This window comes from Bombina bombina, chromosome 2 (assembly GCF_027579735.1).
Source record: "Bombina bombina isolate aBomBom1 chromosome 2, aBomBom1.pri, whole genome shotgun sequence".
Taxonomy (NCBI): Eukaryota; Metazoa; Chordata; class Amphibia; order Anura; family Bombinatoridae; genus Bombina; species Bombina bombina.
Window position 1 is genome coordinate 385,511,568 of NC_069500.1, and position 72,089 is coordinate 385,583,656.

The window sequence follows — 72,089 nt, forward strand, 5'->3', positions numbered from 1 at the left end:
TTCTACTACTGAAAAGTTTGAAAGGTCTGTGCATTTTTGTTTTTGTGAAAAGCCAACTTAGTGCAGATAGTTGTATTTGTTAGTAACTGCTCAGTGGAGCAAGCCTCTTTTGTTTTGTTTATGTTTATTTTGCCTGTTTTTGCCAGACTTGTTAATAAACTGACTATGTTTTTATAAAGCTACAACCTTGTGTGGTGTTTCCAGCTTTGAAGACTGTGTGTTTGCAAGATCCCAGGTCACATATGGTGGAAGCAGCAGGCAACACACTGATAGTCTGTTAAGGAAACAATACCACGCTTAAAAATGGAAGCAGTTGTACAGGCTTTACTAGGCTATGGCCCCACAGCAACAGGCCACTGCCACACAGCAACAGGTCCCTACCACACAGCAGCAAGCTACTGCCACCCAGCAATAAAATATTTCAGTACTACAACAACTGGTATTAACACAAAGAGAGGAACAGCAGAATGTCACACGTGCCATGCAGCAGGAGATCCATGGCCTATCTGAGAGACTGCGCAGGTGCGCTGCAGAAATACTACATAGTTCTAAGACTCTGACAGTAAGCAACTATTTGCAAAAGATGGTGGCTACAGATGATGAGGGGGCTTACCTGATGGCTTTTGAAAGGACAGCAGAAAGAGAAGGGTGGCCTGCTTCTGAATGGGCAAGCCTCCTTGTGCCATTTTTGAGTGGAGAACCTCAGAAGGCATATTATGATTTGGAGACTGAGCAGGCCAGTGATTACAAAAAGCTAAAAGCAGAAATCTTGGCCTGCCTGGGAGTAATGACAGCAGTGAGGGCCCATCGATTTCACTCCTGGAATTATAATCAATACAAAGTCATGCAGTCACAGATGTTTGACTTGATACATCTTGCCAGGAAATGGCTATAGCCAGAGGTCAACTCAGCTAGTCACATTGTGGAACAACTTGTGATGAACCGGTTCCTGCAAGGATTGTCTGTTTCCCTACGGCGGTGGGTCAGCCAGAGTGAACCTAAAACTGCTGATGGTCTAGTTGCCCTGGTGGAACGCTATTTGGCTGCAGGAGAGTTTCTACAAATCCCCAACCAAGAAAGACTTAGAACCCTGAAGATCCAGAGTCCCAGTAAATTGGGTAAGACTGTTCCGGGGAAAAGGGGGTCTAGGGAGGATTAGATGGGTTTCTACAACCCTAGGGACATTACAGCAAGGGGCAAGATTTTGTGAGGCAGGAAGAGTCCACAATAACCTCAAAGATGTTGTCTAATGCAAAGGACTGCCCTGAGCATGATGTTGCTATGTAATGTAATGTTGGTAATATGAGGGACAATTATTCATTGTACTCTAGTTTGGTATATGCAGTTACCAAAAATGATTGCCTAAATGGCCACCCTTGGTGCACTGTAAGGGTGGAAGGAAATTAAATTAAAGCTTTGCTGGACTCTGGTAGCATGGTTTTGCTCATAGACAAGGGTCTGTTGAGAAATACTCCTATTGATAATCACCAGAACTTAGATATTGCCTGTGTCCATAGGGACATATACAAGTATCCAACTGCTGAAGTACTTATTGAGACACAAAATGGCCCTATACATCATAGAGTTGGTTTAGTAGATAAATTAGTCCATAAAATGATAATAGGCAGAGATTTTCCCAATTTTTTTAATCTATGGGATGCTGCTGAAAAACGTTCACCAGATTCAGTAGAGGGCGCTGTTTGTGATTTTCCCTTTTCTGATTTATTGGGGTATGACTTAGACAAAATAACTGCTGCTAGAGGGAAAAAGTCAACCCCTATGGAAACCCTAGTTGGAGGTAACACTGAACAGGATAATACAGGTCAATCTAATATATCTGAACCTCATGTAGAAATAACTGACCTAGAGGATAGCCCAAGTAACTTTAGGGCTGCACAATGGGAGGATCCAACTTTAGCTGTGGCTAGAAACCATTTCTCCATAAGAAATGGTACCCCCGTTAATCCTGATAAAGCCCTCACCTATCCATACTTTGAAGTGGAAAATTATTTATTGTATAGAGTTGGGAAAAAAGAGTCTGACAGACAGCTATTAGTACCCCAGGCATGTCGGCACACTGTATTAAACCTGGCACATAGCCACATACTTGGGGGCACTTGGGGATTGAAAAAACAAGAGAGAGAATTCTTAGGAGGTTTTATTGGCCAGGTGTAATGGCATCTATCACAAATTATTGTTCTTCTTGTCCTGAATGCCAATTAACTGCCCCTCTTACAGCATACCATTTGAGGTCCCATTTGAATGCATTGGTATGGATTTTGTGGGTCCTCTTGTAAAGTCTGCAAGGGGACACCAGTACATATTGGTAGTAGTAGACTATGCTACCCGTTACCCTGAGGCAATACCCATGCCTACTACTTCAGCAAAAGCAATGGCTAAGGAGTTATTGTTAATGTTCAGTCGGGTTGGAATTCCCAAAGAAATATTAACAGACCAAGGCACTCCATTTATGTTGAGAATTACAAAGGAGTTGTGTAATCTCCTTCATATAAAGCATCTGAGAACATCAGTATATCACCTGCAAACTGATGGTCTGGCAGAATGTTTCAATAAAACACTAAAGGGTATGCTCAAAAAAGTAATTGATAAAGATGGGAAAAATTGGGCCTTCCTTTTGCCTTATTTAATGTTTTCTATCAGAGAGGTCCCTTAAGCTTCTACTGGGTTTTCGCCCTTTGAACTCTTATATGGAAGACACCCCAGAGGTTTGCTAGACATAACTAAGGAGACTTGGGAACGGGAGTCAACCCCTCACAGAAGTGTGATAGCACATATAACTCAGATGCAGTAACGAATGACAACCATTATGCCCATAGTTAGAGAACACATGGAAAATGCCCAACAGCACCAGCAGAACAGCTATAACAGAAATGCCAGGGTTCATGTGTTTAACTCAGGAGATAGAGTGCTAGTCCTGGTTCCCACAGTTGAGAACATTTTTTGCCAACATGGCATGGACCATATGAAGTAATTGACAGAGTGGGGGAAGTAAATTACAAAGTAAGCCAGCTTGGGAGGCGAAAGGAGGTACAGATTTACCATGTGAATTTACTTAAGCAGTGGAAAGAAAGAGAAACACTTGTGGCTGTAAACATAGCAGACCTTCCCACAATGGAGAAGAATGAACCTGTAGTCAATATCTCAGAAACCCTGACTCTTCACCAGAAGAGGGAGGTAAAAGACTTCATCAAATTAAATAAATATGTTTTCTCCGCAGTCCCAGGGAGAACTACGATAATAAATCATGTCATTGTCACTGAACCTGGGAAAAAGGATAAATCTAAAGCCATATAGAATACCTGAAGCCCGGAGGGAAGCAATCAAATCAGAAGTAAAGGAAATACTGAATCTTGGGGTAATCGAAGAATCCCAAAGTGACTGGAGTAGCCCAATCGTGCTTGAACCAAAGCCCGATGGCACAATCAGGTTTTGCAATGATTACCGGAAGCTGAATGCAATATCCAAGTTTGATGCATACCCCATGCCAAGGGTTGATGAACTCGTGGAGAGACTCGGGAGAGCCAGGTACCTTACCACATTGGATTTGACCAAGGGTTATTGGCAAGTGCCGCTTATAGGACGGGCAAAGGAAAAGACTGCCTTCTATACTCCAGGTGGGCTCTTCCTATACAAGGTATTGCCTTTTGGCCTACATTGTGATCCAGCAATATTTAAAAGAACGATGGACCAGATCTTAAGGCCACATGCTCATTATGCCACAGCTTACTTAGATGACATTGTCATACATAGCGAAGATTTGGAGTCTCACTTTCCAAAAGTGCAAGCTGTCCTTCATTCCATAAGAAAGGCTGGTCTGACAGCAAACCCTAGTAAATGTACCATTGGTTTGGAGAAGGACAAGAGGCCCATTTATCAAGCTCCGTATGGAGCTTGAAGGGCCGTGTTTCTGATGAGTCTTCAGACTAGCCAGAAACACAAGTTATGGAGCAGTGGTCTAAAGACCGCTGTTCCATAACCCTGTCCGTCTGCTCTGATGAGGTGGACAGGAATCGCCGCAATTCAACCCGATCGAGTATGATCAGGTTGATTGACACCTCCCTGCTGGTGCCGATTGGCCGTGAATCTGCAGGGGGCAGAGAGGCACCAGCAGCTCTTGTGAGCTGCTGGTGTAATGCTGAATATGGAGAGCGTATTGCTCTCCACATTCAGCGAGGTCTGTCAGACCTGATCCGCACTGTCGGATCAGGTCTTCAAGACCTTTGTTAAATTGGCCACCAAGTATCTTGGCTATTCCATTGGAAGAGAAATAGTGAAGGCACAACATGCTAAAGTTGAAGCCATAATAAATTGGCCTATGATGAAGAAACAGGTCAGAACATTTCTTGGGCTTGTTGGCTACTACAGAAGGTTTATTTCTAACTTTGCTACTGTAGCGGGTCCTTTAACTGACCTCACTAAAGCAAACGTTCCAGAAATAGTGAAATGGTCCTCTGAAGCTGAACACGCATTTAGAAATCTCAAGGAAGCCATCTGTAGGCAGCCAGTGTTAGTAACCCCTGATTTTTCAAAGGAGTTTGTTTTACAGACGGATGCCTCTGATATAGGGCTTGGAGCAGTGCTTTCCCAGGAAAGTCAAAGTGAAGAGCACCCGATACTATACCTCAATAGGAAACTTCAACCTATGAAAAGAACTATTTGATTGTTGAAAAGGAGTGTCTAGCAATTAAATGGGCTGTGGAAAATTTAGGCTAGTTACTGATCATGAACCTCTCAAATAGATGAGTCAAAATAAGGATAATAATAGTAGAGTTACATGCTGGTTCCTTAGTTTGCAGCCCTATCACTTCTCAGTAGAAATACTGATGGCCTTTCACGTATGCATACGCTTTTGGCCATGGTCACTCACTCCACTAGGTCTGAGCTGGGAGGAGGATGTGTGACAGAACCCAAGGCATAGTATTAGAAGGTGTCTATATTCCCCCAAAAGTCCTGCAGTGCATGGTATGGTCTGACAACACCAGGGAGAATAGTTGTGTTTGTTTACCACATAAAGAAAATATGTGATTTATTTCTGGGTCCTTAGGGTGGAGCATTTGGAGAGTAGGATGGGCCAGTGCTCCACCCCTGCAGTTTGCAGGCAGCACATCATGTGAGAAAGTCCAGTCCAGGAATTCCGTCTCACCCAGCTAGCTATTCACCTGCATGTGGTAATTGACAGCAGGGGCTAATAAAAATCCCCAGTCAGGGATTCAATCAGAATGCCAGCAGAATTATCTCTAAAGGAAAAGTTTGAAAGGTCTGTGCATTTTTGTTTTTGTGAAAAGCCAACTTAGTACAGATAGTTGTACTTGTTAGTAAGTGCTCAGTGGAGCAAGCCTCTTTTGTTTTGTTTATGTTTATTTTGCCTGTTTTTGCCAGACCTGTTAATAAACTGACTATATTTTTATAAAGCTACAACCTTGTGTGGTGTTTCCAGCTTTGAAGACTGTGTGTTTGCAAGATCCCAGGTTACACTATATATATATATATATATATATATATATATATATATATATATATATATATATATATATACACAAACACACTAGAGGCATAATTAGAACTCACTGTGTCCCAGGGCAAGTCTGTGGCAAGGCCTCCATCATTTGAACAGTACTGCTTGCAAAGCACCACTAACACCCAGAATACTCCTTTAAACAACAGAGAATTTAAAAAGGTATTCATACACACATTCATATTTTCATTCTTATATTGTCATATTACAGCATATGAAAACAATGATGCAAAGGTATACACACACATATATACAAATATATACCCATGTACACACATATGCACATGCAAACATACACACATATAAACAAACATATGCAATTGGATATGGAACTGGTTTCCTGGGCCAGAATACTAATATTTATGTTGCCATTTTGATCTTGATACCATTATTATTATTATTATCAGGTATTTGTAGAGCGCCAACAGATTCTGCAGCGCTATAAACATAGGCGATATACAAGATAACATTTAAATAAATAATAAAAACCAGCATTGGAAACAGTCATGAAAAGAGAGCACTAGACATATTCATATTAAAAAAACAATAGTGTATATACTCCGAACAATACTATTGGATTTAACATATCATTTTACATTAGATACAGATTGCCCAAAATGTTAATTTAAGGTTATAAAAATGAATTATTTATGATCTAAAACTATACAAAGCCCTGAAATACCTGGTTTGTTGAAACTATTAATTAGATGCATTTCTTGTCAAATGGATGGGTTCAGAGCACTGCAACCACAGAAAGTTGAATTTCACAAATATGTTTCTTAAAAAAAAAAAAAATCAATTACTGATACACTATAGGAATATGTTTCTTGATTTATACGTTTCCATGAAACAGAAAAAAAATAGTGAGTTGCATCAAAAATCCTCATTGTATAATTAATATGAAATTCTAAACGTTATTGGATGTAAATATTTTCTTAATACTATAATATGTGCATCTATTATGTGCGTCTTATGCCCGATCATATTGTATCGCTGCATAGCACATTGTAATGTTTACATCACATGAATGGATTTAGAGATCAGCTTGGTTGTTGGCATAGCAGCAAGAACAAGACCCCCAGTGTCAGCCAAATAACATTATTGTGGACCATATAAAAATATCCATATAACATACAACATAACCATATAACAATGTCCATATTAATGTGTCAATATGAATATAAACTGGTATATATATATATATATATATATATATATATATATATATATATATATATATACACATATATTTATATATATGAATATATATTTAAAATATGAAGAACATTGGAATGTGGAGAACATTGGAATGTAAAATATATTTAGAGTAATAACACAGTAATGTTAATGTGAAATGTTATATTTTACCATGCAATGAATCATGCAGATTGTATGTGAATGTATCTCTATTCTTAAGGATGTGGAAATATTTTATTGTAATTAATAGTTCCGTTGTTCTTCCTTCTATTTTGCAGGAGTGCGCTTATCTTGCCAGCAATAGAACAGGCAATGCTAATTCCCAAAAAGTGTTAGTGTGAGAGTCAGCTGGCAGCTTCTAAAAAGCAGGTTGTTTCTCTTTATGGGCTAGATTACAAGTGGAGTGCTAATTTAACATGCACCCTGAAAGGCGCAAACTTGCCGGTTTACGAGTGCACGTTAAATAACCAGCCATTACAAGTGGCTGGTTAATGCTACCATGAGCTTGCTATAGCACTTTGCACTAGGAAAATTAACCAGAGGTCAGAACTTTGGTTAATTAAAAAAATGTCCCCCAATTGCCTCCTAAAATAAAGTGTAAGGTTCCTTTTTATTAATAAAATCTATAAGCATTTTTGTTTCTTTAAAATATAAATGCACAAAGCAGTTATAAGGGGTTCAAGTGAGCGGATGTGGGGTGTTAGAAAAAAAGCGGCACTGAAAAGTGCGTTTACATTGTGGTCTATGGGGACTGTGTTATCACTTGAAATATATATGTACAGTATATGCTTATATACATATGTATTTATGCGTTAATATGTGTATATACCCATATAAACACATAAATATATATGTATATATTCATATACATATATATTTTAAATATGCAGTCTAACGGTGCGACTTACCCTCTTTAATGTGCTGTGGCTATCAGCATCAGATCAAGCCTTATATTGGAGCCTATGGAAGCGTGCTCTCGTGAGCGCAAAGCTTCCATGCAATGCGAACTCAAAGTTGCATTGCACTCAACTTCTAATACCAGCGCATATTTGCGTGCACTGTTATGATAAATGGAGCGCAAATATCGCTCTCGCAAAAGTGCAATTTTGCACTCCACTCATTATCTGGTCCTATAGGTCACTAAAACTATAATAGGGTAGTAGAGAAAAGATATAAAAGATAAAGACTTAGCAGCTCAATGAAAAAGGAAAGAGAACAAAATTTGTCTTGAGACAGAAAGACATACAGACAGAAATATACATAGATAGATAAATAGATAGATGACATAAAGTTAGATATAGATAGATAGATAGATAGATAGATAGATAGATAGATAGATAGATAGATAGATAGATAGATAGATAGATAGATAGATAGATAGATAGATAGACAGACAGACAGAAAGGTAGACAGACAGACAGAGACAGTCAGATAGGTAGATAGATAAAGATAAAGTTAGATAGATAGATAGATAGATAGATAGATAGATAGATAGATAGATAATAGGAAATTTAGTTAAGGAACAAAGGTGGCTATAGAGACAGACTTCAAAGGTGAAGGAGAAAATCGTAAAGCTGAAAAATAATTTAATTTAGGCATTTTTTGATTATAAGAATTACAATACATACATATAGCCACGTTAAATGCGTGAATGCATAAATAGTAGGAATTAAAAAAAATTCTAAACAGCATATTTTATATTTCCGAAGCCGTCTAGCCATTTCAAACTATCTCTTGTTAGTCTCTCCATTCACCTATAAAAAGAAGTATAATCATATGGGTGAGACATTAAACTTGGTTAGTGATGGTAACAGACCCTAAAAATAAGCTATCATGCAATTACATCATTGCCTGGAGGTGTTCAGAGAGGTGGTTAGTAGCTAATAAAGACCGTTTCCCTAGAAATATAGCTTTATAGAAACAGCACTTGTGAGTTCTGTGTAGAGTTGATTGCATATCAGAATATAAAAGCTTTTTGTGTTTTAAGAGCAGTAGGCATTTTAGCACACTTAATATGTTTTTACAAGGGGCCTGACAAGACTGACTGTTGTGTGTCAGTGGTAGTGGGCTGGCTGCTATTAAACAGGTCATCAGCTGCAGGATCTTCTATAAAGCAACACATAAAAATTAAATGCAAACACTCCCTCCAATACATTCTTCACTGGATTGTCCTTTATCTCAAGCATTCTTTTTTAAAGTTAAATATTTCAAATTTACGGAGCCCCAGAGTTGTCACGCAAGATTTTTTTATAAATCGTGAGCAAAGTTTACTAAATCGTGAGCACATTCTGCTAAATCGTGCGCAAAATTCTGCTAAATCGTGCATAAAATTTTGCTAAATCGTGAGCACATTTTGCTAAATCGTGCGCACGATTCAGCCAAATCATGCTCATGATTTAGCCAAATCGTGCTCAGGATTTAGCTAAGGATTTATTTTTATAAAAATAATTATAATCATGCTATTCCACCTTAAAGGGACATTATACACTAGATTTTTCTTTGCATAAATGTTTTGCAGATTATTAATTTATACAGTCCACATGGGAGTTTTTTTGTAGCAATGTATAGTTTTGCTTATTTTTTTAATAACATTGTGCTGGTTTTCAGACTCCTACCCAAGCCCCAAAGTGTCAGATTTATACGTGCGTTTACAGACCACTGCTGGCTCCTGTTTGCCTAATCTGTCTTCATATGCAGGGAAGGGGGGGGGGGTATCTGCACCCAGCCCCTTTCACTGGATGTTCCAGCTGATTTCCTCAACAGTGCTAAATATGGAGCTTCTAAGTAAGTTTTTAAAAGGTTTTATACTGGATTTTTATATCAGTGTCTGTGCATATTCTTCTTTATAGTAGTCTCTATTACATGCAGTTATATAAAAATTGGTGTATACTCTCCCTTTAAACATGAATTCTCCCCCTTACAGATCAGCCTGCTCCTACTCTAGCTAGTCATGTTTTGATGACCTATCTACAGGAGGAGGTGCTCCCGCCCACCAGCTAATAGTTCTTCCAGTTCAGTGTGTCAGTAGATATGGGAAGTCATTCATTTCGGACGGTTCGTTTAACTGAACCAGTTCATGAACCAATTCATCAGTTCACTTATGGGGCACTTGATGCATGAGGGACAAGCCAGAGATTCTCCTATTATGGATGCTCCACCAATCCGATTCCTGACTATTGAGTCACTGTCCGACTTGTCCTGACACACAATGCAGCGTTACATCTATTTCTTACCCATATTATACGGATAACCAGTCTTTTGTTGTATATGAAAAACCAAGGCAAATACATACAACATGGTGCATAGAACAGAGTATGCTGCATTTTGTACGGTTGTATTTGCCTAATAGTTGCATATCTTACAAAAGACTGGTTATCCATGATCATACACAGGGAAGTGATACCCACTTTATTTACCTAATAGGTATTATAATAAATTTACATTAACGCAATAACTATTATCCCAGTGCTCCACAGCAATATTAATGGGGTTAATTTAGGGGCAGTTAGGGTTAACAGGGGTCTTTAGGGTTAAGTTATGGTGAGGAGTATTTATAGTAAGGGACAGTAAAAGATAATTTAAGGTGGTTAGGGGTAAGGCAGGGGTCTATTGAGAACTGCTGTGACCGTATATTTGAATCAGTGTACTGTTAACTGAGTGTTTCATTGCAAAGGAGTTAGTTAAATGGGACACTCAAGTCAAAATAACCTTTAATGATTCAGACAGGGCATGCAGTTTTAAGACACTTTCCAATTTACTTCCATTATCAAATTGTGCACAGTTTTTTTATATTCACACTTTCTGGGGAACAAAATCCTACTGAGCGTGTGCACAAGCTCACATGGTATACGTATACTAGTCTGTGATTGGCTGATGTCTGTTACATAATAGAGGAGGCCGGAATATGAGAGAAAAAATTAATTTGTCAGAAAAAAATCTACTGCTTATTCGAAATTCAGAGGTGTTTTTGCATTGTCTTTTTATTATGCAGTTGTTAATTATGTAATTCTACTGCATCATTCATGAACTGGACTTCACTATGGGCTTGATTTATGAAGCCCTTGTCCTCCCTATGACTGCAGGTTCTCACAAGAGAACCTACAGTCACGATTTATCAAGCAGCGGCCATGAGACCGCTGCTTCCCTATCCTCTTCACCTCATCCAACCAGGGAGATTGACAGTTCCTGCCTGCGCATGATTGGCTGTGTGTGGGTAGGTAGCGGGATCGCAGGCGAGTGCAAAATAGCACTTGTGTGCAATGTAAAATTCTGCAGCAGAGGAGAGCTGGGGCGGAGAGGGGCGAAAATGTCCGCCCCATGATTGATAAATCGAGCCCTATGTGCCAGTGAGGATCAGCACAAACTGGTAAGTACTGTGCACTTATCAAATTCAACAAATAAAAGGAAAATAGAAGAACAAAAAAAAAAAGAAAAAGGGATAAGGAGGAACTAGATAGGGAATGAGAGATTTGGTGCACTATCTTCCTCAAATAATAAAACCTAACATTTTATTGTGATTAATTAAAAGATAGTAACCAAAAAGATAGTAACCAAAATAGGTCAAAACTAGTTATATCACCAGTCCACTCTGCCAGAAATTAAAATAGTGTACTGTATAAGAAATTATACATTAACATAAACTGTGGTAATGGAGTTGGACTCCCAAATCAATGGAGACGTGATCTTCCAATTACCCAAATAGTGCCAGTAAATAATTTATTTTTTGTAAGTAACTGTGCACCTCAGCTTCAGTCACATGGATTTCTAAAAGCCCAATGTTAGCAATATGTTATGTGACAAACAGTACATTTAGTATTGCAATGCTCACAAAGCATATTTACCCTTTCACAATACAATGCTAAATAATACGTGATTACCTTGTGTCTAAGGCTTTGCACCAATCCCCCTTATCTCAGAGGTGTGTGCATACTTGAATTTAGCCATTCAGTGATCACTCACGATTCAACGAGAGTCAGCTCAGTGTTATCTATGGTACACATTAACTAGCTTTTGTCTTGCTTTGAAAAACTTATAAAATGCTATGGATTTTAGTTCTTATAAATTGTATTAATATTACAATGTTGGTTGTGCAAAACTGGGGAATGGGTAGTAAAGGTGCGAACTATCTTTTTACACAATAAAACATTTGAAGTAGACTGTCCCTTTAAACTTTACATTGTACTCAGACAGATAATCTCAATGTAAGCAACACATTTTGCAGTTATACTGCTTTGGAATCCAATCCCTATCTTTTGGATAACCTTTGCAATGTACAGCATTGTGTGTACAATAACACAGGCTTCCATGATTCTATTGTGCACAGAGCATTCTGAAAATTTATACAGTTCTCACTTCCATTTTTTTCTTTAGGTAGTGGAATCAAATTGGATGTTTCCATAATATTAATAAAAACATATTGCCTGCTTAAAAAAAGACAGAAGAATGTGAATATATTCTAAAGAAATGACAGAAAAATATGTATTTTAAATTGTACATTTCATAATTTTTTAAAGGAAGCACAACTATTTTGCTTTGACAACCCAGTTTTTAACCTGAATAATTAACTATTTTCTGTTCAATATACACTTTAAATATAATATAATTTATGTACACCTATTTCACCACAAATTATTTGAATATAATTGCATTGTATTTTGAAAGGATAAATATACTTTGTGAGCATTGCAGTGCTAAATGTACTGTTTGTCAAATAACATAATGCTAACATTGGGTTTTTAGAAGTCCATGTGACTAAAGCTGAGGTTCACACTTACCAGTCGGTCTGTATTGATCCTCATTGACACACTGAGGGATATTTATCAAGCCTTCAACCGCAAATACGCTGGAATTCCACAGCGTAATTGTGGCGAGCCTGATTCGACTCATTTATCAAAGCCTACAGACGGCAAAAGTTGAAATTTGTGACATAACATACATGTTTTGGGGGGGCTTTTTTATTTTGATAGGGCTATTAGATTAGGTGTAATTAGTTTAAATATTTGATAATTTATTTTTTATTTTGTGTAACTTAGTGTTTTTTACTTTGTTTAACTTAGTTGTTATTTTTTTTGTAACTTAGTAATTCTTTATTGTAGATTTAAATAACTTGAGTAGGGTTAGGTTTTTAAATATGTAATATAGTTAATTTAATTTGTAGTTTAATGTAATTTTAGTATAATAGTTAGAGTAGGTTAATTAATAGTTTAATATAGTTTAATGTAATTTTAGTTTAATAGTTAGGGTAGGTAAATTAATAGTTTAATATAGTTTAATGTAATTTTAGTATAATAGTAAGTGTAGGCTAATTAGTAGTTTAATATAGTTTAATTTAATTCTACAGGTAAGTTGAAATTTATTATAATATAGGGGATGAGTTAATATTTAATGTAAAGCTAGCGGGTTGTTAGGTTTAGGGGTTAATAGGTTAATTTAGTTTATGGCGATGTGGGGGGCTGGCTGTTTAGGGGTTAATAGGTTTAGTAAGTGGTAGTGATGTGAGAGGCCAGGGGTTTAGGGGTTATTACATTTATTTAGTTGCGGAGGGGTCCGAGAGCGGCGGGATAGGGGTTAATAAATTTATTAGAGTTGCGGTGGGCTCTGGGAGCAGCGGAATAGGGGTTAATAACTTTATTTAGTTGCGGCGGGGTCCGGCAGCGGCGGGATAGGGGTTAATACATTTATTTAGTTGCAGCGGGGTCCAGGAGCGGCGGGATAGGGGTTAAACATTTTAGTATAGTGGCAGTGTTTAGTGACAGGGTATAAATAAAGTTGGGAAAAAGCCAAATAGCAGCGAGATCGATGACTGTTAGTTAACAACAGTCCGATGCTCATCGCCCCGTACTTGGTGCATGGCTTTTTGACATCTTTTTTATAAATAAGGAGAGTGTATTCAGGTCCGCGGCCGCTATGTTAAGCGATATTAGGCGAGGGTATTGGTCCCGGTGAGTTGACGGCTTGATAATTCGGCCTCACTGACTGAACTGAAAGTAATATTAGCTGGAAAGCCTGATCTGTAAGTGGGTATTCATGATTAAGGTGGAATAGCATGATCATAATTAATTATAAATCATGCTCACGATTTATAAAAAAAAATCTTGTTTTACACCACTGGTGCTCCATACAAATTTATAAACTGCTAAAAGATTTAGGGCCAGATTAAGAGTGATGCACAAACGTTTGCGCGCAAGTGATATTGGTTTTTGCATGTAGGTTACATTGCATTCATTTTACGATTTGAAAGTAAACATGATCGCTTGAGCACCTTCACAATTTACGCTAGAATGATTACCGCTTCTTCAGAGCACTGGTTAACTGTTTCGCGAAACATAAAAGTTGCACAAAAACATAAAAAATACATTACAACGTAATAAAGGGATTATCTATCGTTTTAAACAATAAAAATTCTGGTGTAGACTGTCCCTTTAATAGGTTGTAGCCTGCAATCCAGCCCCCCCCAACGGGACTCCTTGGGACTCGTTGTTACGAGCTATCTACAGTAATTTGAATATTTCCCCTAAAATATATCAGAACGTCTGCGAACAAACTATGTCAAACTTATCTAATGCAATGGCAGAAGGAGATCTGCAACCTATGTCATGATCCTAACGCCTGGTGTATCACTTTAAGGATTTTCTCACCTTCTCTTGTCCGCTATTTAAGGCCCTCCCACTTACCTCTCATTGCTAGATTAATGTGGAAACCTGTCCTCCTAGCACCTCTACGTTGTATTCTAGCTAACAAGCATCTATCCGTCTAAACTACGGTGACTCTGGCATACCAACCTGAACTAAGGATCGATTGCCGTAACCACTACTACTAAGATCCTCCAGCAACCTAGTGGGGAACGCTTGTTTACCTTGACTGCCAACATAACTCGGCACCTCATCTTAGGCTTATGGGAAAATATCACACAGCCTCCTCATACCGGGTGACATCATCAGCTACGGCCCGATCTCTCTGTTCCGTGCACAGATTGCAAGCGGTCAAGTTGTATGTTTTATGCTTCTAAAGTGCCTACGAAATTATTGCTTACACTTTTACCCCATTTGTTATTATGTAAACTTGTTGGTATATAGCTCCTTACACAGTTGCTATATCCTCACTCACAGTCTACAAAAATACCTTAAAGGATACATAGCATCTAATCTGCTACTCACTAACTTGCCAAACTTCAGCTTTTCCCTCATTGTTCGTATGTACTGACACTGAATTTCTGGCTATAACAAATCACAGAGTTAACATCTAGCATCATCCTGTTGCTGTTAACTCTGTGACATAAATAACACTTAGGCAGTTTACTTTTTGTCTACTTGCTGTAACCGTTACAAGCTTATCAGAAAGTAATATTGTTGCAACTATACCTGACATAATCTTTACAGGAAGATTCCAGGCCAGCCTTGACAACCTATTACAGGGCTATCAACTTGCGTGCCTGGAAGCTCTGCATGATACCTCAAGTGCTTCCAGACACGATGTTCATATCTACTCTCAAGCTGTATGTCTAAGTTGTGGGGACGCCTCAGGGCCCCCGGCAGTCGCCGCCACACAAAGTTATTATTAAGGAAGATCAGGAGGCTATACGCACTTTACAGCACAAGACAGGCAGATACATGGTGATAGTGCCTAGTAATAGAGACAAGGAACTTGAACTTCACAGCATCGCTAGCTTCCCTACGCTGCCAGCATATGACCCAACCATAGGAAACTCTGGTACGGTAACTCTTCCTGCTAGGTCTACAACATTCCGATGTCCCTCCGGAGTAAACTATGCAGATTTTGGTATCCACCTGAATGATCTCGATGGCCTGAGGCTTGCTCAGGCGCACAGCCAGATCGCTACCTTTTCCAAAGATGGGGAGCATTACAACTTAGCCACTCCAGCACTCAGAGGATGTCCAGCTAGTACAGAAAGTCTGTTTAATGCCAGTATTGGAAGGTCCTGCTGCATTTAGGCTTCTCTGTGAAGATTCGACTAAAGCAACCACTCTGACAGATTGGCTACACATGGCACAGTTCCCTGCAATTAATCTTCTGAAATTTACATACCAGCACATTCACCCTGGTAAAACAGGAATAGACTATCTCTTGATATCATGGCAGTGTAAAGAAAGATGGTATGTACCTATAGCCACTAAAAAGGAAATGAATAAACATAGATTTATAGTAATGAGCAACTTTACACACAGCTGCCTGGATAATTTCTTTTATCCCGGAGACTCTTATACCTAGGGACAATAATACCATACTACCTGAAGCTAGGAATGAACAGTTACAACATAATTTGCTTCTCATATTATTTACTATTGGATTCATACACATTAGATTTAGATTCTGTAGATACCTGGGTAACAAACACTTTATATTTATCCCTCATGGTTTCTCTCACATTAGATTAAGACAGCCCTTGCAGAGCTTTAGGCTATTGATACATCCTGTTGATATACCCTTATTACCTTCCTAGCCAAAATGCAGGAGACCGGGTTAACTATCATACTGACCACAAGCCCCACCATAGCCCTATTTCTGATATTATATATTGCTAATGATCTTAAGAGGGTATCTAATCCCCCTTTATGTTCTGGGACTGACTCCTCTGGTCTATCATGTTTAAGCATTTCTATGGAAGTCCTCACCCACAACATCTAGATTACGAGTTTGGAGCGCTATAGGGAAAGTAAAGAATGCAACAAAAGTGGCATTATTTAACCCTCCATAGCACTGCCATCACAAGTTTTAAAAAACCCGGCTTGCACGTGCGATATGGAGATTTTAAGCTCCATACCGCACCCAAAACAAGCAGTGTTTTGACGTGCTCGTGCACGTTTTCCTCATAGACATCAATGGGGAGAGCCGGCAAAAAAAAGTCTAACACCTGCGATCGCGGAAACAAAAGCTCCATAATGCAGCCCCATTGATGTCTATGGGGAAAAAGAAAATACAGTTTAAACCTAACACCCTAACATAAACCCAGAGTCTAAACACCCCTAAGCTGCTGCCCCTGACATCGCCGACGTCTGCCTACAGTTATTAACCTCTAATCTGCCGCTCCCGATATCACTGCCACCTAAATAAAATTATTAACCCCTAATCTGCAGCTCCCAATATCGCCGCCACTATACTAGAGTTTTTAACCCCTATTCTGCCGCACCCCAACATTGCCACAACTATATTAACATTTTTAACCCTATTCCGCCGCTCCCCAACATCCCCGCAACTAAATAAAGTTATTATCCCCTAAACCAATGGCCTCCCACATCACTACGACTAAATAAACCTATTAACCCCTAAACCGCCAGCCCCCCACATCGCAACAACCGAAATTAAACTATATTAAACCCTAACGTAACCCTAACCCTAATCCTAACCCTATTCTATTCTATCTATTCTATTCTATTGGTTACTTGTAAAGCGCAAACAAATCACCCATGAGGGTCTCAAGGCGCTGAGGAATGGGGAAAAGAGGGGGGCTAAGGGAAGATGATTCAGTCAAAGAGCCAGGTCTTGAGGTCATTCCATAAGTTGGTAAGGGAGGTGGATTGTCTGAGGCACAGCAGGAGGGTGTTCCATGTCTTTGCTACCATATAGGAGAAGGATCTTTCTCCAGCTGTTGTTTTCTTGATTTGGGGGGTGACTGCGAGTGCTTGGTCGGCAGAGAGGAGTTGTCTGGTGGGGGTGTAGAAATTGACGCAGTGGTTGATGTATTCGGGGCCGATGATTTGGAGGGCCTTGAATGCGTGGGTTAGGAGCTTGAAGGTGATTCTCTTGTTGACGGGGAGCCAGTGCAGGTTCCTTAGGTGTTCTGTGATGTGGCTTTCACAAGGGATGTCGAGGATGAGTCTGGCCGAGGTGTTCTGGATGCGTTGGAGTCGTTTCTGGTGCTTGATGGTGGACCCGGTGTAGAGTGCCTTGCCGTAGTCCAGTCAACTACTGATGAGGGCGTGGGTGACAGTTTTTCTGGTTTCGATGGGATCCACTTGAAGATTTTTCGCAGTAGGTGGAGTATGTAAAAAAAAGTTAAAGAGACGGCGTTGACTTGGCGGTCCATGGAGAGTGATGAGTCGAGGATGACGCCTAGATTTTGTGTGTGGTGTGTTAAAGTTGGAGGGTGTCCGAGGGCTGTGGGCCACCAGGAGTCATCCCATGCAGATTCAGTGGGTCAGAGGAGTAGGATTTCGGTCTTGTCAGTGATGAATTTGAGACGGTTGTAGTTTATCCAGGTGGCGAATGCGATTGCTGTACGCCCTAATCTGAAACCTAACCCTAACACCCCCTAACTTTAACATAATGAAATTAGATCTAAATTAAATTTACAATTATTAACTAAATAATACCTATTTAAAACTAAATACTTACATGTAAAATAAAACATAAGCTAGCTACAATATAACTAATAGTTACATTGTAGCTAGCTTAGGTTTTATTTTTATTTCACAGGTAAGTTTGTATTTATTTTAACTAGGTAGACTAGTTAGTAAATAGTTATTAACTATTTAATAACTACCTAGTTAAAATAAATACAAACTTACCTGTGAAATCAAACCTAACCTGCCTTACACTAAAACCTAACATTACAAAAAATAAAAAAATAACTACCATTACAAAAAAAAGTAAATTATCCAAAAAAAATAAAGATTATTCCTATTCTAATACCCTTTAAAAAAAAAACACCCCAAAATAAAAAAGCCTAATCTAGAATAAACTACCAAGGGCCCTTAAAATGGCCTTTTGGGGGACCCTTAAAAGGGCCTTTTGTAGGGCATTGCCCTAAGTTAAACAGCTCTTTTGCTAAAAAAAACAACCATCCCCTAAAAATATACATTAAACAAAATAACAAACACATTTTCAAAAATAAAAAAAGATTCCTATTCCAATACCCATATAAAAAACCACCATAAAATAAAAAACCTAATCTAGAATAAACTACCAATGGCCCTTAAAAGGCATTGCCCTAAAGATAGCAGCTCTTTTAGTGAAAAAAAAATACGAAGACCCTCTAACATTACAATCCCCCCCCCCAACCTACAAAATAAAAAAAACTATCTAAAAAACCTTAGCTACCCATTGCCCTGCAAAGGGCATTTGTATGGGCATTGCGCTTAAAAGGGCATTTAGCTCTTTTACTGCCCAGACCTTAAACTAAAAAATAAAACCCACCCAATAAACCCTTTAAAAAGCCTAACGCTAACCCCCTGACGATCCACTTACAGTTTTTGAAGTCCCGCTTGAACGATCTTCATCCCAGAGTTGAAGTCCTAATCCAGGCGGCGAGAAGTCTTTATCCAGGCGGCCTCTTCAATCTTTATCCCGGCGGCAAAGTCCTGATCCAAGTGGCGAGAAGTCTTCATCCAGATGGCCTCTTCAATCTTCATCCAGGTGGCATCTTTTATCTTGATCCCGGAGGCGCGTAGCTGGTCCATCCTGAAGACATCCAGCGCAGAGCATCCACTTCATATGGCCGCCGCCGTACACTGAATCTTCAATGCAAAGAACGCGATTCAAGATGGATTTCCTTGCATTCCTATTGGCTGAAAAATTTGAAAAATTGTAAGTGGATCGTCAGGGGGTTAGTGTTAGGCCTTTTTAAGGGTTTATTCGGTGGGTTTTATTTTTTAGTTTAGGGTCTGGGCAGTAAAAGAGCTAAATGCCCTTTTAAGGGCAATGCCCATACAAATGCCCTTTTCAGGGCAATGGGTAGCTTAGGTTTTTTTAGAATTAGGTTTTTTATTTTGGGGGTTAGTTGGGTGGTGGGTTTTACTGTTAGGGGGGTCTTTGTGTTTTTTTTACAGGTAAAAAATCTGATATCTTTGGGGCAATGCCCCACAAAAGTCCCATTTAAGGGCCATTGGTAGTGCATTGTAGGCTAGGGTTTTTTTATTTTGGGTGGGCTTTTTTATTTTGATAGGGCTATTAGATTAGGTGTAATTCTTTTTTATTTAGGATAATTTCGTTTTTTTATTTTTTGTAATTTAGTGTTTGTTATTTTTTTGTAACTTAGTATTTTTTTGTAATTAGATATGGCTAGATTACGAGTTGTGCGTTAGGGCAAAAAAGCAGCGTTAAGAGGTCCTAGCACTTCTTTTTTACGCCCGCTCCTATTACGAGTCTTGCAGGTTTAGGGGCACCGTACACTTCTTTCACCTTACCGCAAAACGACTTACGTATACTTCGTAAAGTCTTTTTTTCTATGGGACTTCCATAGCGCTGATATTACAAATCTGTCCTCGGAGGCCAAAAAGTGAGCGGTACACCCTACCCCGTCAAGAGTCCTAACGCTTTTAAAAGTCAGTAGTTATGAGTTTTATGGTACAACGCCGTAGCATAAAAGTCATAACTAAAGTGCTAAAAAGTACACTAACACCCATAAACTACCTATTAACCCCTAAACCAATGCCCTCCCGCATCGCAAATGCTAAAATAAAAATTTTAACCCCTAATCTGCCGCTCCGGACACCGCCGCCACCTACATTATATGTATGAACCCCTAATCTGCTGACCCCAACATCACCGACACCTACATTATATTTATTAACCCCTAATCTACCACCCTCAATGTCGCCGCCACCTACCTACACTTATTAACCCCTTATCTACTGTCCCCAATGTTGCCGCCACTATAATAAACATATTAACCCCTAAACTGCTGCACTCCCGCCTCACAAACATTAGTTAAATATTATTAATCCCTAATCTGCCGGCCCTAACATCGCCGCCACCTACCTACATTTATTAACCCCTAATCTGCCGCACCCGTCGCCGCCACTATATTAAAGTTATTACCTCTAAACCTAAGTCTAACCCTAAACCTAACACCCACTAACTTAAATATAATTTAAATAAATCTAAATAAATATTCCTATCATTAACTAAATTATTCCAATTTAAAACTAAATACTTACCTGTAAAATAAACCCTAAGCTAGCTGCAATATAACTAATAGTTACATTGTAGCTAGCTTAGGGTTTATTTTTATTTTACAGGCAAGTTTGTATTTATTATAACCCCCTGAAGATCGACTTACCGGGAGACGTCTTCATCCAAGCCGGGCGAAGTGGTCCTCCAGACGGGCAGCTGTCTTCGTCCAGACGGCATCTTCTATCTTCATCCATCCGGCGCAGAGCGGCTCCATCTTCAAGACATCCGACGCGGAACATCCTCTTCTTCCGACGACTAAAACAGAATGAGGGTACCTTTAAGTGACGTCATCCAAGATGGCGTCCCTTAGATTCCGATTGGCTGATAGAATTCTATCAGCCAATTGGAATTAAGGTAGAAGAAATCCTATTGGCTGATGCAATCAGCCAATAGGATTGAAGTTCAATCCTATTAGCTGATCCTATCAGCCAATAGGATTGAGCTCGCATTCTATTGGCTGATTGGAACAGCCAATAGAATGCGAGCTCAATCCAATTGGATTGAGTCTTGTAGGTACAGCTGTACAGCACACTTTTTTGGCCTTAACGCAAATAAACTTACGCAATTTGCGTAAAGTTTTTTTTCAATGGGACTTCCATAGCGCCGATATTACAAGATTTTTCTGGGAGGCCAAAAAGTGAGCGGTAGAGCCGATCCCGCAAGATTCGTAACGCAATCTAAAATCAGTAGTTATGAGTTTTATGCTACAAAACTGTAGCATAAAACTCATAACTAAAGTGCTAAAAAGTAAACTAACACCCATAAACTACATATTAACCCCTAAACCAAGGCCCTCCCACATCGAAAACACTAAAATAAAATTATTAACCCCTAATCTGCCACTCCCGACATCGCCGCCACTAAAATAAACATATTAACCCCTAAACCGCTGTACTCCCGCATCGCAAACACTAGTTAATATTATTAACCCCTAATCTGCTGTCCCTAACATCGCCGCAACCTACATTACTGTTATTGACCCCTAATCTGCCACTCCCGACATCGCCGCCACTATAATAAACATATTAACCCCTAAACCGCCGCACAACATCGCAAACACTAGTTAAATATTATTATCCCCTAATCTCCAGCCCCTAACATCGCCGCCACCTACCTACATTTATTAAGCCCTAATCTGCCGCCCCCAACGTCACCACCACTATACTAAATTTATTAACCCCTAAACTTAAGTCTAACTTTAACACCCCTAACTTAAATATAATTCAAATAAATCTAAAATAAAATTTACAATTATTACCTAAATAATTCCTATTTAAAACTAAATACTTACCTATAAAATACACCCTAAGCTAGCTACAATATAACTAATAGTTACATTGTAGCTAGCTTAGGGTTTATTTTTATTTTACAGGCAAGTTTGTATTTATTTTAACTAGGTAGAATAGTTACTAAATAGTTATTAACTATTTACTAACTACCTAGTTAAAATAAATACAAATTTACCTGTAAAATAAAACCTAACCTGTCTTACACTAACACCTAACCTTACACTACAATTAAATCAATTACCTAAATTAAATTCAATTACCTAAATTACAAAAAAACAAAACACTAAATTACACAAAATAAAAAAGAAATTAGATATTTAAACTAATTACACCTAATCTAATAACCCTATATATATTGTAGCTATCTTAGGGTTTATTTTATAGGTAAGTATTTAGTTTTAAATAGGAATTATTTAGGTAATAATTGAAAGTTTTATTTATTTATTATTTATTTATTTGAATGATATTTAAGTTTGGGAGTGTTAGGGTTAGGGTTAGACTTAGGTTTAGGGGTTAGTAAATTTAGTATAGTGGTTGGCGACGTTGAGGACGGCAGATTAGGGGTCAATAAATGTAGGTAGGTGGTGGCGATGTTAGGGGCTGCAGATTAGGGGTTAATAATATTTAACTAGTGTTTGTGATGCGGGAGTGCGGCGGTTTAGGGGTTAATATGTTTATTATAGTGGCAGCGACGTTGGGGGCAGCAGATTAGGGGTTAATAAGTGTAGATAGGTTGCGGCGACATGGGGGCGGGAGATTAGCAGTTAATAAGTATAATGTAGGTGTCAGCGATGTTGGGGCAGCAGATTAGGGGTTAATAAGTATTATGTAGGTGGCGGAGATGTCGGGGGCAGCAGATTAGGGGTTAATAAATATAATGTAGGTGTCGGCGATGTTGGGGGTGGCAGATTAGGGGTTAATAAGTGTAAGATTAGGGGTGTTTAGACTCGGGGTTTATGATAGAGTGTTAGGTGTAAGCATAAATTTAGTTTACCCATAGGAATCAATGGGGCTGTGTTACGGAGGTTTACGCTGCTTTATTGCAGGTGTCAGGTTTTTTTTCAGCTGGCTCTCCCCATTGATATCTATGAGGAAATCGTGCACGAGCACGTAAAACCAGCTCACCGCTGATTTAAGCAGCGCTGGTATTGGAGTGCGGTATGGAGCTCAATTTTGCTCTACGCTCACTTCTTGCCTAATAACGCCGGGTTTCTAAAAACCTGTAATACCAGCACTATAGGTAAGTGAGCGGTGACAATAACTTGCAAGTTAGCACCGCACCTCTCATAATGCAAAACTCGTAATCTAGCCGTATATTAGTTTAATTTTTAGTTTAAACTTAGTTTTTTAATTTGACAAGTAAGTTTTAATTTAATTTAAGATAGAGAAATTGTATTTTAATATAAAGTTAGGGGGGCTTTCAGTTTGGGGTTAATAGGTTTATTATAGTAGCGGCTTTGTAGGGATTAATAACTTTAGCGGGGCGATGTGGGCGGATGGCAGATTAAGGGTTAATAATTTTTAAATGGTGTTTGTGATGCGGGAGGATGCCAGTTTAGGGGTTAATATGTTTATTATAGTGGTGACAAGGTTGGGGAGCGGCCGAATAGGGGTTAAGATTTTTTGCTAGTGGCGACGATGTCGGGAGTGGCAGATTAGGGGTTAAAAACTTTTAAATAATGTTTGCGATGTGGGAGGGCCTCGGTTTAGGGGTTAATAGGTAGTTTATGGGTGTTAGTATACTTTTTAACACTTTAGTTATGAGTTTTATGTTACAGATTTGTAGCGTAAAACTCATAACTACTGACTTTAGATGTCGTTACGGATCTTGTCGCTTTAGGCTGTAACGCTAGCTTTTTAGCGTCACCACAAAACTTGTAATACCAGCGCTATGGGAATCCCATGAAAAAACATCATTTTTAGGAGTGCAGTACTGACGTTGCGGCACGGGCTAAAAGGCTTGCGGTATACCTATACCGACAAGACTTGTAATGGCTGCGTTAGGGAAAATTATGTGTTATGGGCCACAACGCTGCTATTTGACTCATAACGCACAACTCGTAATCTAGATTTTAGACTTTATGAGGGTTATAAACCTAAGTTTTTTTTTAATGTGTATCTTTATAGTTCATATGGGTTAGTCGTGAGACCTATTATACCTTATACTTTTTATAGATATGACTTCTCTTCTTATAGTCCAGACCGCTACAATATACAATTTTGGTCTAGTCTTTTCTCTGGATATTATTAACGCCTAGATCACGAGTTTGGCGTTAGCCTTAAAAAGCAGCGTCCCAACGCTGCTTTTTAACGCCTGCTGATATTACGAGTCTGACAGGTACAGGTGTACCGCTCACTTTTCTTCTGCGACTCGAGGCTATCACAAATCCCCTTACGTCAATTGCATATCCTATCTTTTTAATGGGATTTGCCTAATGCCGGTATTACGAGTCTTGGAAGAAGTGAGCGGTAGACCCTCTCCTGTCCTACCACATTTAAAAGTCAGTAGTTAAGAGTTTTATGGGCTAACGCCGGAACATAAAGCTCATAACTAAAGTGCTAAAAAGTACACTAACACCCATAAACTACCTATTAACCCCTAAACCGAGGCCCCCCCACATAGCAAACACTAAAATAAAAAATTTTAACACCTAATCTGCCGACCGGACATCGCCGCCACCTACATTATACCTATGAACCCCTAATCTGCTGTCCCTAACATCGCCGACACCTACCTACAATTATTAACCCCTAATCTGCCGACCGGACATCACTGCCACTTTAATAAATGTTTTAACCCCTAAACCGCCGCACTCCCGCCTCGCAAAACTAGTTAAATTTTATTAACCCCTAATCTGCCCCCCCAACGTCGCCGACACCTACCTACATTAATTAACCCCTAATCTTCCGACCCCAACGTCGCCGCTACTATAATAAATGTATTAACCCCTAAATCTAAGTCTAACCCTAACCCCCCCTAATTTAAATATAATTTAAATTATACAAAATTAATTTAACATAATTAAATAAATTAATCCTATTTAAAACTAAATACTTAGCGATAAAATAAACCATAAGCTACCTACAATATAACTAATAGTTACATTGTAGCTAGCTTAGGATTTACATTTATTTTACAGGCAACTTTGTATTTATTTTAACTAGGTAGAATAGTTATTAAATAGTTATTAACGATTTAATATCTACCTAGCTAAAATAAGTACAAAATTACCTGTAAAATAAATCCTAACCTAAGTTACAAATACACCTAACATTACACTATAATTAAACTAATTACCTCAACTACCTACAATTAATTACAATTAAATTAAATAAACTAAATTACGAAAAAGAACAAACACTAAATTACAGAAAATAAAAAAACTAAAATCGTATTGGCTGATGTAATCAGCCAATCGGATTGAAGTTCAATCCAATTGGCTGATCCAATCAGCCAATAGGATTGACTTTGCATTCTATTGGCTGTTCCAATCAGCCAATAGAATGCGAGGTCAATCCTATTGGCTGATAGCATCAGCCAATAGGATTTTTCCTACCTTAATTCCGATTGGCTGATAGGCTTCTATCAGCCAATCAGAATTCAAGGGACGCCATCTTGGATGACGTCATTTAAAGGAACCTTCATTCTTCGTTAGGACTTCGTTTGAAGAGGATGCTCCGCATCAGCTGGATTGAAGATGGACCTACTCTGCTCCGGAAGGATGAAGATAGAAGATGCCGCCTGGATGAAGATTTCTACCGTCTGGAGGATCTCTTCTGCCCCGATCGGATGAAGACTTCTGCCGAATGGAGGACCACTTGTGCCCGGCTGGGTGAAGACGGCTCAAGGTAGGGTGATCTTCAGGGGATTAGTGTTAGGTTTTTTTAAGGGGGGATTGGGTGGGTTTTAGAGTAGGTGTGTGTGGGTGGTGGGTTGTAATGTTGGGGGGGGGGTATTGTATTTTTATTTTACAGGTAAAAGAGCTGATTACTTTGGGGCAATGCCCCGCAAAAGGCCCATTTAAAGGCTATTTGTAATTTAGTATAGGGTAGGGAAATTTTATTATTTTGGGGGGCTTTTTTATTTTATTAGGGGGATTAGATTAGGTGTAATTAGTTTAAAATTCTTGTAATTCTTTTTTTATTTTCTGTAATTTAGTGGGGGGGGTTTTCGTAATTTAGTTTATTTTATTTAATAGTAATTAATTGTAGGTAGTTTAGGTAATTAGTTTAATGATAGTGTAGTGTTAGGTGTAATTGTAACTTAGGTTAGGGTTTATTTTACAGGTAATTTTGTACTTATTTTAGCTAGGTAGTTATTAAATAGTTAATAACTATTTAATAACTATTCTACCTAGTTAAAATAAATACAAAGTTGCCTATAAAATAAATATAAATCCTAAGCTAGCTACAATGTAACTATTAGTTACATTGTAGTTAGCTTATGGTTTATTTTATCGGTAAGTATTTAGTTTTAAATAGGATTAATTTATTTAATTATGTTAAATTAATTGTGTTTAATTTAAATTATATTTAAGTTAGGGGGGTGTTAGGGTTAGGGTTAGACTTAGGTTTAGGGGTTAATAACTTTATTATAGTGGCGGCGACGTTGGCGGCGGCAGATTAGGGGTTAATACATTTAATACAGTTGCGGCGATGTTGGGGGGGCAGATTAGGGGTTAATAAATATAATGTAAGGTTCGGCGATGTTAGGGGCAGCAGATTAGGGGTTCATTAGTATAATGTAGGTAGCGGCGGAGTCCGGAGCGGCAGATTAGGGGTTAAAAGTATAATGCAGGTGGCAACGATGTCAGGGGTGGCAGATTAGGGGTTAATAAGTGTAAGATTAGGGGTGTTTAGACTCGGGGTTCATGTTAGGGTGCTAGGTGCAGACATAACTTTTATTTCTCCATAGGAAACAATGGGGCTGCGTTAGGAGCTGAATGCTGCTTTTTTGCAGGTGTTAGGGGTTTTTTCAGCCAGCTCAGCCCCATTGTTTCCTATGGGGAAATCATGCACGAGCACGTTTTTACAGCTTACCGCTACCGTAAGCAACGCTGGTATCGAGGTGAGATGTGGAGCTAAATTTTGCTCAACGCTCACTTTTCTGAGGCTAACGCCAGCTTAAAGAAAACTCGTAATACCAGCGTTGGCTTAAGGGAGTGGTAAGAAAAAAAGCTGCGTTAGCCCCGCAAGCCTTACCGACAAAAACTCGTGATCTAGCCGTTAATGTTTAACTGTCCAATAGTTCAGAATTGGCTAAGGTATTTTAACATGTGAATCTTCAATGGCTCTTCTAGCTGGGAATATTATGTATATTTATAGCTATATGTTTGTTTACATGTATATATGTATGTATATGATATTAAATAGCACACATACAATTTACAATAAGATTTATATTGACCATGCAGAGCCATGGGGAACTTTTAAGTTTGATATTAGATGATATTTATGATATAAAAATGTTTAGATGAATATTAAAATAATAGTTATATACTTTACTTAAGCATATATTGTTTGCCCTACAACGTGGTATTAATTGTTTTGCTGTCAGTGGCCGGGACTGAGTATTAAGTGGCACTCAGCGTTTAACTCTACAGATTGCTAGATAAGTTATTGTATTTGTATACAGATTTGTCTCATATAAGAAGCTCTCCAGAGTTTTTTACATTCCCCATATACCAGCCTTCCCTTTGGGTCCATGGGTTATATAGTTTGATATGACACCGTATAGTTTGGGACATATATTGTTTATTTTGTATAACTGACTGGTTACATTATGTTTTCGCCAAGGTCCAAAAGTAGCCTCTTATATAATTTGGAAGCCTTAAGATATATATAACACAATACCACTAAACTGGACAATACAAATACTGGACCCCCCCCCCACTGAAGTTTACTGACGTAAACAAAAGGAAAATATATCCTATAGTCTTATCTCCCCAAATTACTATTTTAGATGTCCTATGATAAATTTTTAACAATATCTCCTTCTCTCATTTATGTTCCAATACAATACTACTACTGTATATATATTCCATAATTTGAATCAGCTACATAAAATGTAGTAAAGCTATTCCCAAATACTTATATTTTCAATATTAATAGTCCTACATTGGCTACCAAGTACAATGGGAAATAGACCAGGCAAATATAAGTGAGGTTTGATATGGATCCCACTGTATGGTTACCTATTAACAATATTTCTATATCCTGAACTGTTATGTCTTCTATACTATGGCATCTACTTATCAAAGCGTCAACAATGGTGCATTTGCAGGCGTCAATACGCTCGCCAAACTTCTCTACACATCGCGGCCGCGGATCTCAATATGCTCTCCATAATTATCAAAAAACCCGTCAAAAACACGTGCGTCAAGTACGGTGCGAAGAGGATAGGACTGGTGTTAACTAACAGTCATCGAGGTTGCAGCTATTCGGGCTTTTCCCAACTTTATTTATATCATTTCAGTACAGTCCACGAACATAGAACATTCATTGTCAGCACATTGTTGTATATAGATATTGTTATTTTTTTTTTTTTTTAAATCGACTTTTAAAGATAGCAAGTAGCGACATATTATTAGCAAAATGGAGATGGAATTAGAGGTTTTTTTTAATTGTATATACATATTTTAGTATGTATATACACACACATATAAGTTGCAAATATAACGTAATCAGAGTATCATATGTATTTATTTCAAATCTATCGCTATTTGAAAGGGATAGGAAATAAAATATTTAATTTACAATAGTGGGAGCTAGCTGCTTATTGAGCCTGTTATGTAGTTCTTTTGTTGGCTCTGTATATCTATTATTGCGACAAGTCAAGTGCAAAACTGTGTACAAAATATGTAATCCCTTATTTTTAAAGAGAGTTGAAGCATAATCCATCCAAAGCACTTATTTTATCCCTATATCTAATAATGCATTAAATGTAGATCAATAATATATTTGCATTCTTTTTTAAGGGTGTACATATTTAATAATTTGTAATTGACTTCTTAGGTTATATGCTTCATTGTCTTGCAGCATCAAACATATATATTCCTTGATATATCTCTATCTGTATGTATGTATGTACATTTTTATCTATCAAAATGTAAATAGAATGATAGATGTATTTATGTATATTTTTTTTGTTTTGTTTTGTTTTGTTTTTTTAAATATATTTGTTATTAATTAATGGGACACCAATATCATAGAATATACTTTCAAGCAACAATACAAACCTTTAACTTTTACTAAAGGGACACTATGCACATTTAGGTATTTTCAGAATTCTGATTGAACATTCAATTGAAATCCATTTTCAAAATTACTACTATTAACCATTTTAATTAGTTCTTTTGTTATCTTTATTTTAAAAAGAAGGCATCTAGGCTGAGGACCAAGATAAAAGGTCAACTCATGTTTTGATTAAAAATGGTCCTGATTAATACATTTAAATGTTTGATTTAAAATACAGATACAAATAGACTGATGACAATTTGAGAATGTGACTATCTTACAAAGTTTATTAAAATTTTACACTCTATCTGAAGCATGAACAATAAAATTGATGTTCATTTTCACTTTAATCCTCAGATAAACTTATCTTATTGTAATAGCAATGTGAAAGTACATGTGAAAGCCAATCATATGATGAGTCTGATTTAACAAATATCTGCCGGACCTGATCCGAGAGTGCGGATCAAGTCCGACAGAGCTCGCTGAAAGCGGAGAGCAATATGCTCTCCGTATTCAGCATTGCACCACCAGCTCTTGTGAGCTGCTGGTGCAACGCCGCCCCCTGCAGACTTGCGGACAATTGGCCACCAGCAGGGGTGTCGATCAACCCGATCGTACTCAATCTTTTTGAATTCTTGAGATTCCTGTCTGCCTCATCAGAGCAGGTGGACAGGGTTATGGAGCAGCAGTGTTTAGACCGCTGCTCCCTAACTTGTGTTTCTGTTGAGTCTGAATACTCGCCAGAAACACGGTCCCGCAATAAATGTGCCTCGATGTATCTATGTGCATCCATCAATCAGCAGCTATATAGTTTATCTGCATATTATCGTCTTTAAATTGTATTTAACAGAATTTGAGAAACCAAATGTATAATAAATATATAAATTTACCACATTCTATGCTATTTATACATCTTTCTATATATATTTTTGTTTCATGTCACTTGAAATTAATATTTAAATGAATACAGCGACACAATAATTTAGATTAAATATATATTTATTAACAATTTTTTTATTTTATTTTTAATAAATATTTTTCTAAAATATAAATCAGAATTTCACTTAAAATTGATTCATGGCCTCCTGCAGGGCCCACACAGCCCTGGACACAATATTGAGGTCCTGTGCAAGATCCTCAAAGATATCTCTGAGGAATGGTTCAGTTTGCATGCCCTGATCTTGATCTAGAAAAAGACCAAAAGAAAATATGTTAGATAAATTCTTTTTCAAGATCATTTTTTTAAACATTAAATTATTTTTACCTACATTCAACTCTAGCCACCTCCCCTCTAGCAAGAGCACTACAGCCAGTTGAAAATGCGGGTCAGAATCATCCCCCGGTATTTGGTCGTCTGTCAGAGTTGAAGCACAAACATGAAAACATTTTAGTATGATCAATGACAACTCCTATATTATACACCAAATAGTTTATTAAAAACTAATAAAAAAAATCCTCTATAAAAATTTATTTAAAATATATACTTTAAATGGACATACAAACCACATTTTTTCTTTCAGCGTTTAGAAAGAGACTATAATGTTTTAAATCTTTATACATTTGTTTCCATTTTATATTTTGCTTCATTCTTCTATTATACTTTGATGAAAAGCATATGTAGATATTCTCCGTAGTCGCAGAATTTTTAATTATCATAGATACCTTGTGTAATTGTCTCACCCATATACATTGTTATCACTTCAACAAAGGATAGATAAAGAATGAATTAAATTGAATATTATTACTAAATTGTAAGCTTTTGTAATATTATAATCTCTATATGAATCATGAAAGAAAATGTTTGTGTTTAGTGTCCCTTCAACATGCACCCTAAAAAGAACCGTGAAAAATAAACAAATTGTAATGTTAAATAATGCCAATATAGTATGAGATTTGAAAATTACCTTGGATATCAGGGACTTCCACATCTGTCCCTGAATCCTCCTGACGACCCTCAAGGAGGGTCAATGGCAACCTGGGTGAGGAGCGGTTGCTCATTGGTGTTGCCATAGAAACCGGCCTTACGTACCGGGGGATTCTTTGCATTGGATGCCTGAGATCTGAGAAACTATAAAGTTGTATGTCCACATTAGATACAGGATATATATTATTGGGGAGTAATGTATCTGCAGCAGCAATGCATGTAATCTTTATTGTCTCTGTTGAAAAAAAAATATATACATATATTTATATCTAGAGAGAGAGAAAGAGAGATATCAATATTGAGATATATCTATATATCTATCTATATATGCTTTCTATATAAATATATGTGCTGTATATATATATATACTGTATATATATATATATATGCTGTGTATATATATATATATATATATATATATATATATATATATATATATATATATGTGCTGTATATATATATATATATATATATATATATATGCGCAATATATATATATATATATATATATATATATGTTTGTGTGTGTGCTGCATATATATATATATATACTGTATATATATATATATATATATATATATATATATATATATATATATATATATATATATATATATATATATATATATGCATATGCTGGATAGATAGATAGATAGATAGATAGATAGATAGATAGATAGATAGATAGATATTTTCTCACTCTCTCTCTCTGTCTATTTATATATGTAGATATACATACATATATAAATATATTTTTTGGATTAAGAATATAGATAAATGGGGACTTCCGGTAGGCGGGCTTGTGAGGCAGCTGCATCTGAACAGAGCTCCGTGCAACAGACAACTCCGTGCAGCAGACAACTTTATTATAGTTTTACCCTATTCTACCGCCTTGCCCCACACTCTAAGGACCTGTCGGGAGGTGCACATCCCCGCCGACTTTGTACAGCAGTGTGCAGATCTTTCCAACAGATCTAGCGACGGAGAGCCCCAATACAGTAATCTGAACAGACGCCACATCTACCGCGCCGCCATCTTGGCCACCTCCGCTGCAGACCGGTGACCCTGATAAGGAACCCTGCCATACGGAGTCAGGTAAAACTCTCACAGCACCTAAAGACATACCGCAGAAAGCGGTTGAAAATCCAGACCGGGGATCCTCTATTCTAGCTCTGGCAGAGCGGAGCGGAGACCGGGAGATCAGAAACCCGGTGAACTTATAGGGCACCTGCGCCATAATAAGACTATAATAAGACTATATAACAAAAACAGACACACTCTGAGACAGCGGAGGGCAAGGTCTGGCGAAGTTTGGGACTCAGCATAGCTGAAAAACATTGATATAGCCGGAAAACAACCTACTCCACTCACAGAGTGACGAGAAGCGCCACGAGGTCAGAGCCCAACTCTTGTAAATATTGTAAATATTATCAAAAACAAAAACGACAGACAAGCAGCACAGGAAGCTAAGGACATCATAAACCCCTCTCTTGCTAAAATTAACAGTGTCTTTTCAACCTAGCAACCAATAAGTGATAAAACAGCAGTTACAGGGCCACTGAGAACACTCACTGTTTAAATACCAGAGAAAACACAAGCACTGCACCACACTGCGATACCTGCTCCACTAGGCCTCTATACATCCATACATTTGCCCTGCACCAGTTTACCAGAGACTGCTGGAACCCACTAATAAATAAGAAGGAGACACAACTGTGCAAAACTAACCCCAAAGGGATAGAGGGGGTTGATGAAAGTAGATAAATTCTTTTACAAACTTTCACCCACACCAGCAGATATGTCACACAGGACAAAAAACACGGAAAATAAAAAGCAACAAAAAAAACCCACGGAGGCTCACTCTGACGCCCCTGACCTAGCGGACCAGATGGCCCCACCAGGATTAGATCATAAATCCCTACTGCAAGAATTGAAATCATTTTTCCTCCCAAAAATGGACTCACTACAGGCGGGAGTAGACACATTAACTTGTGAGGTGCGTCAGTTTGCCTCCAGAATCAACGCAGCAGAAGCACGAATCTCAGATGTGGAAGACAGGCAAGCGACAGCAGACATCACCATCAAACAGCTGGTAAAAAAGTCACAATTACTTCAAGACCGTATCGACGACCTGGAAAACAGGAGCCGTCGCAACAACTTGCGTATAGTAGGCATTCCAGAATCTGTCAAAGGTAAAGGCCTGCTGGAGTTTGCGGTGCTCACCTTTCCCAAACTCCTAGGCATACACCCTGATATACTGCCCATAGATGTAGAGAGGGCCCATCGTATAGGTCCGGAAAGAGGCCTAGAGCAAAGCAATTCCAGACCACGACAGGTCATATTTAGATGCCTGAACTTTCAGGAGAAACTCAAAATTCTAAGAGCCTACCGGGCTCGCAAAGAAGTACTATATGAAGGCTCAAAACTCCTACTTTTTCAAGACTTCTCCATGGACGTCACAAAACAAAGAAAAGAATTTGCACCACTATGTTCTCGGCTACACGAACAAGGTAGACAAGTGGCCTTGTTGTTTCCAGCAAAACTGAGACTACAAACACCTCATGGACCCAAGTTTTTCCATACTCCTCAGGCCCTGAAGAGTTACCTAGCCACAGAGCAAAATCAACATCCAGATTGAAGTTATCCCCTCCTACTCTTGTCCGGCCGGACTTAGCCCATTATGGAATGGGCAGACACTCACTAAGTATCCGAACTAACTAATTATTAAAGGACACAGTTTAAGGACTGAAAGAGGTCCGCGGACCACAAGGATGGACTACTATAGAGAGAGGTCACCTCTGACCTCCAGGGTAATGTTATGCAACTGTAATGCATCAGATCTATATAAGGTTGTAACTTGTTCTAGTGTTATAGTAAGTTTGAATGTTTTAATTTGTTTTAACTTGTTTATACCAATATGGCAGCTACTCAAACCTAATGATGGAAAGAAAAGAGATCATTGGTAAGACCAATAAGTATATGTACTTTTGCTTTGTTAAATGTTTTATATTTGTTTTGAATGAGATGACCAGGAATGGTAACACGTACAAAGACTTCTTTCTGACAAGAAGGGTTGGTTTACTTAGAAACACTTGCTTAGAAGCATACATGAAAACTGCAACAACACCAGGGAGGAAAAGGGAGCTACTTGCTTACTATTATAAACACGCCCTACAAAGAATGGACAGATTTTTCTCATACACACACCTATACTCACTATCAATAACTCAGGCTTTATGTCTTCCCATGCAACACATAGAATTTGCTCGACTGACAAATCTGTTTACTTGACAATTTACACCAGAGAAAGCAGGGAGCATGGTGATGAAGGGCATTTGAGAAACAGAAAGACGCATGCAGCAATAGGGAGACTGACTATCTCACAAAAGACACAAAGCATTTCCACAATGACAGGAAACCACTCCAAAGCTCAGACAGCAAACCAGACAAGACTGTCAGAATGATACCGAAAATTGTTCACAAAGTGTTGGAAGATATTCTGGTCATGTTTTGGTCAGTTCATAGATATGCAGAATACCTGATATCCTATTCTGCTCTCCCTCCTCTCTCTCTCCCCCCCCTTTTTTTTTTTTTCACACGACATAACACAAACATGTACATATGCCTCTTAAGGTGATAACGTGGAACGTGGGGGGTCTTAACACACCCATCAAACGTAAGGCGGCCCTTAACCATCTTAGAAAATTAGGAGCAGACATCGCAATGTTACAAGAGACACACCTCACAGATGTGGAACATCAGAAATTGCAGAGAGAGTGGGTAAATCAAGTAGTTTTCCGGTCCCACACCAGCGCCAGCCGGGGTTTAGCCATAGTGTTTGGGAAGAGAGTGACAGTTAATGTAAAGAATGTACACCTAGATCCCAACTGTAGATATATCATAGTTGAGGCAACAGTAGACTCCATAGATTACACATTCTGCAATTTATATGCGCCAAATCACAGAGATATGAGGTTCTGGCAAGACTTGATAAAGACCTTAGCTCCTCATATGGGGTCCAAATTGATAATAGGAGGGGACTTTAATATCTCCCCCACACACACACTGGATAGGCAATGGCTGGAACCATTTAGAATCAGAGACCCCAAGAAAAATTATAAAGCCAAATACGAATCTAAGATATTTAATATGTTCCATATGGACACTAACACCTGCGACATATGGAGACTACATAATCCAGAAGGCAAAGAATACACATGTTTATCTAAAGCCAAACATACACTATCTAGGATAGACCTCTTTCTGATAGCCAATAAACTATCTGATGAAGTACAGGGTTGTAGAATACATGACATATTAATCTCAGATCATGCCCCGGTAGAACTGACACTGAGAACCATCAAACACCACACTAATAGGAACACACTTCGTTTCCCCACGTACTTAGTTAAGTCGGAATCCTTTGTTAAATTTTTACAGCACTCTTGGACAGATTATGTAACAGACAATGCGACACATGTAGACAACCCTACACTCTTCTGGGAAGCAGCTAAAACAGTGCTGGCATGCAACATAATCTCATATGTTGCAAAAGTAAAACACAAAACCCAATATAGACATAGAACCTTACAAGAGCAGCTAGGACAAGCCTATCTCCAATACCTTCAGACAGGGTCGAGAACAGCATATGATAAATACATAGTAGCTAAGACAGATCTAGAAACATTTACAAAGCAACAAGCGGCGGCAGGACTGTTGAAGACAGCGGGTAGACTATATAGATTTGGAAACCAGGCAGGTAAATTGTTAGCGACTGGAGTGACCGCTTTGCGTTGGAAAGACAAGACATATAACAATCCTGAAGACATAGTGAGGTGTTTTAAAACATACTACATACCTTTATACCAAACAGACATCAGCTCCAAAAGAGACAATAGCTCAATTCTGGAACTCAGTAGAGCTGCCCCGAATTAGCTCAGATCAAAGAGATGCACTAAACGCCACAATCACACAGGATGAACTAAATAACACCATTAAAGGTCTCCCTATAGGCAAGACACCAGGCCCAGATGGACTTCCGTCTGAGTTCTACAAGGCTCTGCAGCCACAATTAACCGCGACACTCATTAAGGTATTTAATGCTTTGATACTGACAGAAACACAACCCTCTAAGGAGTTCACGGCGGCTCACATCACATTGATCCCCAAACCTATTAAAGACCACTCGTTACCAGAGTCCTACAGACCGATATCGCTCCTAAACGTGGACTATAAGTTGTTCACAAAAATCATGGCAAACAGGCTGCGGACGATCCTACCGGATTTGATCCACCCAGATCAAACTGGCTTTGTGTTCAAGCGCACCTCAGTGGTGAATCTCCGCAGGGTCTTGCATGTCATAGAACATTACTGGTCAAAGGGGAGAGGCGGGCCTCGTCGGAGGCCTTCCTGCTGTCCTTGGACGCAGAGAAGGCCTTCGACCGGGTAGAATGGCCACATTTGATGGACTCATTGCGTAGGTTCGGTTTTGATGGTCCATTTCTGAAGGTATTAGGTAAAATTTACGACAAACCGGTGGCGCAGATCCTTTCCAACGGACTTTTTTCGGGGGATTTTCCTCTTCAAAGAGGCACCAGGCAGGGATGCCCCCTGTCCCCGCTGTTATTTAATTTGGCGTTGGAACCATTGGCGATAAAGCTCAGACACACCTTCCCAGGAATTGTAGTTAAAGGAGTTCCCCTCCACCTTGCGCTATACGCGGATGATATGTTGCTATTCGTGGATTCTCCACAAACCCACATACCCAATATCCTCCGAACAATAGCCGACTTCGGTAGCTTCTCCGGGTACAAGATAAATGCCTCTAAATTTGAGGTAATGTGGCTCAGTAAACACCCTCACTCTACACATGACTTCCCTTTTGTGGAAGTGACAGAGAAACTGACATATCTAGGAATTCACCTGCATAGAGATCCCTCAAAAATCTACAAACTAAATATCTCGGAAAAAGGTGCTCAAATCGCTTCCCAGCTATCCAACTGGCTCAATCTCCCTCTGGGATTGTCGGGTAGGGTCAACCTGATCAAAATGACGATCTTGCCCAAAATACTCTATCCCCTGCTCATGCTGCCATTCCTCATGACCAAGGCAGATACACAGTTACTCAATCGAGCAGTATCTCAATTCATTTGGAAAAAGGGCAAACCGAGAATAGCGATGGAGAAGCTTCAGCTTCCATACTCGACGGGAGGACTGGGTCTCCCGAACTTTAGACTGTACAACTGGGCGGCATTGGCCCGTCTTGTCATGGACTGGCAATTGAACACAGGACATTTCAGCGACGCCAGCCTTGAAAAGGCGGTGGTGGCACCTGTGGCATTGTCCTACCTACCCTATGGGGACCGAAAGATGCTCCCGCCGGGGGTATATAACAATGTACTATACGCAGACCCACTTAAGGCTTGGCAAAAAATCCATAAACACCTGAAAACTGGCATGCCCTCACCAAAATTCATCCCGATAATCGGAAACCCAGATTTCCCAGCGGGGAATGACCAAGAACCATTCCGAATCTGGAACAGAACTGGCCTAACACTGGTCGGAGATGTGCTGGATTCATTACAGCACACGGTACGGTCGTTTCAAGACTTGAGAGCTAAATACCAAATCCCAAACAAACACTTCTATGCCTACTTACAGCTGCATCACTATATAGCGTCAATGCAATCCTCTAATGTAGGATTCTGGGATGCATCTTTTTTGCAGTTTCCCAAACACTATTCAGGGCAGGGGCCTTTTCTCTGTCTCATATATACACCCGACTGATACAACAAAAGGAGTCTCAGATCCTAGATGACATATCAACCAGGTATAACAACGACTGTTCAACAGAAGTGACGACACAAGACATCAAAGAGAGTCTAGAACACACACAGCAAGCAACACTGGCAGTATCACACAGAGAGGCACAGGTTAGAATCCTACACATGGACTACATTACACCTCATAGATTATCAAAATGGAATAGCTCAATCCTGGATAGATATGTTAAATGTAGCTCTGCGGCTCCATCATTTTATCACTATTTTTACACTTACCCGAAGATTAGGAGGTTCTGGAGTCACTGTCAATATTGGCTTAAAATTACACTGCACATAGAGACAGTATTTACAGAGGTAGAGATTTTTATGCTGAAATGGGAGGACTCACATAAAAGATTGCACAAATTCCTTACATTATACACTATACTAGCTAGGCAATGCATTCTTACAAGATGGCTGACTAGACAGGCCCCAACAATAGCACAATTGAAACACCTATTGCTTAAACAACTCTTTGTAGAGCAATATGATGTTCGACTTGACACAAAACACAGGCTGCGCCCCTTCTTGAGGAAATGGGGGTCATTCCTGGACACGCTAGACCCAGCCATTCGAAATCAGGTGTTGAAACCTTTTGCTCATTTTGAAGCAATGCAACAGATAGAATTGGGTGGAGGGACAGAACACACGGGGCAGACCACACAAAACCGAGAACCCTTTGAAGTGATGTTATTCTAGGGGGTGGGGGGAAAAACCTAATCAGAATATTTAACCCAGACCACCACACGCAAGAAGGTTTTTTTATTGTTTTTTTCTTCTCCGTCCCCCCTTTTACCAACCCCCTCTACCTCCTCCATCTATCCTTTATTGGATACGAAAATGTTCACAGTCAAACTGCCTATGGACACCTGGTCAAAGTATATGTAGATAGTTAATTTACATGTTTTAAATGTTTTAAATGTTTTAAAATGAAAAACTATTTTAAGGAATGAAGTGTGCAATAATATGCTGAAACCTGAGATATGGACATTACCTCTGAGACATGCCACTTCTGCAATGACTTTTGATCGCTCACACTTGAATGTTCACACTTGTGTATTGGAAATCAAACGGCTGTATAACTGTATATTTGTTCACTTGAAGAGATTACTGTCTATACATGGAATGACTAATGTGAAAATATTGTAAACACTTGATTCCTTTAATAAAAACGAATAAAAAAAAAAAAAAAAGAATATAGATAAATATATATATATATATAGATAAATATATATATATATATATATATATATATATGCATGCATAATATATATTTATAACTATATATCTATCTATATGAGTAAACTTTATTGTAGCATTGTTAATAATTATGATGGAGCATGAATTTTCATTCAACCAAATTTATTATTTTAATCTCCTTTTTTAGTCTTTATATATGTCTCCATAAAATAAATTAATATGATGATAATCTAAGGAGGAATAACACTGTTTTTGATTGACCCTCTACAGAAATTATGGGGTGGTGAATGACATCAAATGTTTGGATGCAATTAAGTAAAATACATAGAAAACCAAAAAAAAAAAAAAGATGGCCTGCTTCAACAAAACTTTAATTATTATCAAATAAATGTAAGATATTTACTGAATAGAATAAGATATTTATTGAATAGAATAAAATAAATATGATTATCTTAGAAAATCATTTCGAATTCAACCTTTATTGGTTTTAAAGATATGCGTCATTTAAGTATACATAATTTATAAGTACAATACACGATATACTTACATGCTCGAATGAGCGATCGCAAATCGCGATATCGCTCCGACTCGCGTCTTTAGAGGTCCGAAAACCTCCGTAGACAACTTTGCCTAGACCGGCGGACCCCAGACACCCGTCTCATTCTCCGCATAATCTCATAGATGATCCGGTCTCTATCCTTATGCTGGATCCCTCTCGCACCTCCTATGCGCCTAGGGAAATAGCAATCCATCCCATAAACCAGTATTATCAATTCTCCCTCTGTAAATATGGGTGGTCGCGCCATCTTTAACTCCAAAAAATTATCTAAAATAATTTTTAAGTGCAACACAAATATACCAATAATAGACAAATCTGATTGGTTCTTGCAAGTGTAAATAAAAATGTTAATATTTGGTTGGCAGATTATATTTCTCACGTGTTCATGACGATTACTATGTAATACAAACATTTTAAAAAAAATCATAATATATGCGTCACAAATGAATGACTGTCAATCAAATGAAATGTACTGTTCATCCAAAAACTAAAAAAACTAATAAAAACATACATTTGATCATAGGATTGTCTGGATTCATGCGTCTTAAGAGTATTATCAAATATTTAAAGATGCAATCCCTCTCCTGTCAGACAATAGCCCTCTCTCACAATCCGTGTGAAATGGTATACCCTGGAGACAAGGATGACACCCTGGAGACAAGGATGACACCCTGGAGACAAGGATGACCAATTCACAGTCACTAACTAATTTATATTGCGCCATAAATAAATTGTAACAAATTCCTTAATATTGTTTTTCTGCAACATCAAGATCACAATTATAGATCGTTATTGTTCGAGGATTATATTAAACAGGCGTCATCAATCACGGAATTATAAAATCGATGTATTAATACTGTAAAAGTTGCTGATGATTGTATAATTGTTAACGGCTGATTGTCTACGTATTTATTTATAAAAGGGGATTTAAAATGGAGTCTATAAAGTCCAACTAAGCTTTTACAAGAGCTCTAGATCTAGATGTTTTCAGTAATTTGTATCTTGCGACATTTGTGTGCTATATTATTTTGTTTTGTTATGTCTGGGAAGACAAAGTCTGGGAGAAATATCCAATTTAATTTTGATCAAAACAAAGTTTTAGTTACCCTTGTTATAGAGAATTATGATTTTAGTTATGGTTCCAAAGCCCAAAAGACCTCGCTCTCCAGAAAAGAAGAGATCTGGAGAGCAATAGCTGGCAGTGTCTCCGCCGAAGGCACTCATCCCAAAACGTAAGAAAAGATTCTCAGACATCAAGAGAATCTTAAAGGCCAAGCTGGCCAGGGAGAAGCAAGCTGCACGTTGTACCGGTGGTGGTGCGCCATATAAGGCTGAACTCTCAGAGTATGAGATTCAGCTGAGGTAGAAGCTGGGAGCAAACTTGAAGCTCGGACTGGATTTGGTGGGGCATGATACTGACGAGTTGGCAGGTAATATTCTATTACATGCGTTTTTGATGTCGCAAAATCATTAAGATTTTTATGGTTATTGAGATTATGATGTGCAATTAAATTGAGACTAAACTTTTCTTTCATGTATTTTGTTTTAGCATCTACCAGTGCTGCAGCTGCTGCGGATGAGGCTGCTGCTGCTGCAGGTACAGCTGACGATGATGCTCCCACGGCTGGAGATGATACCCTCCTATTGCCCGTCAGTATCCACACTGAATCCAGCCACAGCTTCTCCTCGGCCGCCACACACCTTATGCACATTATGTGCAGAACCCCTAATGGAGCAAGCATTGGCCGTTCTACAGGTATGTTTTTTATTATTCCTTTGCTTTTAATTAAATTGTTCTTACTTGTATGATTGTTCACATTTTTAACTATGTATATTCTATTTTTATTATACAGCTGAGGTCCGAAGGGCTTTGGGACCCCCTCCAAGATCTACAATCTCCTTCTCAGGTAACAAAAAAAAGATCAAACATGAATGTTATCTGTGCTCAGATTATCAGGATTGTCAATAGCTCAATGTGAAAGTTAAATTTGTATTAATGAAGAATATCACTTTCATAAACATTAATGTGAAATAACATAGATTGTTTAGCTAATCTCTCATTTCATAGTATTTAAAAGAATCGTACAGTCAAATGATGTTATTTCTCATTTACATCGAACATTTATTTTAGATACACATACGGAAATTTAACTATTGTTAAATTTAAATATTTTTATTATCTTTAGTTAGCCATAAATTTAGAGGGACATGAAACACAAACCTTTATTCAGTGGATTAGGATAGACAATCCTAGATTAATCATATTGAAAATGTAAGTATATTAATTAATTTGCATCATTCAATTGTTATACTTTTGATGAAAAGGTTAAATTTGAAAGTTCTGTAGTATCAAAGAACCAAGCTTATAGATGATGATTGGTACATGCATACATGTATAGATAGATAGATATACTTATATAATGATTGTGATTGGCTCACCAAAGTGTTCAGTGAGCAAACAGTAGTGCATTGTTGCTCCTTCAAACAAAGATACAGAGTAAATGAATAAAATTAAATAGAACTATATTTAATTTTAAATTTAATTTTGTATTCAATAGCTTAAAGGGATAGTATAGTTAACATTAAAATTTAATGGTTCAGATAGAGCATACAATTTAAATAAAGCTTCAAATTTACTCCTCTCATCAATTTTTATTTATTCTCTTGTTATCTTTATTTGCAGACCATGAATGTAAGCTTAAAAGACAGCACATTTTTGGTTCAGCACCTGGGTAGCGCTTGTTGATTGGTGTCTAAATGTAAACATCCAATAAACAAACGGTATACATTTGCTGAAACAAAAATGTGCCTGCTTTTAATATTACTTTCTATCTATTTTAAAAGAAAGATAACAAGAGAACTGATAAGAATTGATAATAGGATTAACTAATAATGTTGCTTAAAATGTCATGATCTATCTGAATCATGAAAGTTTTTTTCTTACTAGACTATCCCTTTAATGATGAAAGAACATATTTGAATTGACAGTCCTTTGCAACTTTAAATAAATCAAAGGTTTGGATCATCACCTGTGTATTGCATGACGATTCTTTGAGGCCTATTTAACAAATGTCTGTCGGACCTGATCCGACAGTGTGGATCAGGTCTGACAGACATAGCTGAATGTGGAGAGCTATACGTTCTTCGTATTCAGCATTGCACCAGCAGCTCACAAGAGTTGCTGGTGCAACGCTGCTCCCTGCAGACTCGCAGCCAATGGGCCGCCAGCAGGCAGGTGTCAATAAACCCGATCGTATTTGATCGTGTTGAATTTGCAGCGATTACTGTCCGCCTGCTCAGAGCAGGCGAACAGGATTATGGAGCAGCGGTCTTTTTCCCGCTGCTTCATAACTGGTGTTTCTGTTGAGTCTGAATACTCACCAGAAACACGACCCTTCAAGCTCCATATGGTGCTTGATAAATGGGCCTCTATCTCTCTCTCTCATTTATTAATCTACAAATAGAGATGGAGATAACCAGTTTCTTGCGAGCCTGCAGGCTTGCAAGAAACTGCAGTTATAAGCAGCCGTATAAAGAACGCTGCTCCATAACCTTGCAGTTATTCACCCCAATCGAGTATGATCTTGTTTATTGACCACCCTCTGCTGACGGGCCATAGTCCGTGACTCTGAAGGGGGCATTCTCCGCATTCAATGAGGTATGGTGGACATGATCCGCACTGTTGGATCATGTCCAACAAACCTAAGATAAATAGGCCTCTAAGATATTCTCAGTCAACACCATTGTCCCTACTCAAGCTTCTCACAGCATTAGTGGTGCTTGTAATCATGTCAGTGATTAAGAAACAGTCTAAACAGATTTAGAAAATGTTCAATTAAGAAAAATGATGTGTTGAAAATGCTGTTGCACGGTGAATACTTTAATACAATGTTGAATATGATATAGTTTTTATAATAAGCCCTTTTTAAATTAAAAATATATATCAACATTTGGATTTATTTTATCCATTTAAGATTACATAAACTATACAAATCTTTCATGTTAAAATACAGTGTCTTACATTTTCGATCTTGATAGGAATCATGGAAGATATATGTTTAATATCATATGCATTTAATCTTTCAATTTACATTGTTAGATAACAATATATATTTAATTTCTCATTTCTTTAGATATGGAACATGCACTTAATGTTTCGGAGAAGATCGACCGTTGTCTTCGCCAGATGAGAGATGTGACGGAGGAAGAGACCCAATATCCAGAATCTCAGGAACAGGGAATCTCCCAGAGGACATCGGATTTGGAATCTCTCATCTGTGCTGCCCCTCCTGACCCAGAAGACCCAGCTGCTCTGGCATTTGGCCCTCCTGGAACCAATGGTATATGGCAGAATTAAGGAGGATGAAGGAATCATGATTGCAGCCAGGGAGTCCAGAGCATACACTCATTATCCTCAACCTGGCATCACAGATGACCTGGATATTCAGCGAGTGGTTGAATTTCCTGTCCCGGTATGGCTCCTCTGTACCCCTATACCCCTGGGAGGCTGCACCAAGACATGGGTGCAGTTTATGGCTCCCAATACCCTTGACAATCTAGCCCTTAGGTAGAACTGGAGCTTGACAGCATGCCACTCCTCCGGTGTATTTGGGAAGTGGACATGATGGACTATAGGCGTTGGTGCAAACCTCCAGATGACGTGAGAAGGTTGCCTGGCTCATACCAATGCCTAGAGCTGTCACAGCCTGGAATGACCCAGTTGCCAAGAAATAGAGGACCGATAGCAATTTCACCATCCCAGGGATTGCCCTAGTTCTTGCAGTGAGTGGCCTCGAGAGAGTCCTTGATCTCGACATAGAGCCTCTCAATAGAGGCCCTATCTAGTCGAAATCGACGGATCAGCTCTCGGTCACTGAGGGCATGGAGCCCAATCCTTGGATAGAAAACCCTTGGCACTCGCCGGCGTCTTCATTGTCCATGCTTAAAGCTCAAAGCAATAATGAAGTAAAGTGATTGAAGAGCCCCTTTTATAATGCCTAGTTTCACAGGTGTGAATGATTTCAGTAATTGGATAATTGATGCGCCAAACATTACCTAACAAATGACTTGCATATTTTGATTATTCTTGCGTCACTTTACGAGGAATTAATTGAATGATTTATAAAAAAACACGTATTTTTGTTATTTCTTTCGTCACTTGACAAGCACGATGGAATGTCCAAATGAATGTCTGATTAGATCATCCAAGTGTGTTTATCAGCTGTAAGAAATGCAGGTGTGTTTGTGCAATTAACTAAATTTATTATGAAAAACACATGAGTATTTTAAATCATATTTCTGAATTTTCTGTGTTTGGATGGCAGTATTGTGAAGGTTAAAAAGTCAGTGGTTACTGTGTTTTTAAGATTACATATTAAAAAAAAAAGTGGTGTATTAAAATTTGCAAACCTAAGTAACAAAAAGAATGCAATGTCGAACATTATGATGTGAAATATTGTTTGATATCCTTTATGTGATTCATAATACCATTTACAAATCATTTCAATGTATTTTTAAAGTTAAACAGTGACATTAATGAGACAAAGCAGAATTTTAAAGGGCATTTTACCTCCAAAAAAGGATCATAGCAACTGAATGAAAACTGTGACATTGTTTATTATAAAAGTAATATGAGTGACTGACCTTTTAAGCCTCCACGGCGCTGCCATACAAACATAAAATCAGAGTTCATGTTGTTAGCATAATTTGTATTGTGTATAATTAATTGATAGCATAATTGCTGTGCAGTGTTTTCATTCTCTTGCTATCCTTTGTGTGAATGTGCTTTTCTTTTAAAAATCTTTTCCATTGCTGTGCAGTGTTTTCATTCTCTTGCTATCCTTTGTGTGAATGTGCTTTTCTTTGTACAATCTTTTTCATTGCTGTGCAGTGTTTTCATTCTCTTGCTATCCTTTGTGTGAATGTGCTTTTCTTTTAAAAATCTTTTCCATTGCTGTACAGTGTTTTCATTCTCTTGCTATCCTTTGTGTGAATGTGCTTTTCTTTGTACAATCTTTTTCATTGCTGTGCAGTGTTTTCATTATCTTGCTATCCTTTGTGTGAAGGTGATTTTCTTTTTACAATGTTGGAATTATAGGAAGGGAATGGTATTTATAAAAGGGTACACATATTTAATAATGCTTTACATTGAGTTTTATTAGGTGATATGCTTCACTATAGCAACATCGAACATAAGATTTTAGTTTTCCGATTCCCATTGACTACTATAGCATCCGCTACCTCTAAGGCGGGCGGATTGAAAACTAGATACACAGCGTCAGATAAGACGTGAGCGTAAGTGTTCATTTTTTGATAACTTTTGAAAAGCTTCAAATTGTGTTGAATACCACGGCGAATACACAGAATTACGCGAGAATTCCAGAGGTGTTCTATTCTCATCGATCTGGGTCGAATTGAGACCGTCGGATCGTATGTTACGTCACAAATTTCTAATTCTTGCGATCTTAAGGCTTTGATAACTATGGCGATTCAATCTCGCAACAAGTACGACGCGAAATTCGGGCGTATTTTCAGTTGACCCTTTGATAAGTAGATGTCTATACATGATATATTACTCTCGACTTCTATGTAAATAGTCTACTAGTTACTATGTTAACTCTTATCTGCATTGTAACCTTACCTTTTTGGTGTTATGTACACTTTAAAACCTAAATAAAAAGATTTAAAAACACCCTACTCACGCGTAAACATGATTGCATATTCTCAAGTGCGCTAACCTGACATGAAAATATTTATTCAGAAATACATATTTCTATATATATCTGAGGTTTTTTTGGTAATATATCTATACCTATATATATATATATATATATATATATATATATATATATATATATATATATATACTGTATATACTGTATATACTATATATATATATATATATATATATATATATATATATAATATACATGATTATTTATAGGTATAGATATATACAGATATATATAGGAATATCAATTAATAAATACATAGAACATATTCTGCTATGTGTAAAACATTGTAAAGTGAAATATTTACAGTAAATAAACAATATAACACTTTATTAGGTATACCTGTTCAATTGCTTGGTAACACACATTGCTAATCAGCCCATCACATGGCAGCAACTTAATGCATTTAGGCATCTAGACGTGGTGAAGACGACTTGCTGAAGTTCATACCGAGCATCAGAATGAGGAAGAAAGGGGATTTAAGTGACTTTGAACGTGGCATGGTTGTTGGTGCCAGAGAATTTAAAAAAACTCTACTGAAATTTTCACGCACAACCATCTCTAGGGTTTACAGAGAATGGTCCGAAAAAGAGAAAATATCCAGTGAGTGGCAGTTGTGTGGACGAAAATGCCTTGTTGATGTCAGAGGTCAGAGAATGGGCAGACTGGTTCAAGATGATAGAAAGGCAGCAGTAACTCAAATAACCACTCGATACAACCAAGGTATGCAGAATACCATCTCTGAATGCACAACACGTCGAACCATGAAGCAGATGGGCTACAGCAGCAGAAGACCATACCGGGTGCCACTCCTGTCAGCTAAGAACAGGAAACTGAGGCTACAATTCGCACAGGCTCACCAAACTTGGATAATAGAATATTTAAAAAAAAATTGTCTGGTCTGATGTGTCTCATATTCAGCTGCGACATTCAGATGGTAGGGTCAGAATTTGGCGTAAACAACATGAAAGCATGGATCCACCCTGCCTTGTATCAATGGTTCAGGCTGGTAATGGTGGTGTAATGTTGTGGAGGATATTTTCTTGGCACACTTTGGGCCCCTTAGTACTAACTGAACATCGTTTAAATGTCACGGCCTACCTGAGTATTGTTGCTGACCATGACCATCCCTTTATGACTATAGTGCACCCATCTTCTGATGGCTACTTCCAGCAGGATAATGCACTATGTCACAAATCTCAAATCATCTCAAACTGGTGTCTTGAACATGACAATGAGTTCACTGTACTCCAATGGCCTCCACAGTCACCAGATCTAAATCCAATAGAGCACCATTGGGATGTGGTGGAACGGTAAATTTGCATCATGGATGTGCAGCCGACAAATCTGCAGCAACTGTGTGATACTATCATGTCAATATGGACCAAAATGTCTGAGGAATGTTTCCAACACCTTGTTGAATCTATGCCACAAAGAATTATAGGGACACTGAACCCAAATTGCTTTCTTTAATGATTTAGGTAGAGCATGCAATTTTAAGCAACTTTCTAATTTACTCCTATTATCAATTTTTCTCCGTTCTCTTGCTATCTTTATTTGAAAAAGGCATCTAAGCTAAGGAGCCAGACAATTTTTGGTTCAGTACCCTGGTCTGCACTTGTTTATTGGTGGGTGAATTTATCACCAATCAGCCAGAACAACCCAGGTTGTTCACCAAAAATGGGCCGGCATCTAAACTTACATTCTTGCTTTTCAAATAAAGATACCAAGAAAACGAAAACAATTTTATAATAGGAGTAAATTAGAAAGTTGCTTAAAATTGTATGCTCTATCTGAATCACAAAAGAAAAAATTTGGGTTCAGTGTCCCTTTAAGGCAGTTCTGAAGGCAAAAGGGGGTCCAACCCGGTACTAGCAAGGTGTACCTAATAAAGTGGCCAGTGATTGTGTATATATATATATATATATATATATATATATATATATATATATATATATATATATATATATATATATAAATATGTGTGTGTGTGTTATGTGAATCTATGTCTGTAAATACATATATACACATGTAAATACATAAATACATATGTATGCATTACATACATATACATATTTAGACATGTATGTATGTATCCCTATGTTAAAGCCCTTTGTCTGCCTTTTTTTAACAGCTGAGACCTGATCTTTGAGCCCTTATTACTTTATTGTGCATTTTTTTTTATTTTTAGAATTGTAATTAAATGGTGTTATTATTAGTGTAACTGTACTTCTACATTTATTTTTGTGGCATTTTTTTTTGTTTTGAGAAACAGTTAACCAGAGTTCTGAGGTAAATCATGATTGCGCTCAACAGATCGCATTTACTTTCACCTTGTAATTCTAGCAATAAACCCCTTTTTAACTTGCGCGTAACTGTTAGCACTCCACTCGTAATCTTTTTTTATTACTTTGCCTGCTTTCGCTGTACCTCTGAAATTTGTATTTGTTACACTTCCTCCAAAGAGGTGGAAGCGCCTCTATCATACTTACGCATAGTAAAATTTATCTGAACCTTCAACATTCTACACAGTCATCTGTACCTAACACTAATAGAGTTGAAACCCTTTAGCTAATAGGGGGCACAATGGCACCAAATATGAAATATAGTTCAAATGTGCAGTCCACAGGAACCTATAATCCAAAGAGTTAAAATAGCAGTCCAGTATGCATATATAGCAGTCTAGGTAACCGCACAGTTCAATGGCAGGAAACTCCCTCTTGGATCTGGTGCAAACAGTAGGCGATAAATGAGGTTATCCCTCTTGTCGGTCACTCACAAAGGCTGCTTCTCTTAACCAACTTCAAATAACTTCTCACTCTGTAAATATGAACACAGACAAAAGGTGACTCCTAGCGTAACTCCATTATTCTCACAGGTAATCCACACAAATCGTGATAAACGGCCATGCTCACAAAAGAAGCAGCACTATATGTGCTAAATGTCGCAGTCTGGGTATCTCAGTGTTCCAGTTCACTGACTAGTGGTGTGGGAAAGTTTCCCTCTGCTTCCTCCGATACAGGATACAGATTAATGCTCGTGATTCCAAGTGCAATTGACAATAAAACTTTTAATAATAAAATATTAAAAAACTTTTAGGCACATAGAGGATTTCATATCACAACTATTAGCTCATATTTGCTCATGCAAGGTACCCAAAATTGATTGCGGTACCTTGCATTAAATATTCAGTATACAATAGACATCTGATGAAGAGGACCCTCCATGCCGCAGAGGACCACCGCCACCGTGAGGACCGTCACCGTTGAGGACTGCCGATGGCGCCACAGATGACCACCGCAGAGGATGGCCACATCTGGGAAGACCTCCACTCCACGCCGCCTTCACTGTGGATGAAGATGATGGACCCGTCTGGAAAGAAGAAATTCTTTGCCGGACTTCTGAAACCATGAGTACCTATTTGGGGCTTTAGTGTTAGGGTTTTTTTTTTAATTTTTTTTTTTTTGTGGGTTTTTTTTGTGATTAGTGTTTATTGGGCAATTTGCAAAATAGCTAAATGTCCTTTAAAGGGCAGTTAAAAAGAGCTGAATGCCCTTTTAAGGGCAATGCCCATACACATGCCCCTTTAGAGGCAATGGGTAGTTTAGGTTTATTAGTGTTAGGTTTTTTTTATTTTGGAGGGTTTGGTGGGTGGAGGGTTTTACTGTTTTGGACTTTGTTTATTCTTAATGTAAAAGAGATGATTTCTTTAGGACAATGCCCTATAAAAAGCCCTTTTAAGGGCTATTGGTAGTTTATTCTTAGATTAGGGGGTGTTTTTATTTTGGAGGGGCTTTTTTATTTTCATAGGGATTAAGTTTATTTTTTTTATTTTGGATAGTGTTGTTTATTATTTTTTGTAATATTAGCCTTTTTCATTTTCTGTAATATTAGATTAATGTAATTTTTTATTTTAATTGTAATGTATTTTTTTATAAATGTAATTAAGGGGTTAATTTAGGGGTATTAGGTTAGGGGGCTTAGTCATTAAATTAGTTTTTTGTGTTGTGGGGGTTGGCGGTTTAGGAGTTAATAGGTAAATTAGGTTTAATGTGTTGTGGGGAGTTGGCGGATTAGGGGTTAATAGATGTATTAAGTAGTTTGTGATGTTGTGGTTGGCGGATTTAGGGGTTAATTATTTTATTGGGTATTTTTTTTCTTTCTTAATACTTTGTGCAGGCAGTTAGTTTATTTTTTTCTTAATAGTATTATGAGCGTTTTTTTAAAACAAAATACATATTGCGAATGATTATTATTATTTTTTTTTAATACTTATTGTATTGTATACTTTTTTTTTTTAATGCTCCGTTTGCTTTTGATGCATCCCGGTGGATTCTGAAAACGGACATTGCTGCATCCCAGTGGATTCCGAAAATGGCAGGGTGTTGAAGAGGTGGATTCTTTCACCACCCTGCCATTTTCGGAATCCACCGGGATGCAGCTTCACTGCATCCAGGTTAATTCTTTTGGCTGAGTGCGTAGCCAACATTCTGTTGGCTGCCTCGCGCTGCCAACATTCCTTTGAGGATGCGTGCACAACTGCCAACAGCGATGGACGCGTTACAAACGCGATTATATCATAGAAATTGTTAAAATTGAAGTCATAAAGAGGTTGTAATAGTTATCCACATATAGGTATGTTTATCCACTTTATATTCACAGGCGGCTAGATTTAGAGTTTGGCGGTAGCTGTCAAAACCAGCGTTAGGGGGTCCTAACGCTGATTTTTACCGCCCGCTGGTATTTGGAGTCAGTCATTAAAGGGTCTAACGCTCACTTTGCAGCCGCGACTTTTCCGTACCGCAGATCCCCCTACGCCAATTGCGTATCCTATCTTTTCAATAGGATCTTTCTAACGCCGGTATTTAGAGTTGTGGCTGAAGTGAGCGTTAGAAATCTAACGACAAAACTCCAGCCGCAGAAAAAACCCAGGAGTTAAGAGCTTTTTGGGCTAACGCCGGTTCATAAAGCTCTTAACTACTGTGCTCTAAAGTACACTAACACCCATAAACTACCTATGTACCCCTAAACCGAGGTCCCCCCACATCGCCGCCACTATAATAAAAAATTTCAACCCCTAATCTGCCGACCGCACACCGCCTCCACCTACGTTATACTTATGTACCCCTAATCTGCTGCTCCTAACACCGCCGACCCCTATATTATATTTATTAACCCCTAATCTGCCCCCCTCAACGTCGCCGACACCTACCTACACTTATTAACCCCTAATCTGCCGACCGGACCTCACCGCTACTATAATAAATGTATTAACCCCTAAAGCTAAGTCTAACCCTAACACTAACACCCCCCTAAGTTAAATATAATTTAAATCTAACGAAATAAATTAACTCTTATTAAATAAATTATTCCTATTTAAAGCTAAATACTTACCTGTAAAATAAACCCTAATATAGCTACAATATAAATTATAATTATATTGTAGCTATTTTAGGATAAATATTTATTTTACAGGCAACTTTGTAATTATTTTAACCAGGTACAATAGCTATTAAATAGTTAATAACTATTTAATAGCTACCTAGTTAAAATAATTACAAAATTACCTGGAAAATAAATCCTAACCTAAGTTACAATTAAACCTAACACTACACTATCAATAAATTAATTAAATAAAATACCTACAATTATCTACAATTAAACCTAACACTACACTATCAATAAATTAATTAATACAATACCTACAAATAAATACAATTAAATAAACTAACTAAAGTACAAAAAATAAAAAAGAACTGTTACAAAAAATAAAAAAATATTTACAAACATTTGAAAAATATTACAACAATTTTAAACTAATTACACCTACTCTAAGCCCCCTAATAAAATAACAAAGCCCCCCAAAATAAAAAAAATGCCCTACCCTATTCTAATATTAAAATAGAAAAGCTCTTTTACCTTACCAGCCCTTAAAAGGGCCATTTGCGGGGCATGCCCCAAAAATTCAGCTCTTTTGCCTGGAAAAAAACATACAATACCCCCCCACCAACATTACAACCCACCACCCACATGCCCCTAATCTAACCCAAACCCCCCTTAAATAAACCTAACACTAAGCCCCTGAAGATCTTCCTACCTTATCTTCACCACACCGGGTATCACACCGATCCGTCCTGGCTCCGATGTCTTGATCCAAGCCCAAGCGAGGGGCTGAAGACATCCATCCTCCGGCTGAAGTCTTGATCCAAGCGGGCAGAAGAGGACATCCGGACCGGCAAACATCTTCATCCAAGCCGCATCTTCTATGTTCTTCCATCCGATGACGAGCGGCTGATCCGACGACTAAACAACGAATGAAGGTTCCTTTAAGGGACGTCATCCAAGATGGCGTCCCTCGAATTCCGATTGGCTGATAGGATTCTATCAGCCAATCGGAATTCGAGGGACGCCATCTTGGATGACGTCCCTTAAAGGAACCTTCATTCATCATCTAGTCGTCGGAAGAAGAGCATGGATCCGCGCTGGAGGTCTTGAAGATCAGCCGCTCGTCATCGGATGCCGCTTGGATGAAGATGTTTGCCGGTCCGGATGTCCTCTTCTGCCCGCTTGGATCAAGACATCGGAGCCAGGACGGATCGGTGTGATACCCGGTGTGGTGAAGATAAGGTAGGAAGATCTTCAGGGGCTTAGTGTTAGGTTTATTTAAGGGGGGTTTGGGTTAGATTAGGGGTATGTGGGTGGTGGGTTGTAATGTTGGGGGGGGTATTGTATGGTTTTTTTTTCCAGGCAAAAGAGCTGAATTCTTTGGGGCATGCCCCGCAAATGTCCCTTTTAAGGGCTGGTAAGGTAAAAGAGCTTTTCTATTTTAATTTTAGAATATGGTAGGGCATTTTTTTATTTTGGGGGGCTTTGTTATTTTATTAGGGGGCTTAGAGTAGGTGTAATTAGTTTAAAATTGTTGTAATATTTTTCTAATGTTTGTAAATATTTTTTTATTTTTTGTAACTTAGTTCTTTTTTATTTTTTGTACTTTAGTTAGTTTATTTAATTGTATTTATTTGTAGGTATTGTATTTAATTAATTTATTGATAGTGTAGTGTTAGGTTTAATTGTATTAATTGTAGGTATTTTATTTAATTAATTTATTGATAGTGTAGTGTTAGGTTTAATTGTAGATAATTGTAGGTATTTTATTTAATTAATTTATTGATAGTGTAGTGTTAGGTTTAATTGTAACTTAAGTTAGGATTTATTTTACAGGTAATTTTGTAATTATTTTAACTAGGTAGCTATTAAATAGTTATTAACTATTTAATAGCTATTGTACCTGGTTAAAATAAATACAAAGTTGCCTGTAAAATAAATATTAATCCTTTAATAGCTACAATAGAATTATTATTTATATTGTAGCTATATTAGGGTTTATTTTACAGGTAAGTATTTAGCTTTAAATAGGAATAATTTATTTAATAAGAGTTAATTTATTTTGTTAGATTTAAATTATATTTAACTTAGGGGGTTGTTAGGGTTATGGTTAGACTTAGCTTTAGGGGTTAATACATTTATTAGAGTAGCGGCGAGTTCCGGTCGGCAGATTAGGGGTTAATACTTGAAGTTAGGTGTCGGCGATGTTAGGGAGGGCAGATTAGGGGTTAATACTATTTCTTATAGGGTTATTGAGGCGGGAGTGAGGCGGATTAGGGGTTAATAACTTTATTATAGTAGCGGTGAGGTCTGGTCAGCAGATTAGGGGTTAATAATTGTAGGTAGCTGGTGGCGACGTTGTGGGGGGCAGATTAGGGGTTAATAAATATAATATAGGGGTCAGCGGTGTTAGGGGCAGCAGATTAGGGGTACATAACTATAATGTAGGTTGCGGCGGTGTACGGAGCGGCAGATTAGGGGTTAATAATAATATGCAGGGGACAGCGATAGTGGGGGCGGCAGATTAGGGGTTAATAAGTGTAAGGTTAGGGGTGTTTAGACTCGGGGTACATGTTAGGGTGTTAGGTGCAGACTTAGAAACTGTTTCCCCATAGGAAACAATGGGGCTGCGTTAAGAGCTGAACGCTGCTTTTTTGCAGGTGTTAGGTTTTTTTCAGCTCAAACTGTCCCATTGTTTCCTATGGGGGAATCGTGCACGAGCACGTTTTTGAAGCTGGCTGCGTCCATAAGCACCGCTGGTATTGAGAGTTGCAGTGGCGGTAAATTATGCTCTACGCTCCTTTTTTGGAGCCTAACGCACTGAAAACGCAGCCATTCTGTGAACTCTAAATACCAGCGGTATTTAAAAGGTGCGGGGGGAAAAAAGCATGCGTTAGCTACGCGGGTCGTTACCGACAAAACTCTAAATCTAGCCGAGGGTTTGTTATACACACATTGATTCATCTTATGAGTATATACCGTATATATGAACCACAATGCTTAATTGATGAACATGTATTTATATATACAAGTATCGTAACATACATACAAACGGCTAGATTACGAGTTTTGCGTTATGAGTGAAAAAGCCTCCTAACGCTGCTTTTTCACTACCGATGCTATTACGAGTCTTGCAGGTATATCTGTACCGCACACTTTTTTGGCCTTAATGCAACATAACTACCGCACCTTTCAAAAAGTCCTTTTACAATGGGACTTCCATAGCGCCGGTATTACGAGTTTGCCTGTCCAACCAAAAAGTGAGCAGTACAGCCAATACCGTCAAGATCCATACCGTAAACTGAAAGTCAGTAGTTATAGCTTTTATGCTACAAAGCCGTAACATAAAACTCATAACTAAAGTGCTAAAAAGTACACTAACACCCATAAACTACCTATTAACCCCTAGGCCCTCCCGCATCGCAAACACTAAAATAAAATTATTAACCACTAATCTGCCGCTCCCGACATCGCCGACACTATAATAAACATATAAAACCCTAAACTGCCACACTCCCGCATTGCAAACGCTAGTTAAATATTATTAACCCCTAATCTGCTGTTCCTAACATCGCCGCAACCTACATTACTGTTATTAACCCCCAATCTGCTGCCCCCAAAATCGCCGCTACTATACTAAAGTTATTAACCCCTAAACCTAACCCTAACACTCACTAACTTAACATAATTAAAATAAATCTAATTAAAATTACAATTAATACCTAAATAATTCCTATTTAAAACTAAATACTTACCTATAAAATAAAACCTAAGCTAGCTACAATATAACTAATAGTTACATTGTATCTATCTTAGGTTTTATTTTTATTTCACAGCTAAGTTTGTATTTATTTTAACTAGGTAGACTAGTTAGTAAATAGTTATTAACTATTTACTAACTACCTAGTTAAAATAAATACAAATTTAGCTGTAAAATAAAACCAAGCCTGTCTTACACTAACACCTAACCTTACACTACAATGAAATCAATGACATTAATTAAATACAATTAACTAAATTACAAAAAAAATACTAAATTACACAAAATAAAAAAGAAATTATCAAATATTTAAACTAATTACACCTAATCTAATAGCCCTATCAAAATAAAAAAGCCCCCCCCAAAATAAAAAAACCCTAGCCTAAACTAAACTAAACTGCCAATAGCCCTTAAAAGGGCCTTTTGCATGGCATTGCCCCAAAGAAATCAGCTCTTTTACCTGTAAAATAAATACAAACATTCCCCCAACAGTAAAACCCACCACCCACACAACCAAACCCCCAAATAAAAATCCTATCTAAAAAAAAAACTAAGCTCCCCATTGCCCTGAAAAGGGCATTTGGATGGGCATTGCCCTTAAAAAGGCATTTAGCTCTTTTTCAGCCCAAACCCTAAGCTAAAAATAAAACCCACCTAATAAACCTTTAAAAAACTTAACACTAACCCCTGAAGATCCACTTACAGTTTTTGAAGACCGGACATCCATCCTTAACGAAGCCGGGAGAAGTCTTCATCCAAGGGGCAAGAAGTCCTCAACGAAGCCGGGAGAAGTCTTCCTCCAAGCGGCAAGAAGTGGTCCTCCAGACGGGCAGAAGTCTTCATCCAGACGGCATCTTCTATCTTCATCCTTCCGACGCGGAGCGGCTCCATCTTCAAGACATCCGGCATGGAGCATCCTCTTCTGTCGACGGCTCTTCAAGAATGAAGGTTCCTTTAAGGGATATCATCCAAGATGGCGTCCCTTTAATTCCGATTGGCTGATAGAATTCTATCAGCCAATCGGAATTAAAGGTGAAAAAATCCTATTGGCTGATGCAATCAACCAATATGATTGAGCTTCAATCCTATTGGCTGATCCAATCAGCCAATAGGATTGAGCTTGCATTCTATTGGCTATTCCAAAATAGGATTTTTTCACCTTTAATTCTGATTGGCTGATAGAATTCTATCAGCCAATCGGAATTCAAGGGACGCCATCTTGGAAGATGTCACTTAAAGAAACCTTCATTCTTGAAGAGCTGTCGGCAGAAGAGGATACTCCATGCCGGATGTCTTGAAGATGGAGCCGCTCCGCTTCGGAAGGATGAAGATAGAAGATGCCATCTGGATGAAGACCTCTGCCCGTCTGGAGGACCACTTCTTGCAGCTTGGATGAGGACTTCTCCCTGCTTCGTTGAGGACTTCTTGCCGCTTGGATGAAGACTTCTCCCGGCTTCGTTGAGGATGGATGTCCGTTCTTCAAAAACTATAAGTGGATCTTCGGGGGTTAGTGTTAGGTTTTTTTAAGGGTTTATTGGGTGGGTTTAATTTTTAGCTTAGGGTTTGGGCTGAAAAAGAGCTAAATTTTATTTGGGGGGTTTGGTTGTGTGGGTGGTGGGTTTTACTGTTGGGGAGTTGTTTGTATTTATTTTACAGGTAAAAGAGCTGATTTCTTTGAGGAAATGCCCCGCAAAAGGCCCTTTTAAGGGCTATTGGCAGTTTAGTTTAAAGGGCCATAATACCCAAATGTTTAAACACTTGAAAGTGATGCAGCATAGCTGTAAAAAGCTGACTAGAAAATATCTCCTGAACATCTCTATGTAAAAAAGAAAGATATTTTACCTCAAAAGTTCCTCAGTAGCCACCTCCCATTGTAAAGGATTTCTAAGCAGCATTTTAGTGTGTCTGTCCTGGGACATCTGAAGGGATTAGCATCATGCACTCTCATCTTATTTCACCAATCAGGTAAAGGAAGTTTACAATGAAATCTCATGAGAGTCAAGTCAAATCTCATGAGATCACAGTAAAAGTTCATGACCTCAGCACTGCTGATGCTGATTGGCTGCTGTTCATTTCTTCATTTTTTTTTATTTTTTTACCTGCAGCTGGGAGCAGGTGAGTATAACTTTTTACACAGAACTTACTCTGCTGAGCTGAGGAGATTGTGAGGTAAAATATCTTCCTTTTTTACATAGAGATGCTCAGGTGATATTTTCCTGTCAGCTTTTTACAGTTATACTGCATCAGTTTCAAGGGATTTAGCATATGAGTATTATGTCCCTTTAAGCTAGGTTTTTTTGTTTTTTTTAGGGGGCTTTTTTATTTTGATAGGGCTATTAGATTAGGTGTAATTAGTTTAAATATTTGATCATTTCTTTTTTATTTTGTGTAATTTAGTGTTTATTTTTTGTAATTTAGTTAATTGTATTTAATTAATGTAATTTATTTAATTTTAGTGTAAGGTTAGGTTTTAGTGTAACTCAGGTTAGGTTTTATTTTACAGGTAACTTTGTATTTATTTTAACTAGGTAGTTAGTAAATAGTTAATAACTATTTACTAACTATTCTACCTAGTTAAAATAAATACAAACTTAGCTATGAAATAAAATTAAAACCTAAGCTAGCTACAATGTAACTATTAGTTATATTGTAGTTAGCTTAAGTGAAGGTAAAGTTACATGCTTCACTATCCTTAGTTAAATAGTTCATGTAAAATCAATAGTAGTTTCATTCATGATTTTTTAGAAAGTGCGTTCTAAATATATTTTTATCAGCAATGAAATATAATTTTTGACAAGTTACAATTCAACCTGTTTTTTTTTTTGTTTTTTTACGTCCTGATCACGTTGTATGATCTTCCAATTGACTTTCTGGCCGTTAGGCAGCCGGGCAGCTACGTCATTAGCCTATTGATCGATTTGCGCATGCGTGACATTTTTTATGCCTTAAGTTGCGCATTCCCGATTCACGCATGCGCATGCGCCTACCCGGTTTCCCCCACAGAGCCGTGAACGTCATCTGTTTAGACGGCATCTCAGCAACATTGAAGGCAGATTGCATTAGCGATAACTTCAAATTAGCATCTAATTACTTTATCAAGAAATGCTAAATTATATTTTTGAAGTAATCGCAATGCCTTACACTTAGAATGCTATTCATTACAATAATGTTATCAATCGTTTTATCCATGAACAAAAATAACTTTGTATGATTGAGAATTTTCAATATGATGAAACTGTAATGAATAGCTGAATTGCCATTGGAGGGGCAATGCGCTCGGTGCTTGTGAACGCGCATTGCAGCTACGTATAGAGTTGTTGGGACCGCTCTATACATAAACTCACTGAGAGATAGGAAGTGGAAGGTGGGCGGAGCATGCTAGATAACGGTAGGAATTATAAGACTAAGAATAAAACTGTTAATAATATTTTTTTAAAAAAAATAATATAGCAATCTGGATATGTTAATGACATACAATGCCTGGATGTGTGGTAGTTTTAAATAGGAATTATTTAGTTAATGATAGTCATTTTTATTTAGATTTATTTTAATTATGTTAAAGTTAGTGGGTGTTAGGGTTAGGTTAAGGGGTTAGACTTAGGGTTAGGTTTAGGGGTTAATAAATTTAGTATAGTGGCGGCGACGTTGGGACGGCAGATTAGGGGTAAATAAGTGTAGGTAGGTGGCGGCGACTTTGGGACGGCAGATTAGGGGTTAATAAGTGTAGGTAGGTGGCGGCAATGTCGGGGGCGGCAGATTAGGGGTTAATAAGTGTAATGTAGGTGTCGGCGATGTCGGGAGCAGCAGATTAGGGGTGTTTAGACTCGGGTTTATGTTAGGGTGTTAGGTGTAAACATACATTTTCTTTCCCCATAGGATCAATGGAGCTATGTTACGGAGCTTTACACTCCTTTATTGCAGGTGTTAGGCTTTTTTTTAGCCGGCTCTCCCCATTGATGTCTATGGGGAATTCGTGCACGAGCACGTAAAACCAGCTCAAAGCAGCGCTGGTATTTGAGTGCGGTATGGAGCTCAATTTTGCTCAACGCTGCCATATTGCCTGCTAACGCTGGGTTTTTGAAAACTTGTAATAGCAGCGCTATAGGGAGGTGAGCGGGGGAAATAACTTGCAAATTAGTACAGAGCCGCTCATAACGCAAAACTCGTAATCTAGCCGATAGTTAATTAGTGATTGTGTGTACTTATTATTTAGGGACTTTCATATGAAGAACCAAAATGGGCAAGTACAATGTAGTGATTATAGGTCATCATTGCTAAATGTCCTTTAGCCAATTGATGAGAATGAGGGTTTCTATTGGTGCAAAAAGATCTCGTTATGAATGAAGTGCTTATCAGGAACACAACATATGTCACTGAGATCCAGTTTTGTACACCAACAGAACGAGTCTTATTAATGATAATTTTGGGAAGGTAAGTTAACTTTGAAAGGAAATTGACACTAGGAAATAGGACAACTACCCAAGACGTAGGGGTAACATTGTGCTATGAAATTAACAAAATCTATGTGTTATACAGCGCATTCAGAATAGAAACAATAAATTGGATCACAAACAGATCACACGATTCATTCATCAAGGACAATCATAAATCTTGTAAATAATTTATGGCCCATACATATTTGTTCTCTTGTATGTAGGTTTTTTGGGGTCACACATTGTTACGTTGGTTTTGTTTTGAAACAAAGTAATTGAGATAATTGGATACAACACCAGTAGGGGTGTGTGTCAAAGCTAGTGACTGATTGGATGTAGGAGGTTTAAAAGCTTGTGCTTGCAGGCATAGGACAGGCGCCTGAAGAAAAGAACGGCTGGTTAAGCTGCTAAACATGTAGCGACTGTTTTATAAACTTTGGGCAAGCCTAAAGGTTTTTTTAATATTTTATTATTGAAAGTTTTATTTTCAAATGCACTTGGAAGCACAAACATTAATCTGTATCCTGTAGGAAGCAGAGGGAAACTATCACACAACACTAGTCAGTGAGCTGGGACACTGAGAGATCACAGACTGCCATATTTAGCACATATAGTGCTGTTGCTTTTGTGAGTATGGTCGTTTATCACGATTTGTGTGGATTACCTGTGAGAATAACACTACAAGGCACCTTCTGTCTGTTTCCATATTTACAGAGTGAGAAGTTACACAGTCATCTGTCCCTAACTGGCCACAAATTTCAACATAGATTCCAGCCCCAATTTATTTAAAACCTTTATTGTCTCCTTAATGAAGTTACATGACTAAAGGCCTATTACAGGCCTGAAACATTGTACTTTTTTCTATAGACCCATTAAGGAGACAAAAAAAGGCCCTTTTAAATAAATCAGTGGCTGGAATCTATGTAGAAATTTGTTATTGAAGAAGACTTGGCAGGTCTGTGGTTCCGTTCCCCAGTGTTGTAAGTGTGCTGTTTTCCATTGTTTTTGAAGAAGCCTTACTAACCACAATCAGGGAGCCCAGCAACATATATTTTGCAATGCAATGCTTAGTAGCTGATATTTATACAATTTCTCCCTGTTCTATCTCAATACATCTAATATTGTCTATACACAGTTTATTTATTTGCTTTGTCTGTCTGGCTTTTACATGTAACACTCTCCATCTCTGCTATCTTCAATGTTCTTTAGAATACTACCTTTGGTCATGATAAAACAGCACCTTGGCTCTCTGTTTTCCTTTATAGTTGCCTTTTTGATACATCAGTGCGAAAAAAGACAGTGAAATGATGAAAGAGGATCAGAGAATGAGGCAAAGATCAATGTACCAATCAGAAACATCATCCAATACCAATCTTTGTTGTGTATATAACAGTCTTGAATTATATATATATGTATATATGACAAATACATGTTTGAATAAATAGTTATAAGTGCATTAATACATCTCTCACTTCAGGCCATACCCTACTTTTGCACCATATCCCTTTACAACTAAGCTCTGTTTGTGTTAACCTTTTAACAAAGAAATGTGCATATTAAGGGTCAGAAATGGGGAGCCAAACAAATGAATCCTTAACCACAAACCTCTTAGCTCCCAGAGAAAAAAACCCTTTGCAGCTCTGTAGCCCACCAGTACAATTACAACTTTTATTATCCCTTAGTGAAAGCATCTAAAAGTTTATGACTCACTTAATAAAAAGTCATCTCTATATGCCAGTGTTACTTACACAATGTGCTAAGTCACACTGGTGTGCCGTGAGAGAGCCAAAGGTATACTACTAAATCTGTGACATCTTCAGAAAAATGCTATAAGGGGGCACTCCCTGGAGGCCAAGCGTTGATGTGGACGGGGCTTTGATGGGGGGCACTGGTTAGAGGGTGGGAGCTGGGTGGTCAGCAGATGGGGTCAGGGCAGCTTTAGGCAGGGATGACACTGAGCTCTGGAGCCTGGGTAGAGAGGGGTAGGAGGGCCAATAACAGTTGGGGGGCACATGGAGAAGCCATTTTGCTGGAGGACACATGGAGGGGCAGCCATTATGCTGGGTGCTAGTGCCCCCTCTGCCCCCCCCCGGTGACCACGCTGATGCACGCTGATAAAAAAAATATTTTTGACATGATTACAGTAGAAATATTCAATTACATTTGAATAAAAATATTCTAAAACCTAATATTTATAATATTTTGATGCAAATGTTAAACAAGTGAGACCAATCAACAAACAGTAATATGACAATGATTATGTTATCAAGTACCACATTGGGTAAACATGACTAGTTAAAGTTGTGTGGCATGAGAGCCTAACTTAGTATCATTTTCGAGTATGATTAATATATGAAGCGCAATGTCTTGTATGTGGTTAGACACAAATGAGTCAGGGTACCAAGTAAGTTACAAAGACATCTCAAGTTAAATAAAACATTCATCACTGTCACATTTTTAATTTTTTGGATTTCTTACAATAAAAATATGTATCGGAATAGAATGTGAATATAAGGCCAGATTATAGTTGCGCACAAGCAATATCGGGTTTATTGTGGATGTTTTCACGTGTAGAAAGGAACGCTCGTATTACAAGTTTAAAGTAAATGTGAATGTGTGAGAGAAATCCCCATTTTATGCTAGAATGATTACTGCAACCTCAGAGCTCTGGTTAATTTTTACACCACAAAAAATGTGTCAAAAAACATAAGAAAATACATTACAAAGTACAGTTACACACATAAAAACAATATCTAAAAATACAATTATTTAAAAAAAATGCAAAAAAAGTTATACGGGCTTAGAGATATGAGGGATCAGAGATATGAGGTCCCAGGTGTGAGCAAAAAAGGGCAGACAAAGGACTTTAACATTGAGATACATACTGTACATATACATTTATACATATGTGTATGTATGTGTATATAATATATACAATATATATATATATATATATATATATATATATATATATATGTTTATGTTCATGTACATATGTATTAATGCATTTATATGTGTATATATGTACTTACAGACATTTATACACATATAAATACACACACATATATATATATATATATATATATATATATATTATATATATATATATATATATATCTATATATATATATATATATATACAGTATATATATGTGTGTGTGTGCGTATTAGAGCCCTTTGCAGTTAAGTAGATGAAAACATGTAAAAACATATTTATGCAATATTCATATTTAATAAAGTGTTATACTGTGAATTATGCTAAATATGTCACATTCCAATGTTCTTCATATAGGGGAATATGTTTTATGTGTTTTTAAATAGATATTCTGATATACATCTGTTTATATCTATATATCTATCTATCTTAAAGATATATATATATATATATATATATATATATATATATATATATATATATATATATATATAGATAGATAGATAGATAGATAGATATATATTTTACCCAAAAAAACATCAGATATATGTAGAAATATAAATAAAAAGAGAGAAGTGCTCAACCTGGGAATGAACAATAGCATAATAGCTTGTTCTATGGCTAGTTACCACCCAAGAAGCAGCCTCTTTTTGCTCAACATGTGCCTTTCACAGAGAAGAACTTTCCTGTAGCATATCAGTCTGATCCTGACTTAACAGTGCAGTTCAGCCCCGAAATACCAGGCAATCCCTCTCTGAACGAGAGAAACAGCAAACCCCTAGACGCACTTTTCAGCCTAGTGTGGGCCTCGTCAGTGAGGTGCAGTTATATTCCTCTAGGCACACTGAGCAACGGGTCCACGTCTGGATTCCCGCATCGCACTTAGGGAGACTTCCCTAAGAGTCATAATTTGCATAAATAAAAAGAGAGAAGTGCTCAACCTGGGAACGAACAATAGCATAATAGCTTGTTCTATGGCTAGTTACCACCCAAGAAGCTATGTAGCATATCAGTCTGATCTTAATGTAGAAATATGTATTTATGAATAAATAGAATATATTCTTCTATGGGAAGAACATTGGAATGTGAATATATTAAGGTTAGCGCACTTGAGAAAATGCAATCATGTTTGCACGCGAGTAGGGTGTTAGTTCCCCCTACTTTTCGTGGTCCATTGAAGTCTATGGGAGAATACATTAACACGGTCATGATATTAGATGTTTCGGAATTTTGCGTACATCAGGTTTGCGCACGAGCAAAAACTTCTTACTTTCAACTTGTAATACGAACGCTACCCGATGTGCGCAAAAAGCTTACTTCTAGTGGAGTTAACGAGCAAGCGGGAGAGATAATAGCCTCCACGCGTAATCTAGCCCTATAAATTTATGATTAATTATATATGAGTCCACCATTAAGAACACAGGTATACAGTGACAAAAATTTGCAAAATTGTGCCACAGTCTGAAAAAGTTTGAAAAGCACTGTTATATGCTTGCTACCTCCCAATTTAAACAATTCTCTGACACAGATGCTACATTGCAAACATCCTATTCTAAGTCCTATAGTTCCTTAGCCTTACATTTAAACAAATTAAATTATGGTCAGGCTAAACTAATTTAATTAACCCTTGGCCTAACCCACACTTTAAAAGGTCACTTAGGAGGAGACAGACTGCGACTGCAGTGGGGGATCCTTTGAAGAGGAGTCTGTTAAAATTCTACAGGATCCTTTATTTAACATACAGTATAGTGATGTCAGTCATTTTAAAAGTAATATTTTATATTACATTTTTTATAGGTATAGGTTACTTTTTAAATACTGGGCTAATGACTTTAGCACTTAAAGGGATATGAAACCCCAATATTTGTCTTTCATTATTAAAATAGAGTATGACAATTTTTGGTATCTTTATTTGAAAAAGCAGGAATGTAAGCTTAGGAGTCCGGCCCATTTTGTTTTAGCACCTGGTAGCGCTTGCTGATTGGTGGCTACATTTATGTTATGATTTTTTTTATACAGTAAAAAAGCTACAGGTTTTTGTGGAATGTGATAATTAATCTTTTTTTAATTTTTTTACTTTCATTGAGGGACAATAACATATGCAGAACTCCAGTCACATAGCCACAAAAGCCATGATAATTCAAGGTGACATGAAGATCATTTCACTATTAGTAAAACTGTATGTCAAACAACAAGAGGACAGCTGTTAACATCAGGGTAGATGAAAAACTCTGTTATGTGTCTTTTTCCTCCTATCTTTTGCGAATTCAAAGTCAGCTGTGTTAACCTTTTTACATATATAGCAAGCAATTTGTTTGTCCATGTGCTGATGATCATGCTTGTTAACAGATGTCACGGAAGTGGAAGAATATATAGGGTTCGATGATAGAAAGCTCATATATATACAGTATATATATGTGTGTGTGTGCGTATTAGAGCCCTTTGCAGTTAAGTAGATGAAAACATGTAAAAACATATTTATGCAATATTCATATTTAATAAAGTGTTATACTGTGAATTATGCTAAATATGTCACATTCCAATGTTCTTCATATAGGGGAATATGTTTTATGTGTTTTTAAATAGATATTCTGATATACATCTGTTTATATCTATATATCTATCTATCTTAAAGATATATATATATATATATATAGATAGATAGATAGATAGATAGATAGATAGATAGATATTTTACCAAAAAAAACATCAGATATATGTAGAAATATAAATAAAAAGAGAGAAGTGCTCAACCTGGGAATGAACAATAGCATAATAGCTTGTTCTATGGCTAGTTACCACCCAAGAAGCAGCCTCTTTTTGCTCAACATGTGCCTTTCACAGAGAAGAACTTTCCTGTAGCATATCAGTCTGATCCTGACTTAACAGTGCAGTTCAGCCCCGAAATACCAGGCAATCCCTCTCTGAACGAGAGAAACAGCAAACCCCTAGACGCACTTTTTCAGCCTAGTGGTGGGCCTCGTCAGTGAGGTGCAGTTATATTCCTCTAGGCACACTGAGCAACGGGTCCACGTCTGGATTCCCGCATCGCACTTAGGGAGACTTCCCTAAGAGTCATAATTTGCATAAATAAAAAGAGAGAAGTGCTCAACCTGGGAACGAACAATAGCATAATAGCTTGTTCTATGGCTAGTTACCACCCAAGAAGCTATGTAGCATATCAGTCTGATCTTAATGTAGAAATATGTATTTATGAATAAATAGAATATATTCTTCTATGGGAAGAACATTGGAATGTGAAATATTAAGGTTAGCGCACTTGAGAAAATGCAATCATGTTTGCACGCGAGTAGGGTGTTAGTTCCCCCCTACTTTTCGTGGTCCATTGAAGTCTATGGGAGAATACATTAACACGGTCATGATATTAGATGTTTCGGAATTTTGCGTACATCAGGTTTGCGCACGAGCAAAAACTTCTTACTTTCAACTTGTAATACGAACGCTACCCGATGTGCGCAAAAAGCTTACTTCTAGTGGAGTTAACGAGCAAGCGGGAGAGATAAATAGCCTCCACGCGTAATCTAGCCCTATAAATTTATGATTAATTATATATGAGTCCACCATTAAGAACACAGGTATACAGTGACAAAAATTTGCAAAATTGTGCCACAGTCTGAAAAAGTTTGAAAAGCACTGTTATATGCTTGCTACCTCCCAATTTAAACAATTCTCTGACACAGATGCTACATTGCAAACATCCTATTCTAAGTCCTATAGTTCCTTAGCCTTACATTTAAACAAATTAAATTATGGTCAGGCTAAACTAATTTAATTAACCCTTGGCCCAACCCACACTTTAAAAGGTCACTTAGGAGGAGACAGACTGCGACTGCAGTGGGGGATCCTTTGAAGAGGAGTCTGTTAAAATTCTACAGGATCCTTTATTTTAACATACAGTATAGTGATGTCAGTCATTTTAAAAGTAATATTTTATATTACATTTTTTATAGGTATAGGTTACTTTTTAAATACTGGGCTAAATGACTTTAGCACTTAAAGGGATATGAAACCCCAATATTTGTCTTTCATTATTAAAATAGAGTATGACAATTTTTGGTATCTTTATTTGAAAAAGCAGGAATGTAAGCTTAGGAGTCCGGCCCATTTTGTTTTAGCACCTGGGTAGCGCTTGCTGATTGGTGGCTACATTTATGTTATGATTTTTTTTTATACAGTAAAAAAGCTACAGGTTTTTGTGGAATGTGATAATTAATCTTTTTTTAATTTTTTTACTTTCATTGAGGGACAATAACATATGCAGAACTCCAGTCACATAGCCACAAAAGCCATGATAATTCAAGGTGACATGAAGATCATTTCACTATTAGTAAAACTGTATGTCAAACAACAAGAGGACAGCTGTTAACATCAGGGTAGATGAAAAACTCTGTTATGTGTCTTTTTCCTCCTATCTTTTGCGAATTCAAAGTCAGCTGTGTTAACCTTTTTACATATATAGCAAGCAATTTGTTTGTCCATGTGCTGATGATCATGCTTGTTAACAGATGTCACGGAAGTGGAAGAATATATAGGGTTCGATGATAGAAAGCTCATCATTGGCGGTAAGAAATGTGTATTTCTGACTCTCATAGCTCGCAAATTTCACGCCTTGCGTAATGATCATATAAAGTGGGCAGTCCATTGTAAACAATACGTTACGCGATAAGCTGTCCATAGTAAACTATAGGCTTCGCCTCCTTATATCATTTCACAAACTTCGAAATGGGTTTCGAAATATCATCGCGTCACTTCATAATTTAAATGATTCCCTTTATTTCAGTTTGTGTTTGCATATTTCAAAATGTAAAACTACAGTTATAGTATATTGTCTAATTACGTTCTATCGTTATATTTTTTTAAATGAAATAAATAATGTTATTCATGTTGATTCGCCAAAGGATGGGTGGCGAGATATGTATGTGTGTTAAATGTGCGATTCGTATGGCGAATGTTTTTATATTATCGTAACATATCTGCAAAACCTGCGAGATTTACTCTGGTACGCCCAGGGAACGCCCTCTCCTTCGCAATGAAACTCTCCTTCGCAATGAATTTTGCTTTTACTGTACAATAAACTATTTTACGCTCTTTATTTATTTAATATTTTCACTCACTTGTAGTTCAATTATTACGAAATTGCGTATATGTTTTTAAATAATGTTCAATGTGCAATATTTGTTAACCAATCATATTTACTGTTATATTATTTCTGTTACCATAATACTTTGCAATACATTTATGTACACATATTTAAGAGTACTTCCTTAAGATTCTCCAGTCATAGAGTATTTTACATTTTACGCTGGTTACATGTATATTTCCTTAATGTATAGCATATTTTTATTCTGTGAGGCAGTTGATGAGATTTGTGAAGATGGTTGCTGAGAGGTTTTCAGTTGTGGAGAACGAAATCCTTGTATCTGCTTTGGAGCCAAACTATGATATGCTTTTTGGACCACAGAGGCGTGACACTAGTTTAAAGACAAGGGAATCTGGGAAGATATTGCTGAAATGGTCAATTTAAATGCCACACATATAAAGACTGTGGCTCAATGTCGCAAACGGGTTGCAGACATTAAAAGGAAAGTTCTTAGAAAGAATAAGAGGAGGAGGCAATTTTTAAAATATGAAAGAATATTAATTAAACTTTTAATGTCTGTAAACCCTAATATTGACAATGAGCAACAGTCGACTTCGGCATCATCTTCCCAAACTTCTCACTTGTGTGAAGAACATGTAGATGTCTCTGTGGGCCCAGAAAGTGATGTTGCACAGCAAAAGAATACTGAGGATGTGGATGAAGATACGTTTTTTTTTTAATTTAGTTAACATATCATGTTCCTTAAAAAAATATTACATAAAGTTTATTTTAATTTAGTGCAAGAAGTAACCACATCACCAGCATTACTTGCTGAAACCACTGAGGCAGCATGTGAAAGTGACCAATTCGAAATTGAAGACATTCAAGAATTGGAATTTATCATTACCGGTATATATATTATATATATATATATATATATATATATATATATATATATATATATATATATATATATATATATATATATATATATATATATATATATATAATTTTTTTTATTTTTTTTTATTTTATTTTATAATCATTTAGCATGTAAATTAAAACATCAATTAAAAGGGACAATGAACCCACATTCTTTCTTTCGTGAATCAGATATAGCATGCAATTTTAATCAACTTTCTAGTTTACTCCTATTATCACATTTTCTACATTCTCTTGCTATCTTTATTTGAAAAGAAATAATGTAAGTTTAGATGTCATCACGTTTTGATGATCAACCTGGGTTGTTCTTCCTGATTGTTGGATAATTTCACACACGAATAAACAAGTGCTGTCCCAAATATTTGCTGGCTCCTTAGCTTAGATGTCTTCTTTTTCCAATAAAGATAGCAAAAGAACAAATAAAAATTGATAATAGGAGTAAATTAAAAAGTTGCTTAAAATTGCATGCTCTATCAGTTGGTTCAGTGTCCCTTTAAGCATTGTAATTTGTAAACATATATATATATATATATATATATATATATATATTTTTTTTATTTTTTTTTTTATTTTTTTTTTCTTTGATGACAAAGTTCCTCATAGACCAATATGTAAATCCCCTGATCTATAACATGTTAGGATATCTCCTTACATCTGCAAAGTGTAACCTCTAAAACCTTCTTCTGATTTTAAATTGTGAATAATATTAAAAGCACTTGTAATGGATGGTTATTAATTATGCATCCATAAAAGGGATTTGTTATACAGTAATGGGTGCACAATATTTTATTTTCATTACTTGTAATATAGAAAATAATATATAATTTTGTTTATAACAAATATTGTTTTTGTATTTTTAAAGATGCTGAAAATGAAAATGCAATTAGTGGAAATGTGGTTGATGCTGACAATGCAGAAGATCTTCAACCACATGAACAAGGTATGTATTCATTTACACCTTAAAGGGACAGTCAAGTCAAAAAAAAAAAACTTTGATTATTTAAATAGAGCATGTAATTTTAAACAACTTTCCAATTTACTTTTATTACCAATTTTGCTTTGTTCTCTTGATATTCTTAGTTGAAAGCTAAATCTAGGAGGTTCATAAGTTAATTTCTTAGACCTTGAAGGCCACCTCTAATCTGAAAGCATTTTTACAGTTTTTCACCACTAGAGGGCGTAAGTTCATGTGTTTCATATAGATAACATTGAGCTCAGGCACAAGAAGCTCCAAGGAGCAAGCACTGATTGGCTAAAAATGCAAGTCTTTCAAAAGAACTGAAATAAGGGGGCAGTTTGCAGAGCCATAGATACAAGGTAATTACAGAGGTAAAAAGTATATTATAATAACTGTGTTGGTTATGCAAAATTGGGGAATGGGTAATAAAGGGATTATCTACATTTTTAAACAACAAAAATTCTGGTGTTTACTGTCCCTTTAATTTACTTTTTAATAAAGAATGTCACTTATGTGGGTGCATATTTTTTCTTTTAAGTTTAAAAAAATTACATTGTCACATAGTTTTTTATTTTTAACACATGAACTATCAATTCATTTTTTATTATTTTCTTTACCCAAACATTTTAAATTTGTGCTTATTGCAATTACATTTTAAATGTATTTTAATATGATACTTTTTTTATTTCTAACAGGAAAACAGGAAGAGAATACATTTAAAAAAATGTGACCTAGATTTGGAGTTTGGCGTTAGCCGTGAAAACCAGCGTTAGAGGCTCCTAACGCTGGTTTTAGGCTACCGCCGGTATTTGGAGTCACTCAAAATAGGGTCTAACGCTCACTTTTCATCCGTGACTTTTCCATACCGCAGATCCCCTTACGTAAATTGCGTATCCTATCTTTTCAATGGGATCTTTCTAACTCCGGTATTTAGAGTCGTGTCTGAAGTGAGCGTTAGACATCTAACGACAAAACTCCAGCCGCAGGAAAAAAGTCAGTAGTTAAGAGCTTTCTTGGCTAACGCCGGTTTATAAAGCTCTTAACTACTGTGCTCTAAAGTACACTAACACCCATAAACTACCTATGCACCCCTAAACCAAGGTCCCCCCACATCGCCGACACTCGAATAATTTTTTTAACCCCTAATCTGCCGACCGCTACCTACGTTATCCTTATGTACCCCTAATCTGCTGCCCCTAACACCGTCGACCCCTATATTATATTTATTAACCCCTAATCTGCCCCCCACAACGTCGCAGCCAGCTACCTACAATAATTAACCCCTAATCTGCCGACCGCAAAGCGCCGCCACCTACGTTATCCTTATGTACCCCTAATCTGCTGCCCCTAACACCGCCGACCCCTATATTATATTTATTAACCCCTAATCTGCCCCCCACAACGTCGCCTCCACCTGCCTACACTTATTAACCCCTAATCTGCCGACCGGAGCTCACCGCTATTCTAATAAATGTATTAACCCCTAAAGCTAAGTCTAACCCTAACACTAACACCCCCCTAAGTTAAATATAATTTACATCTAACGAAATTAATTAACGCTTATTAAATAAATTATTCCTATTTAAAGATAAATACTTACCTGTAAAATAAATCCTAATATAGCTACAATATAAATTATAATTATATTATAGCTATTTTAGGATTAATATTTATTTTACAGGTAACTTTGTATTTATTTTAACCAGGTACAATAGCTATTAAATAGTTAAGAACTATTTAATAGCTAAAATAGTTAAAATAATTACAAATTTACCTGTAAAATAAATCCTAACCTGTTACAATTAAACCTAACACTACACTATCAATAAATTAATTAAATAAACTACCTACAATTACCTACAATTAACCTAACACTACACTATCAATAAATTAATTAAATACAATTCCTACAAATAAATACAATTAAATAAACTAGCTAAAGTACAAAAAATAAAAAAGAACTAAGTTACAAAAAATAAAAAAATATTTACAAACATAAGAAAAATATTACAACAATTTTAAACTAATTACACCTACTCTAAGCCCCCTAATAAAATAACAAAGCCCCCCAAAATAAAAAAATGCCCTACCCTAAATTACTAAAGTTCAAAGCTCTTTTACCTTACCAGCCCTGAACAGGGCCCTTTGCGGGGCATGCCCCAAAGAATTCA